This window comes from Sorex araneus, chromosome X (genome assembly GCF_027595985.1).
Source record: "Sorex araneus isolate mSorAra2 chromosome X, mSorAra2.pri, whole genome shotgun sequence".
Lineage (NCBI taxonomy): Eukaryota > Metazoa > Chordata > Mammalia > Eulipotyphla > Soricidae > Sorex > Sorex araneus.
This window is the reverse complement of record NC_073313.1, coordinates 336,674,748-336,746,836: the sequence shown is the minus strand read 5'-3', so window position 1 is coordinate 336,746,836 and position 72,089 is coordinate 336,674,748.

Below are 72,089 nucleotides of genomic sequence, written 5' to 3'. Positions count from 1 at the left end.
CTTCTGCCCAGATTTCCCATTTTCCAGCAGCTAGGCGGTCACACCCAGGGACAGCCCCTGGTGAGGTGTAATCCAACCAACAGCCAGCATTCAGAGACTAGAAAACCAAGCTCCTGGAATCTTACAGTCTAGTTCTCCCTCTGGGCATTCATATGCCAAAACCAGTAACAATGATGGGTCTCATTCCCCTGACCCTGAAAGAGCCTCCAGTGCGGCACCATTGGAAAGGATGAATAAAGAGAGCCTTCTGAAATGTCAGGGCTAGAATGAATGGAGACATTACTGAGACCACTAGAGAAATTCAACAATTCAACGATCAACAGGATGATGATGATGATGATGATGATGATGATGATGATGATGATGATGATGATGATGATGATGATGATGGTGGTGGTGGTGGTGGTGGTGGTTGATGTTGCTGCTGTGAGATTTATTACAGGCAAGCAGTTGGGGTCCTTTGTCAGAAGTGATCCCAGAGTGTCTCATTCTCTAGGGATACTGGGAGCTGAGTAGAAGAAAGGAGCACTGGGAAGCTGGCCTGTAGGTTCAACCCACCATTACTGAGTGACAAACTCTCCTTCCTGTGCTTTCCAGGGTTATCTCTGAAGTGATTCTATGGTCCCATACCTGCCTCCACATGCTCCAGAGTCACCCCAAAGGCCAATCAGTTTTGTGACCACAGATTTATCATGCACTCCTTTCCCATGTCCTGGCCTTCACACACCTATGTGGTCATCTCACTTTTTTCCCTTTGCTACAAGTGTGATATATTTGTACACTGGCTTTCATTTGGGAGAACGCCTTCCTCTCACCTGAAACCCTAGTACCCTGCATACCTCAAGCATCCTACCTTAAGTATCTGGGGGAATTCCCTTTGATACCAGTTACCCATCTTAGGGGTAAATGTTGTTTTCAAAATCATGTGTTTGAGTTTTAGACTCTCTAAGACCTGGCAATTTTCAAATAGGATCTACCGGAAAGCTGATCAGAGCAAAAAATGAGGTTTTGGGGTAAGACTGTAATCCCACAAAGCCTTTGAGAAGAGATGAGGACCCAGATACACACCAAGGATGGCCAGGTAATGACACAGGGGGAGTTAATATTCATGCCAAGGAGGGAGGGCTCAGAGGAACCAGGCTTGTCACATCTCAAGTCTCCAGGAAAGAGGCAGCAGAGTCCACTGCTATGGCCCCAGTATATGGTCCTTGGCATGGCCTTGAACGGCCAACACACCCCTCTTGAGCTGTCTTTTCCAACATAGATTACCAGTTCATCTTTGACTATTTTACAGAAAAAAAAAATCTTGATCATTCAATGAATCATACTCTGTGCACAGCGATGGCTCTTTGTTTAACCTAAATTTGTCATAGGAGACCAGTGAACAACTGTATGCAGAGAAACAGGTGGTCTGGCCTATCTCTGCTCTAGCCCACCCTCCCTGATACCTCTTTTTTCCAGGACCAGAGTGACCAAACCTCACAGTTTTACCTCTGCAGAGCCTCCAGCCCCATCATATTTCTCACCCCTAACCAATAAGTTGGCCCATTGATCCCCAACTCCTGCATCTCTGGTCCACACCTGAGTAGAAAAAATTTACTAATGATTAACTAGAAATGTTGCTTCCTCACTGGTAGATGGTTAGTCTGTTGGAAAGTGATCAGACTGACATGAATCTGTTGTTGGCATTTGATTGGTGTCAGTGGCACAGTGCAAAAGGTCTGGATTGCTGTCTTTCTGGGTTACTGTGTAACTCTTCTAAATAAATAAGTGTGTCATTTTTCTCTTGTAGGGCATGTCAAAAGAGAACAGCTTAATTTTATTCAACAGGGAGGGTAAGGAGGAGGGGAAGGATCAAGAAAAGTTTTTGAGAGAAGGAAAGATAAAGAGGACAATTAGCATATCTCTCTGTCATCTATCTTTCCATCATCTATTTTTCTCAACTCTTTCATCTGTCAATTTTTGAGACTTTGGCTTACTTCTAGAATTCACAATGACTGTGGGAAACAAAAACTTCTGTGGAAAAAAAAACAAAATTCAAAATCGTAGAGAGGAATATAAACATCATTCTTTCTTACATTGTGTTATATAATAATTTGTCTAAAAACATTTTGTCTTCCCAAAAGGATTCTGAGTTTTTAGGGTCATAAATCAGGCTTTATTTTTTTATGTCTCTGATAAATGCATACACTGTATGAATACAAAATGTTTCAATTGAAGAGTTATTTAGAATATATCCCAAGTCCATTTGCGGGAAAATTATCTGTGACCACAAAGCCCTAAACAATACCTAACCCCTGCAAAGACTAATTTTGGCTATCAGAAGATATTTTCCTTCACAGGTGGAAAAATTATTACCATTTTTATGTTCATTTTGCATGAATAGCTTAAAAAATTTCTCCCCAGTGCCAAGGAGGTCACTTATTAGTTATTGTTTTGATAGAAATGGAATAAGTAAATGTATTTACACTGTGGCTGTTGCAAGCTCTCTGGAAGAGAATGTAAGTTGTCTCTTAGTTATGATGATTCAATCATTAGTGCTAAAACTCAAGCTAATGACATTCTAATAAAATGGCTTCAATCTTGGCTGAGAAATACGTTGCCAACTAATTTACTCTTTAAATCTACAAAGATAAATGTCATGTCACACTAATGGAAATAGAGATTATTCATATTTATGACATTTTTCCAAAGAAAAGGAACTTTTCAAATTGCTTTCAAGAGCTATATTGAGTTTAGTCTATTTTCCTTTGGGTAGAGATCATAGCCAAAAATAGATCACATTGTCTGTTTTTTATGAAATACTGCTGGTTCCACAGGACAAAAGAAGTTCAAGAGTCTGTTTTGAAATATGCATCATCCTCTGTAGTTAGAAATAAATGAAAAGGTTAATGATGTTGATTTTCATGAAGAATTGGTAGAAGAATCTGGTGGTCTCAGGGAAAATAAATTCCATGATTGTCAAAATCTATGCACTTCAGCTTTGTGTGAATATCTCTGAGAATAACTTAAAGCAAACTATAAATCAGAACATTAGAAGGTTGAAAGATTTAATTCACAAATCTTGAAATTTTGCATGTATTTTATAATCAGATGACATACTCTGGTGATTGTGAGGGACTCTAATCTTTTGTGAAAATACTAATATATTCATCGTATAATAGTCACATTTGTTTTCACTATGAAATAGTAAAAGACATTTTCATCAAATAATCAATTCTTCCAAATTAAATAAAAGAGTTGGGAGTTAGATTAAAAAGGAAAACCACAAGGCACTGTTGTGTTCACTGAGTGATTGTGTATTTGTACATTCTCAGCTAAAGATACCAAAGAATCCTAATATAGGGCAATATTGGATGGCATTTAAAATAAAGGAATAGTTTTGAGGGGTTAAGGTAAACAGCAACACTTTGGAAAGACTTATGACACTGAAAACAGATACAAAGAGGAAAATATCACCTATTAGGTGTTTTCATGGATTGGATGGGTTAATGGTAATGGAAAGAAGCATTCATCTAAAGAGTGTAGGCAGACTGGATGGTCCTAGTAGATATCATCATTATTGGAAATCCTGTTTAGGAGACTCCCTCTCACACTACACGAGCTTTCCTGAACTTTCTCCTTTATTTCTATTCTTGTAAATAAAATGGTTTTTCAGGATTTAACTTAACAAGAAAGAAACCGTTGTGCCGGAATTTCAGATTCTCAGTTGCAGAGAGACCAGTTCTACACACAATAATGCAAAGGCAAAGGAACTTTGTTGCTAGCTCGAGCTAGGTTCCAAGTTTCATCCAACACCATGGAGTCTCGACAAGGACCCTGACTCCAAATCACAAGCAGTTTGTAAAGGTTTCAAAGTTTCAAAGTTAAGCAAGCACTAAGGGAACAGTGGTCAGGCAACAGTTAAACAATAGTTTCCAGTAACAGTTTATGGTTACATTCTCTACATTTCTGGCACATTGTGTTTGATTGAAACCACTTGCTGGGTCCAGGAACTTTCCAGGTGGGTTCAGGTTTTTTAGTTACACATTGTTTGATTTCTGGGAAACTGAACTGGAACCTGAGGCCTGCCTGATTTTTCTTATTTCTGCCTCTGGTCATGGCATCAGTTTCACCTTTACACCATCAAAATCTCTGTCACTTGGCAATGTGTGTCTTGTATTTTCATGATTCTTCTCTATGACACTAATGTCTATCCAACAGGTAAATGTCCATGCATACCTACTACCAGGCAAGGAAAACGTAGGTGGTTGCCAAAGTTGTAAATATATCAAGGTAATTAGTGATAAATGATAGGCCATGTAACTTGTGTAGAGACAAATCTCTACATTTCAGTGGCTGAAAACCAGAGTAATTTCTGATGGTGTGTGCAGCAGGTTTGTGCTGTGCAGGGAGGTCAAAACTGAGAAACTGCAAGAATGCACGGTTTTGCTATTTAACTAGTCTCACCATAGTCACTCTAAGGTAAGCAATGTCCTCTTCACTTTACCTTTTCCATTTTCTAAAGACTATCTAAAACCCCACAACAAAGCAATTGCAAACTTCCCCTTTTCTAGGCACTATACTTAATTTTTTTTTCTGAATGCTAAACTTATAAGACACAGATTGATATTATGCCATTTTTTATACATAGCATACTGGGTCTTAAAGAGACTAAGTAACTTTCCCATGACATTTGCTTATTAAATTATAGCAAGTACATAAACTCTAGAGATCTTCTATTTGAATAACATGAGAGAAGATATGCAGTTTATTCTTGAAGCTCATTCTTTCATTTCTGGGCAAAATTTTGGACCACACAAAAGGATCTGTGCAAGAAAGAAATAATGTATGCTTTAACATACCCACAGAGAAGAACTCTGATAAAGTTAGTCTGTGAATCTTGTTCCATCCACAAAAGGCTGCCACCCCATCATCTTATAAGGCTGTCCCCTGCCAAATTCTCAGGGAAGGCAGCTTTTCTTAGAGTTCTTTTGCCTTCAGTTTTTTTTTCATACTTTGGATTTCTCCCACACGTTCTCTGGATTATGAGCCAAAGACAAAAACAAGACCAAACAGAAATTTCATGAATCTTCCTGCAGTCTCTAGCCAGTCTGCCTTTGTCTCTGAATGTCTCATATTGGTTTGATACGCACACCAGGTTTTGACATAAGGAAAAGTATGTCTTCTTCAGCTTAGGCAGAGCCGCAGCGTCTTTGTTATGCTATTTGCAGATCACTATAAGTCTTTTAAAAATAAGAAAAAAACTTCCTTTTTTAAAAAACCTACTTATACCTGGAGAGAAACAAAAGTAAAGATTCCCTGGACAAGAATGGCTGTGAATAGTTCCACCAGCCCTGCAGGCATCCGTGGATCCAAAGGGCACTCACGGTCTTGAACAGGAAGCTCAGGAGCAAGGTAGAATCACGGAGCAGCACATAGCTTCTGGGAATATATATTTTTTCTTTAATTCTTATCTAGAATTGCCTCTTTTCATTTCATTAGCTTTCTCATGGGGGAAAAGCTCTCTAACCTAGATTTTTCTCTTCTCCTTCTACTGCTATTATCTCAAAAGAAACTTCTCTTTTCTTTTGAATACTTCTAGAATATGGGGTGTGTGTGTGTGTGTGTGTGTGTGTGTATGTGTGTGAAGATGGCTACAACAGTGTTCACAAGTGAGCTAAATAAAATATTTTCACAACAGTTTTTCTTTTGGCGGAGTGGGGGCAGATTCCAAACAACAGTAAAGGAACGGAGCACTTCTGGTGGTATGGCCAACAGGGCTGGATAGCTCAATGCTCAGACCCAGCAATACAGAGGGCTTAAGTGTGGTGAGGGACACCAAGGCAATTCTGACTGTGCTCAGGGGTTTTGCACTGCCAGGGACTTGGGACCCTTGTGCATGCCAGAAAACATCCCTGACCACTGAACTATGTCCCAGGCTCCAAGTTGGGCGTTAGTTTTTTGGTTTGTTTTTAACATGATTCTTCTTTCATTTCTCTAAGGATTCTTGTTGGTTTTCTGTTTTGGAAGCATAGCCCTCCTACTCAAGTTCCGTCCATTTTTAGGTGTGTATTTGTCATTTCTCCAAATCCTTTAGACGGTCAGCAATGTCCTTTTTTTTAGGCTGCACCACCCAAACAGCTCTCTTTGCTCATTTTCTTCCATGTTTCACCGAGAGCTTCAAATATTTGCAAACCTGCCTTTCTCCTCTGTAAACTTCCCCTTTGGCCAGACGACCTTCCTTGCCACTTCACTGAATCATCTCTCACCCACTGTTTAAGACTCAACGTGGAGGTGTTCCCGTGTCTCCTGTGCTATCTCTCTCTTCTGTGAGCCCCTGTCTCCCTCTGCTTACTTGTCACTCATTTATATTTGGCATATTTGTGTATAATACTATCACCACCAGTAGAATGTGAGTGAGTTCTTTGAGGGAAGTCATGCAATTTCTTTTTTAATCTTAGTCACTGTGGATTACAAAGTAAATTTATGATTGGATCTCAGGCAGACAATGTTACAACACCAATCACTCCACTAGTGTTCATTTCCCTCCAGTCATGTCTCCAGTTTCCCTTCCACCCACCAGCCTGCCTCTATGACAGGCACTTTTTAATAAATTTTTGACACTATGGCTTATTACTGATAGGACTTCATGCATAACACTTTACTACCTTTTAGCACGGCCCCCTCCTTCCAGATGGCCACTTTCCTCCACCATTGTTACAGCATTTTCTTCCCCGTGCCGTTCACCCAACCCCAACATGACAAGCTTCCTGCTGATAACCAGCTCTCATGTTCTTCACTTCTATTGCCTTCGGTATTCACTTTCCACCTACTATGTTTCTTTATATGTTGCACACAAGAGAAATTTTTATCTTGCTAGTGTGAAGGTGATTCTGGTATCAGTATTTATTAACGCTTGTGGTTGTGAACTACATTGACTATGTAAAGTGAACTCTAATCATGAGAAGGCCTACTGTTAAAATGTAGAGGCAAAGAACAAGAGGGTAAACCTGGCATATTACTTATTACTGACAACTTGCTTATGTTGACCAGATGTTGGGAGGAAGAGAAACTTTTAATTTCTAGCACAAATCAAAGAAATACAATCTTTAAAAGGTTGTATTTTATTTTTACCTCTCTTCTAAACTGACCTCTCTTCTAAAGCTGACAAAATAGGACATAGTTGGGTTTGAGGTTTGCATAAAACATTTGAGACCAAAAAAAATTTGCTTCATTTTCATCTAGTCAGCATAAAACTTGCATCACAGAGTGCTGATATGTAGGGTTTGCTTACTGGGACTATATTCATATTTCATTTCACCCGGCATCTCGGGTTCACTGATATTCTGAAAACTCACACAGTAAGGCCAGAATCAGTAGAGTAATCCTTCCTAGAATTTTTGTAAATAACCATCAGCTCTCACCTGCCGGCAGGAAGGAGCATTTCAGGAATATGGGCTGTGTGCCAGGTGTGTTTAATCTGTCTTGATAAGAGACCCAGAATGATACTGTTATTTTCACCTGAGAGTAACTGAGAAGAATACTGCCTTAGATTAATTAAACTGACTGACTACAGAGGACAAAGATTTCTTGGAATTATTTTTGCAATGGAAACTCAGGATTCAGATTTATTGTTAGTTCTTTGGTGCCTACAATGTCTTTGATATGCTTGGCAGAAATCTCTGTCTCAAGCATTGGTTACACCCCATGTTTTCTTTAATGGGGGGATTGGACACAATAATGTTTGCTTTATAATTTATAGTATTTGAACAAGATTTCACCTTCTCAGTATTCAACTTCATTATTTGCTTACCCTTTCCTTAATCTCTCTTAATCCAATATATTTCTGTAAAGCAGGGGGATTTCTCTTTGCTAATAAATCTCATTATTTGTAGCTTTTTATAATTAAGCAGGCTGAGACATGGTGTAGTAATTTGTAATTTCTCAAAGTAATAATATTGCAAAGTATAAAATGTTCTTATGCGAATACATTTTTTTTTTTTTTGCTTTTTGGGTTACACCCAGCGATGCTCAGGGGTTACTCCTGGCTTTGCACTCAGGAATTACTCCTGGCGGTGCTGGGGGACCATATGGGATGCCGGGGATCGAACCCGGGTCGGCCGCGTGCAAGGCAAACGCCCTACCCGCTGTGCTATCGCTCCGGCCCCATGCGAATACATTTTAATCCATATAACCCAAGTAGAAATTCCTATCATAAGTGTTTATTATTCTAGAGTGTAAAATTCTAATTCTAAAATGAATTTAGTCAGATTTGGCACCAAGATTTATTACGGGATGATTGCTAAGAGAGGTACTTTCTTTCATATGTCTTGAAATTTCTAGATTTTACCCAGAGTCATTTGTTATCACTTAGACATAGAACAGATGCGAAGCTAAACTTTGCCTGAATTGGACAATTAAATTTTCTTGCTTCCATAATTACAACCAATAGTGGGTCTGGGTTGTATTGGAGTAGACCCACATGAACAACAAGTTCAATAATGTTTTTCTTGGAAATAAATATCTTTCAGTTTAGTTATGTTTATTAAAAATAATTATTTTGGCGATATATAAGCATATTGATGGTTTATGATACTAGGAAGATATTTTACCTTATTAAAGCTTCCTCATCTGTAGAGCAAACTTAATTTTAAACACATTGATGAAAGTAAATATTTTCTTAAGACAAACAGCTACAATTACAAGTAAATATTGCCATAAAGATCCATGATTATGTGAGATTACAAATATTACAAATAGAAGATGATCTGCATGGAAAAAATTATAGGGATAATTTAGTAGATGAGAACTTCTATAGGTTAGTGAGAATGTGTTTAGGACCCAGCTCATATTTACAGTTATTCATAAATATGTATAGAAATGTAACACTAAAATAGAAACTATAGCCACTGTTAGAACACCTGGCTCTAAAGGTCAAAGGTTGTTTTACTTATGTCTCCTGATTAATATACAAGTTTCATTTCTATTTTCTTTCCCCAGTTATTTTTAATTTTTTAATAAATAATGCAACTGGGTTGTTGGGAACTCTATAAGGGCTCAGGTTGTCCCAATTTAAAATTTTGGTTAAATATTATCAAAATCATTTTAGCTAATTTTTATCCTGAAGGGAAATGAGACTAATTATATATCACTTTTTATGCTCTCACTTCCTAACAAGATCCATTACTAATGAAGTAGATTTATAAAAATATGTATAAAGGGTGCCTTAGAGATAGTACATAAGGAAAGCACTTACCTCACCACTTACCTTTCCAAATGCATGAAGTTTATCAAAGAGAGGACGGCTATTAAATTTTAAGATATCTTTCTCTGTATAAACTTCCATTTACAGATTACAAACAAGTAAATGTTTTCATTTTACAAAGAACAGTGAATGGAGAACCAGTTTAAATAAGCAAATACCTATTGCATATCTACTATGGACAACTATTTTTTTAGGAGTATAGGAGTATAGAGAGCATTATATGACAGAGATTTTTGTCCTGGCCAAACCAAGAGCTCAGAATCAATGGAGCAAAGACCAGTCAAGTCATTACAACATACACAAAGCTGTGTCACATGTTCTATTGGTAGAACAAAAAGTTCTATGAAAGAATAAATAATAAACTGAACCTAACTTCATAAACCTCGTGAAGAATGTGTCATTTTATCTGCATGTTGAAAGAGGGCTCAGATGTTCCAAGGTGGAAATAATTGAAAGATCATTACAGGTAAAGAGAGAAAGGGAACATATGTGTGGAGACAGCAATATCTTATCAGTGTGTAAGAAAAAGAGACAGAATCTCATGGGTCAAAAACAAGGATAAATGGTAAGTGAAATGACTCAGAAAGAGAGGGATATACATAAAATGACTGCACTCATTTTTGGAATATAAAAATATCATGATATGAAATTATTACCCAATGACAGTATAGACAAAGGCCATTGCTCCATGGTTGGAATTCTGCCTCATGAGCTGGGGGAAAAGGCAGTGGGAATAGAGAAGAGATCACTAAGTCAATGATGGTTGGAGGGATGGCTTGGAATGGGAGATGTGTGCTGAAAGTAGGTAGATAAAGGACCAAACATGATGTCCTCTCAGTATCTATATTGCAAACCATAATATCCATAAGGAGAGAGAGAGTATAAGAGGGAAATTGTTGCCATAGAGACAGAGGGAAGAGTGGGGGGTGAGGGAGGGATACTTGGGACATTGGTGGTAGAAAATGTACACTGGTGCAGGGATGGGTGTTCGATCATTGCATGACTGAAACTCAAACATGAAGGTATTGTAACTATATATTCAATAATATATATATAAATAAAAACAAAAACAAGGACCAGAAACTAATTTATCTAAACTCTCTGCTTTTATCATTCTAGTCTGTAAAATTCATTATAAGTCAATCCTCAACACTTTCACATGCTTCTCCCTACTCAAAAGCTTCCCTTAATCACTGATTAAATGTGAATGGTCTGTCTTCCTCCATCCGGAATTCAGAACTTCCTGCTTCCTCTCTCCTGCAACTACTGAGTCTAAGTCCTCTTCCTTCCCAAGAACATATGCTCTATAGACGTCAGCTCGGGTCCATCCTCACACACGAGTGAATTTATTTCTAGACTTCATGGCCTCAAATGCAGACGTGCAACACTTCATAGGACATGCCTTACCCATATTCCAAGAATACTGCACCACATTTGATGGGGTTCAAAGTAGGAGGCGAACAATCTTAGAAGGAAATATTTTTTACAGTTATATATGTATATATACATGAACACAAAATTCAACCTTTAACAACATGTTAATGATGTCTTATAGAAGGGCTTCATGGCCCCTGGGTGAAATACAACAACCTTCACATTTCCTCTAAAGATACTTTTTAGTAGCATTTTCAGTGGTTTTTCATAGCAAACAATACAAAATATATTATTTTGGTTCTGCTTTGGGGCAGGTATTAAGGTTCAGGATGGGACCATTAGAAATGTGGTGGGAAGGTGTTATAGTGGTGGGATTGGTGTCTAAAAATTAAATGTAATAAAATATTGTGAACAACTTTATAAAATAAAAAAATTTAAATATTCCATGTATTAAACCAATTTCTTCACAAAAACTATCACTGTATCACTGTCATCCCATTGTTCATCAATTTGTTCAAGCGGGCGCCAGTAATGTCTCCGTTCATCCCAGCCCTGAGATTTTAGCAGCCTCTCCTTACTCGTCTTTCCCAGTGATTCGAGGCTCTTTCAGGGTCAGGGGAATGAGACCTGTTATTCTTACTGTTTTTTGCATATCAAATACGCCATGTGGAGCTTGCCAGGCTCCGCTGTGCAGGCGGGATACTCTCAGTAGCTTGCTGATTTCTCTGATATATATATACATATATATACACATATATATGTATATATATATCTATCTCCCTCTATGGTTTTATGAAAATGAATAGGGAGTGTCTTAGGAATATATTCACTCATGCATGAGGCTCAGCCTGAGCGTGGCATAGTTATGGGAACCTCGTTTTATGCTCCCTTAAGGGAGAAGCAGCCGTGAGCTCTGGAGGGTGGCCGATGAGGAGTTATTAGTAATAACTCAACTAAGTGTTTGTTTGATCCCTACTTAAACAAACTCTAAGGCTAGATAAATGATAAAAGTATGTGTTAGAGAAATATTATATGTTTATGTATATAAGTTTGGGGGCTACACTCAGCAATTCTCAAGGCTTACTCCTGATTCTGTCCTTAGGGATCACTCCTGGTGCTGCTCATAGGACCACATACAGTGCCCAGGATCGAACCTGATCAGCTACAAGCAAGGCAAGTATAGTAACTTCTAGATTATCTCTCCTGCCTAATATTCTAAGCGTTTAAGAGTTTAGTTCAATCCTATCTACCCTCTATAAAATGTAAGTTATAGATTAAATATAATTGGCAAATTTTATATATCTAAAGCTGAAAGATGGAATATGCAGGTTTTTTCATACTACTTCTGTCTTTAATTGTATGTTTCAGTTTTTCTATCATAGGCATTTTTTAAAGTATTTGCTTTTAGAAATTGTTCTAGAATTTTCTCATCCACACTGACATCTAGTTGCCATATTATAACAGGGTATTGCATTTTTTCTTTAAGGCACTATGATTTATGAAGTTGCTCATAATAAAGTTTTATTTTATTTTTTTATTTATTTATTAGTGAGTCACATTGAGGGTACAGTTACAGATTTATACATTTTCGTGCTCATGTTTACCTCATACAAAGTTCGAGAACCCATCCCTTCACCAGTGCCCATTCTCCACCACAAATAAACCCAGCATCCCTCCCACCCCCCCAATCCCATCTCCCCCCACCCCACCCTGCCACTGTGGCACTGTGGCAGGGTATTCCTTTTGTTCTCTCTCTCTCTAATTGGTGTTGTGGTTTGCAATAAAGGTGTTGAGTGGCCATAGTGTTCAGTCTCTAGTCTATATTCAGCACACATCACCCTTCCCCCAGTGGCCTCCAACAACATTTTACTTGGTGTTCCCTTCTCTATCTGAGTTGCCCTCTCCCCAGAATGTGAGGCCAGCTTCCAATCCATGGAGTCAACCTCCTGGTACTTATTTCTACTATTCTTGGCTGTTAGTCTCCTACTCTGTTATTCTATATTCCACAGATGAGTGCAATCTTTCTATGTCTGTCTCTCTCTTTCTGACTCATTTCACTTAGCATAATACTTTCCATGTTGATCCACTTATATGCAAAGTTCATGACCTCATTTTTTCTAACAGCTGCATAGTATTCCATTGTATAGATGTACCAAAGTTTCTTCAAAAGTCAGATCAAAATGGATTAAAGACCTCAACATCAGACCACAAACCATAAGGTACATTGAAGACAAGTTCGGCAAAACCCTCCACGATATTGAAGATAAAGGTATCTTCAAAGATGACATGCCAGTGGCCAACCAAGTGGAAACAGAGATAAACAAATGGGACTACATTAAACTAAAAAGATTCTGCACCGCAAAAGATACAGTGACCAAAATACAAAGACAATCTACAAAATGGGAAAGGATATTCACCCAATACCCATCAGATAAGGGATTGATATCAAGGGTATATAAAGCACTGGTTGAACTTTATAAGAAGAAAACATCCAACCCCATCAGAAAATGGGCCGGAGAAATGAACAGAAACTTTCCCAAGGAAGAGATACGAATGGCCAAAAGGCACATGAAAAAGTGCTCTTCATCACTAATCATCAGGGAGATGCAGATCAAAACAATCATGAGATACCACCTCACACCACAGAGACTGGCACACATCCAAAAGAACAAATGCAACCACTGTTGGAGAGGGTGTGGGGAGAAAGGGACCCTTCTACACTGCTGGTGGGAATGCCGACTGGTTCAGCCCTTTTGGAAAACAATATGGACGATTCTCAAAAAATTAGAAATTGAGCTCCCATTTGACCCAGCAATACCACTGCTGGGAATATATCCCAGAGAAGCAAAAAAGTATAGTCAAAATGACATCTCCACTCATATGTTCATCGCAGCGCTATTTACAATAGCCAGAATCTGGAAAAAACCCGAGTGTCATAATAAAGTTTTAGAAACACACTGTTCCAAACCATATCCCCATGCCTGTGTGCCTTTCTCTCCAACAGTGTCCCCAGGTTTGCTCCCCACTCCCACCCTTACTACCACCCCCACCTTTTGCAGATTCATTTCTAAGTTTAGTTATTATAGTTTGGGTCTCCTGTTTGCAATGTTCTTGACTGTTGGTTTTAGACACATCTCCATACCACCAATGTGTGGGGGCTGCTGCCCCCGTAACAGGTTTTTTTAATATTAGAACACTATTAATGGTACTATTTGACAATGGTAGAAAATATCATGATTTTCCAACCATGTTTGGCATGTGAGAGATGAATTCTACAGAAGATTGTAGGACTTCTCTTTGGGATTTTATTGGTCCCAGTCTGAAGGAAAAATCATATTTCCCTATGAATCCACTAAAAAATCATGCTGAAAATTAAGGTGTTACTTGATTAAATTGAGAAAATAAAATGTGGGCCAAGTCGACCCGGGTGGCCATGCCTTTGCACAGCCACTTTGCTGTTGAACGAACAGGATCCAGAGCCAGCTATATGACTTGGGGTTCCAGCGAGTGCTTGCAGCCATGTTTCCAGACTGTGAACTAAGCTTTTGCCCCACGCTGGCTAACAGAGGAAATATCCTTCTTCCTTGGTTTTTCTTCCTTCCGAGAGGAAGAGGTGTGGTGTCCGCCATTTTATGGGACTTTTAAGCAGGTATGAACTTGGTGGTGCGGGAAAAAAAATGTGCTTTGAACTTGAAACAGCAGGATGCCTGGGCAGTCTCAGGCCGGGGCCCATGCCAGCTCAAGCTCTGCCGAGATTCGACCTGGGTGGCCATGCCTTTGCACAGCCGCTTTGCTGCTGAACGAGCAGGATCCAGAGCTAGCTATATGACTTGAGGTTCCATCGAGTGCTTGCAGCCATGTCTCCAGACTGTGAACTAAGCTTTTGCTCCATGCTGCCCCAGGAAGGGAAATGATTCAATTTCCAACTTAAATCTCCCTGGACTTAATTACTAAAATACAGAAATCCGAAAACTGTGTGGCCACAGTAGAGACTTTATATCTCTTCATTCTCATCAGTGGAAAACTAATTATCAAATATTTCCCTGTCAATAGGGCCGTATTCTTGGGGGATAAATTCCAACAAGAATAGTGAGTTCTGTGTTGAAACCCCAACAACAATAGTGAGTATTGTGTTGAAATATGGAATGTAATCAAGGTAAAGAGAAAAGGAAGTGAAATTTTTCAGTTATTCAGGGGGGGTGGTTGGGGGTGGGGCGTGGGATATATACTGGGTTTTTTCTTTTTTGTGGTGGTGGTGGAATATGGGCACTGGTGAAAGGACGGGTGTTGAAGCATTGTATAGCTGAGACATAAGCCTGAGAACTTTGTAACTGTCCACATGGTGATTCAATAAAATAAATTAAAAAAAAAGAAAGAAAATAAAATGTGCCTTGAAATAATAATTTGTTTTAGAAGTATTCAGGGAATTCTCTAATAAAAACATTTCTTAAAATAGAAAATATTGGGACCAGAGAGACAGTACAGAAGGCAGGCTGTTTGCCTTGCATGCATCCAACCCAGGTTCAATCTCCAGCACCCCACAGAGTCCTGTGAAACATCGCCAGGAGTGAACTATACGTCAAATAAAAATGTTGGTTTGACTTTGGTTAGGCTGGAGATATTAGCAGCTATTTAAACCTAAATCTCTCTGAAAAACGGCAAATGTCTTTCTATATGTACAGAGAAAAAGGAGTTGAAATAACATTAAGTTCTTCTTTTAGCACAACTAGGAAAGAGTCGCACTATGGATTTGAATGAACTATAAATATAAAAATTCACTTAATAATCTTTCATCCTACAATAGAATTCATAGGGAATGCATAAAAGTTCTGTATAATATAAATAAAGGTGGGGGCACCCACAATTATGTCAAGACAGGAGATACTGTTGAGTAGGGTGCAGGACTCAATGCCTGCATTAAGGGATGCACTTGGAATGTCAAGATTCCTTGTCACTTCAGACATTGTGCCTCTCATAAGGAGTACGGGTTTGAGGACACCCCTTAAACCAATGGTTAAAGGTTAAAAACCAGATGTTAATGGACCATAAACTTACAAATAATGCAGTAAAACCAGAAGCATAGAACTGTATCTTCATGACAGCTAGAAAAATACTTTGCTCAATGGACAGAAGGGAGAGCTCTTGAATAAGGAATTTTACCGACCACCCCTTATTGCCATCTGTATTGGGAAATGAAATAAACAAAGGCAGCTGAAAGTTGGAAAGAAATCTATTGTGAGAAAAAATGTAATTGAGAATAAAAATATTTAAGTTGATGAAAATGCACTGCTAAAAAAATTACCCTGAAGCAGAAGGATGAGCTCAGTATGACACATTAAATTAATTATCTATGTTTCCATTTGGTTGCAAGAAAAAAAAAAACTGGCATCAAACATATCAAACTGGACAAAACCGTAATCAAACCAAGTAAAAATTGAAGTACTAAAAAAACAAAACAAAAAACCCCAAAAAAACCCTAAAAACATTAGATTAAAAAAATAAAACAGAGTGAAAAATATAAAAATTTAGAGAGACCGTGAAGAACCAAAATACATGTAACCAGATTCTCCAACAAACTAAGGGTCTTGCCCAGTGAAACTACAGTTAAAGAGTGTTTCTACCAATGAAAGAAAACCAGAAACTGAATATTTGGAAGAGATTTCTGGGTAACTGTAGAAACTGACCTAGAATATTTCACCTGGGTAGTTGCCTAGTAAAATTATAAAACTTAAAAATAATAAATTTTAAGGACTTAGAGGATAAAAAGCTCAAATGACTTCCTAGAGTGTAAGAATGAAGTTCTATCATTCTTCTCAAGGACAGCTTACAAAGCAGGTCATCATGGAAGGACATTCTCAGAAACCTTGTTAAGAAGAATGACTTTAGGGTTCTAAAACAAGCCATGAATGCATCTTACAAGAAGTCATCTTATAAGAGGCAAAAATACTCACAAAATATTGTGATTATATAAATTTCTTGAGGACTCTGTTCCTCTGGGCAAAAGTAACCTCTACATATGTCATATGTCTCAGTTTTAGTATGGGGCCATAGCCCTCTTTGCTCCTATTTCCTAATAACTGAAAACAGTACAATTGTAGACAATTATTACTTTTAATATAAAAGTACACATATAAACTTTTATCATAATATAATGTATAATTCATAACATATATCAAAATATAATATAAATGATAATATGCTATGTAATAATATATAACATAGACATATAATGTTTGTATAAAAAGCATATATACTTTTTACATACAAAAAACCATAATGGTTTTAATTCTTCTACTAAGGATATTTTAGATGCATCTTGTTCATTGGGAAAATATGAATGAACAATTAAGGACTCAACTTTTATAAAATATTCATAACAAGAATATATTTAATTTTTCATCTGTCATTTATTTTACCCAGAACACAGATGGACTCTAGGAAATAATGTCATTTTCTAACCAAATACAATGTCATAGATGATAAATACATTTTGGATTAAGTATAGTGAATTCTTTTCCTTCCCTTTCCTCCCCTCCCCCACTCCCTTCTCTTCCCTACTCTCCTTTTCCCTCCCCTCCCTTTCCCTCCCCTTCCCTTCCCTTCTCTTCTTTTCCCTCCCTCCCCTCCCCTTCACTTTCCTCCCCTTCCCTTCCTTCCCCTTCCCTTCCCTTCCCTTCCCTTCCCTTCCCTTCCCTTCCCTTCCCTTCCCTTCCCTTCCCTTCCCTTCCCTTCCCTTCCCTTCCCTTCCCTTCCCTACCCTTCCCTTCCCTTCCCTTCCCTTCCCTTCCCTTCCCTTCCCTTCCCTTCCCTTCCCTTCCCTTCCCTTCCTTTCCCTTCCCCAAATTTTCTTTTACTAAAGTATTTTTGATAATTTTCCTTCAGTCATTTGGTTGTAACAAGCAATTAAACAAATTATCACCTGCCTGCTAGAGTGGCAGGTTTTGTAGGTGGTTGGGAAAATGGGGACAATGGTGCAAGTAAGGTCACTCAGGTGGTGGAGTTGGTGTTGAATCATTAAAAGCCCATAACAACTGTATTATGAGCAATTTTTTAAAACCATGAAGTTTAAATAAAGTGTATAAAAAAAGAAGCAACTTTCTAACAAAGTAAAAAAATAATGAAAGAAGGAAGGAAGAAAGAAATCTCATGTAAGGTATCAATCAGTACTTGTCCTGTTGTTAGCTTCATCTAGCATCATGCTCATCAGGTTAATTGCATGCGGCAGTATTTTATTCATTTTTAAAGGCTAGTTATTAGATATATGTATCATTATATATGTATATATATTTATATATTTTACTTTATATGTGCATGCATACTCCCATATTCAATTGATGTTTAAATTGTTTCCATATCTTGACCATGTGAATAATGCTGCTAAGAACAAAGGGAAAAGTATCTCTGGATTTTCAGATTTTCGTTTCAACCAATTTGGATATACACATAGTAACATTTTATGTTAAACTAGCCTTGTGATATGCTATACATATATTCTCATGTTATTTATTGTAAGCATGTTTATCTTTAAAATTTTATTTTACCAAAACATTATTTTTATTTAATAATCTTATTTGATTTTTATTTATTAATTAGTGTTATTGCAATCTGAAGATCCAGCAATATTTGTCACTCCCTAAATGATTTTGTTCTACTTTATCACTTCAATTTTTCAGTAATTTTTACCCATTTTCCCCTTCCTTTCTGGTTCATTGTTCTGATTAAGGTTCCAGACACATTTAATTGCAATGTTCACACTATTATTGGCGCCGTGCTTGCTAGGTTTGCACACTTTTAGTGTGGTGCTTTAACACTCATTTGCTAGACATTGCACAGTTTAGTGGTGATACTCACACATGCCTGCTGTTGGGGTGGGGGCTGCATATTTCAGTTAAGGTATATGTACACACTTGACTGTACTGCACTCGAGTATGTTTATCCCACACTCTGTTGTGGCCTTAAAGGTTACAAACACTAACATCACCAGAACATTACTTTGTGCATGGAATGGCACTAACAATCAAACTTGCTACCTCAACCTTGCAAGGGATACATTTTTTTACCCTGAGTCATCCCCAGAACCCCTGTTGCTGGTTTGGGGGATCTTGTTTGATTTGTCTGAGGGGGGCCACACCCAACTCAGCACAGGGTTTACTCCATACTCTAGATTCAGGGATCACTAACTCCTGGTGTTGCTTAAGAAATTTTATGCGGTGCTGAATATTGAACTGGGATCAGCTGTGTAGAAGGCATATATGCCTTACTACTTCTAGTATTGTCCAGTCCAAGATCTTCTCCTTTTACACAGTTTATTTCTACTCGTTTATCATTGTCTTTTAAATCAGTTTCCTTTGCCATTGACTTTTGTTATGTCATGATTTGTATTTTATTTCTTTTTATAAATATCATTTTATTTAGTATTATTAAAGTATAATATTTATTGTTGGTTAATTGCTATCTGTGTTGTATCATTCTCTATGGAGTAAAATTCTCAGCATTTGTAAAATAATAGAATACTGATTCCAAAAATAGGCCATGTGAACTTTTCCAAGTTTAAATCCTGATCATTTCTTCTCATTCTGTGGAATTAGGTGTTAGATAAATAACATAAATTTACTCACGTCAGCAAAGAAATGTATTTTCCTTATATTTGTATATGCATTTACATGTAAAGGTATTTATTCTTCTTAATGCAATATACATTCTTTATTGTGCTGTTATCACTATGGATATGCTACTTGAATATTTAAATTATTTTTGGTTTTAGTTTATTTACTTGATTGTAGCTAACATTTTTGGGTGATTATCTTGTGCTTTATAAACTTATTAGTATAACCCTAATGGTACCTTCCCTGTATCACTGCATTAATGTCATCCTGTTGCTCATCAATTTGCTTGAGCAGGCACCAGTAACGTCTCCATTATGAGACTTGTTGTTACTGTTTTTGGCATATCAAATACACCACGGGTAGCTTGTCAGGCTCTGCCGTGTAGTTGAGATACTCTCAGTAGCTTGCCTGGCTCTTCCAGAGGGACTGGGGAATTGAATCCTGGTCGGCTGCATGCAAGGCAAATGCCCTACCTGCTGTGCTATTGCTCCAGTCATAAGCTTTAATATTGGGATTTGTACAAGTCAATGAAGGTAAAAGAATGGTTCAAAGTAATGTATTTTCTAATGAACTAGAGAACATCTCAGTTTATCTATAGAGAGAAATACTCTTAAAGTTGTGATCCTTTCACAGAAAGTTAAAATGCAAAACATTAAAGTAACACTAAGATCTATAATTAATAAAGATACTATGAGCTGATTTTCTGTAAAGGCTTCCACTTCGAGGTTATAAATTAGAAGGCCAAACATTTTCATGAATTCAAATTCAAGAAAGGAATATGACATTGGGGGAAGATATTTCAGAATTGCTTATATCACCTAAATGTTTACCATTTCCATTCGCTACTGAAAAATTAGTCTGTCAGATATGATTACTGAGGAAACATAAACCAATTTCATTTTCTTCCATTGAATGCGCTCTCCAGTCATCAGAAGTCAAGAAAAGCACTCTGAGGCAATGGTACCCAGTCTCCGGCAAGCAGGGGTTTTGTTTCAAGCCATGAAGTTTCAGATATAAATCTTCTCAAACATTTCTTATCCTTTAAACAGCGGAGTTGTTCTTTGAACTGAAATAATTAGCATATAAAGGGCAAGTTTTCCATTTAAAGGAACTTGAAGCATTTCAGACTTAAAGTCCCTGGAAATGACCTTGGTTTCATGGTGCCTTCCACATAGGATGTCTGCCAGAATGTGCTTTGCTCTGGAGATGAAGGCAGAGCCTCGCTCAGATGTAAGGAAACTCTGCCCAGCCCAGCCGTAAAGACTTGAGTTTTAATCAAGATCACAAAGAACATTGTATTGAAAGCACACTTGACTTGTTTTACTTATTGATCTGCTAAACTCCTAATAATTACCTCAAAATGATTTTATCAAACTTTTTCTCAGTTTTCCATTTCATTTTGATGCTTCAAAATCCTCACGTTTACCTTTGATCATGGGCTAAGAACCACATGCTGATACTTTGTAATACCCAGCAGGGAAAGCTGTGTGGTCCTGGTCTAAGCTGTCACTAATGTGACCATTCCTTGCTTCCTGTCTCTGACTACACTATGGCATCACAGAGATCTATCTTGTGGTGATAATCTTTAAATACGTTCATACATGAAGAGTGTAATTTAGGGAGTGTGTCAGCAAGACGTGAGACCAGGCACGGTGGCTTTGTTTTCCAACGAACAAGGTTAACTGTTAAAGATAAATCTTTTTAACCCTTGATCTCAAATCCTCTGTGGATATAAGGAAAGGAAAGAGTAGTGAGGTCCTGTCTGACCACTAAAAAGAAAAAAAAAATTGAAGGAGAGCAGCAAAATCAATAAAGCTCTGAGTTATATATGAGCCTGAGATGTTTTTTCAAGATCAGACATTTTTTTCAAGATTTTTCAAGATTCGGATGTCTTCCTGTTATATTGTGGATTTGCTTCTGTTTATGTGCTTGCCCCGGAGAGAGAGTCTCTTGCCCACACACCTGGCTGTCTTCCCCGGGGCCCCTCGGAGGGGATGGGCTCCAGCTTCCCTCCCTGCCCCGAGCAGAGTTCCCGGCAGCCGAAGGCCACCGAAACCTAGCCACAGTCATGCTCAAGGCCCCTCTCTACATGTTCAGACAGGCCTCACGCATGAAGGTACTGGCAGAGGAACCCAGGTTTGTGTAATCCCATCAATGGCCAACATCCAGAGACTTAAAAGCAAGCTCCCACATATCTTATAACCTACTTTTCCCTCTGGGAGAAACTCACAAACTACTGAGAGCTTCATGAATACATAGGACGGCCTCACAACCTTCCCATGGTGTAACTATATGCCAAAACCAGTAACCAGCTGAATCTCATTCCCCTGACCCTGAAGCCTTTAGAGACTTCTAAAATTTCAGGCATAGGACAAATGTAGCAGTTACTGAGACCGCTCGAGCCACTCGACGATCAACGGGATTTCGTGATTTTGATCGTGATGTGCTTACCTATTATTTCATGTGCAAAGAAGATAGCACAAAGTGATGGGGACTGGTCAGGTTCTCAGGGGTGCTGAGGACAGCTTGAGCGTGGTCCAGCATGAACGTGGTTCCTCTATGTGCTCTGTACTTAACCTGTCCAGCAAGCAAGTCAGTAGCACAGAATCCCACAAGGTCTGGTGATTGTATTGGATGAAAGTTCTTCTGACCTTTCTGAAATGGCTCTTTTACTCAGGAAAAGTATTCCCCCACATCATTGGTGCCATGGTTTGGTGTGATGGCGTTTGTGAGCTAAACAGTGTTGACTGTGAGTCATCCTGTACTAAGTGTCATGACCTTGCAGAGTGGCATAATGATCAATATTTGAGGTACCTTTGGTCAACTTCAAATCTAGATGCATGCCTGGGCTTACCACAAACCCAAAGTGTACCGAAAACAATACACTTCTCATAAACAATGCAATTCCGCAATTCCGTTTACCAGGAAGAAGGCTGCGCCCTTGAGAGAAGCATATGGAAAAAAAGTAAACAAAGAAAGGAAACCTTGACCAGAGCTCTTTCTGTGTACAGGATTCTCAATGCCACTGCATAATCCTTTCTTTTTTCACAAACTAAGTCCCTGGGGCCTATTTCTCAGCATTAGCAGAACAGACAAGTTATATAAATCAATCAGTAACAAAGTTTGAAAGCAACTACAGTATTGTGGAGGAGCTTTAAAATATCTTATGATGAAGAATTTATTGCAGAAAACACTTAACAAAGAATATTTCAAAGGGAATGCTCTGAGAACACTTTGAATTGGTATGCCTTGTTTGTGAATCAATAGAAAATAGAAGAAAAGCAAGAACCTGAGTTCAATTTTCACAGTTGACCTCACTAGCTGTGACTTTCCTGACTCTTCATTATCTGTAAAATAGAGACAAAATAACACTTATATCACAGAATTTATTTGGGAAATTTAAAGAGATAATTTAGAGATTTGAGAGAAAGCATAGTGGATAGGGCACTTGTCTTGCATATCACCCCTCTGGATTTGATCCCTGGTACCCCCCCCCCATATTGTCCTCCCATCCTGCAAGGAGTAATCCCTGAGTGCAAAGCCAGGAGTAAATCCTGAGCATTGCTGAGTGTGGCCCAAAAACAAACAAACAAAAACAGAGATAACTTATGGGAAACATTTTATATGCATATGAGATAAAATTCCAGTGTCAAACCATTGATTGTTATTAGTATTATTAATTTTATTATTACTATTGCTTATTTTTTGTAGGGAGCCAGAGCACATTGCGCATGTGCGCATGCACATGACTGGCCGACATCCGGTGTCCCAATGTGGTAAACAACCATATCGCGCATGCGCAACAACCATATTGCGCATGCGCAACGACCGCATTGCTCATGCGTGGCGGCCATGACAGAGTGACCTCATATGGGGTGATTGGCGAGAGCCAATAGAGCGCCACCTCATATGGGGTGATTGGCGAGAGCCAATAGAATGAGCGCCACCCTATATGGGGTGATTGGCGAGAGCCAATAGAGATGAGCACCACGTCAGAGGCGGGGCAACCAGGCTATATAAGGACTGCCATTACCCGGGTTGTTGTTCTTTCTTTCGTTCTTTCTCATCGGGAGTTAACTGAATAAAACGGCTGCAGAAGGATCCTCAACCCGTGTCGTCTCACTCTTTGCTGGCGAAGGGAAATCGCGACGCGGGCTACGAACAATTTTTAATGTAGAATTCTGGATAATGCTACTCATCAGGCAAAGATAACTAATACATAACCAGAAAGAATTCAGAATCTGCCTTTCGGCTTTGACGACGCACTGCAGTAGTGAGGGCTCGCTCCTCATGGGTTTGGGGGTCTATATGGGATGCCAGGGATTGAATCTGGCTTAACTATGTGCAAGGCAAGCACCTTACTGACTACAGTAACTCTTTGGCTCCTAATCATTTGAATGTTCGAGCATTGTGTAACTGAGACTTAAGCCTGAAAGCTTTTCACATGGTGATTCAATAAAAAAAATTATCCTTGTTTCTCTAAGTCTTCATTTTTACAATTATTTTCCCAAATTTTATTAAAGTACCATGATTTACAAAGTAATTCAAATTTAAGTTTTAGACATATTATGTTCCAGCAGCAACCCCATCACCAGTGTCTTCTTTACCAGATTTTCCAGGCCAACCACATGGCTACCTTGACAAACACCTTTCTAAGTTTGGTTCTTGCAGTTTGCATCTTGTTTTTAGTGTTGTTGACTCTGTGGTTTGGATATTTAGCTCTATCATCCCTTCACACCATCCATACACTTGGGTCCCCTTGGCCCCATATCTATATTACTCCTGTCTATCTCTTCTATCTTACTCAAGGTTTTCCTTTCTTCCATTTCCCAAACTTTCCTTCTTCTCCCTATACTCTGGGGTCAAACAGTAAGATAATAATGATATTGCATAGGAAGAGAAAATGGCGCTGACATTGGATGTGACAGACAGCAGCTCCTTTAAGAGAGGAGGTTAAAGAAGCTTTAGCCCAAAACCTTGACAAATAAGGAATCAGCGTGGTCAACAATGGGGGTCACATGCAAGAGGTTAGGAAAGAGCTTTAGAATCTGACAGGACCTTGAAACAGCAACAGTTCTGGGCAGTGATTCCCAGATGGCATTGACTAGAGATGGACTCTTACTTAAGGTCCCCATAGGACATAATGTTGTGACTTTTGTCCTCCCAAATTCTTATGCTGCACTCACCAACACCTCAGGGTGTGACTGTTTGGTGATTGAATTTTGAAAGAGATTAAATGAGGTCATCAACAGGGTCCTTGGTCCAATATGATCGACATCCAAATTAAAAAATCTAGATGGAAACTGCACAGGGAATCACCTGATGATGTGTTGCATCACCATATGACATGATGATGATCATCCACAGCTCAGGATATAGGCTTCAGGAGAAACCAGTCTCCACCCTTGAACTCAGACATTCCAGTACTCAGGAAATAAGTTGTTTTACATATGTCACCGTCTGTGTGTTTTGCAGAAGGAGCCCAAGGTGACTGTACAAACATGAATTTCTTCATTCAGTGTCAGTAATGTGGGAGGAAGGTCTGATTGTCACATGGAACTCAGCTCCAGATAATAGCAAACCCTCAATATCACCTTCTGGTGCTTTTGAAGTTGAAATTTGCTGCATGGAAGGAAGTGAAGGAAGTGTGCAAAGTTGTGAGAAGTGGAAGAACCTGTGGTTGAAGCGCAAGTATACAAGGAAAAAAGAGGTCAGCTGTGATTATTTCAAAGGGTTTTGGGGCATCAGCATCCACTCCATACTCCATCAACAGCTGTGATTATCAGAAATCTGAGCAAGAAGAGGTCCTGCTGCATTTTTGTTTGTTTGTTTATTTGTTTTTTGGTTTTGTTTTGTTTCATTTTTATTAGTGAATCACCGTGGGGCACAGTTACAGATTTACAAACTTTTGTGGTTGTGTTTCAGTCATATAATGATCGAGTACCCATCCCTCTACCAGTGCCCATTCTCCAACACCAATGATCCCAATATCCCTCTCAGCACCCACACCCACTCCCCCTCCCCCCACCCTGCCTCTGTGGCAGGGCATTCCCTTTTGTTCTCTTTCCTTTTGGGTGTTGTAATTTGCACTAGAGGCACCTGCTGCATTTTTTTTTACAGTTACACTTAAATAGAATTTGAATTATAAACCATTTTGGGGATTTTGCAATTCTTCATTTTACTATGAAAGGCTGACCTTATTTATTCAAATGCATATTTATGCTACTATTAGAGAACTTGGAAATATTGACTGATCCTTTTGAAATAAAGTTGGCTATTTTCAGGAAAAGATAATGTGGTTTTCCAGAAAAATCATATAAAGAATGTCAGATACTCCAGGCTCCTACAGTGTACTTGATGATTGCACAGATCAAGAGAAAATCATTTCCTCCCAATGAATTGGTGGGCTTCCCAAGGATAATTATGCCCTGAATAGGCTATCTGCTGCTGACAGTGTTAATTTACTGCATGACTTGGCATTGAAATTATTTAAGACCAACAGGTATTACAAAAACAATTCCTTGATAAGTGAGCTACAACTTCCCACGCCCTAATGAAGAGCAAACTGGTCTCAGCAGAATACAAAGTTCAGTAGTCAAGAAGCACCCCGCAGAGAACAGGAAGTGGGGCACAGGCCAATGCACATTGTGCTAGGAGTTCCTTTTCCTCTCCCTTCTTCCCAACCTGGTAAGTGTGTTTCTCCTGCTGGTCCTGAGAGGTTCCCTGTTCAGTCTGTAAAATGGAATCCAGAAAGGTTCGATATACTCAGCGGGCCACTAATGGGTGCTCTTTCCTGCAGAGATTGGGCGGGGGCTCGGTGCATTTTCTACTGCAATCAGGGATCCTACTGATAAAAAAAAAACTACCAAACCAGTAGAGACTGTGGTTCTGGAGACAACACCAAAGCTGGAGTTCATGAAATATTTCAGGCACTCTCCTTTCCCCTCATTATGTTTTGCTCTTTCCCAAATTAAGGAGAATAAGCTTAAAGAACTAAGAAATATCTGGAGTCTGGGAATGTGTGTATACTTGTACGTATATAGCAGTATCAGGTAAGACATGGTATGGTGAGGAGGGGTAGAACTGTTAAACTGGAATTAGTTCCTGTTTTTCTTCACCTTTTGTCATCGTTTAAGAGGAAGGCAGGAGACCCTGTCTCTGAACGGTTAGCTAGAAGCACATTCAGTATCAGCACATCATCAGCAGTGAATGCATATCAGTAACTCTGAGCATTTTATATCTGTTAAGATGTCTGTTAAGATATAAAATCCTCCTGGGATTCAATTTGTTGCCACCATCACATCCCAGACTAATCTAGACATTTCTAGGAAGTGAGCAGGCCCTTGAAATTTAGGAAGGACTCAGAATCTATTGTCTCCTTCTGTCCTAGAGGTCTATTCCTTTGGAGAAGGGAGGCAATCACTTCAGGAGGCCTAGTGGGAGTTCTGCAGATGTGGGCATGTGAGCGCTGCGTCTTCCTGCTTACCTAGCGTGGCTCCAGCTGCCATAGACCCAGAATTTTGCTCTAAATTTTTTGTTCTTTTTAAAAAAATAAACTCATTTCCTTCCCCCCTCCACCTTTTTTTAATCGAATCACTGTGAGATACAGTTACAGAGTTGTTCAGGCATACAATCTTTCAACACCCAATCCTTCACCAGTGTACATTTCCCATCAATGTCCCCAGGTTCTCTCCTACCATTCCCCTCAGCCTGCTCTATGGCAGACACTTTTCTTTCTTCTCTCTCCCTCTCTGTCTCTCTGTCTCTGTCTCTCCCCCTCTCCTCTCTCTCTGCATCTTTCTGTCTCTGATTCTCTGTTTCTGTCTCTCTCTCCTTTTAGGCATTGTAGTTTACAACACAGGTACTGAAATGTTATCAGATATATCACTCTACCTCCTTTCAGCATTAAGTTCTTGTCCAGAGTGGTAGTTTCCTACTATCATCATCATAGTGGTCCCTTCTTCATCCTAACTGTACTGCTCCCTGAATTATTTTTTCTTGTGATAGGGAAGATTCCTCCTAAGTGATGTCCAGGGGCTCCTGATATCACTCCAAGTAATACTTGGATGGCTGGAGGCTTAATGCTAGGGTCAAGGATGCACAATTGCTCAGGTGCTGCAGTACCAGAGATCGCCAAGGCTACCCAGCAGTTTTTGTGGGACTCCAAGGACTTTTGTGGCAGAGCTCTAAGGATCCTTGTGGGGCCTAGGGATTGGACCTTGGTGATGTCTATGCTCGTATGCATGCTAACCACTGTACTATCTCCCAGCCCCTTCAGTGAGCTCTTTCCCTTTGGGTTCTCAGCTCCTTCTGCAGTGGTGCTAGTGGTTCCCATGTGCTGTTCTCACCAGCTTCATGGGTCTGAAACTCTTCTTGCCTTTGTCACCAGTCTACCAATAGGCTCAAAATCTGATGGACAGACTTCCCACAAGACACATGCATACAAGAATTCCACGGTTCAGAGAAGCTTTTGATCCTGGCCAACATATAATCTGATGTTTGATTGCTTAGGAATAAAAACAAGACCAAATGTGTACAGGGTAAGAATATTCTAAGATCTATGAACACAGTCTTCTGTTAAGCGCAAACTAGACACAAATTATAAACAGATAATTTTGCTTTAACTCTGAAATGTTTCTAACATTCATGGAGCTTTTTCTCATCAGATTGCTAACACGGCTGAAATGGTGAATCTTATCTATTCATTGCTAATGCCCTTTTTTTTCTGTACCTTCCTCTTTCCTCCTCTCTCACTCCTGCATTTACCATAACTGAAATATTTAGCTATTTAGCAATTAAGTGAGTTTAAAATTTTTTATAAAACACCACAATTAAAAATATATGTGCACCATATCACAGGGGCATCAATGTGAATCACTGTCACTATATCACTGTCATCCCATTGCTCACCGATATGCTCAAGAGGGCACCAGTAACGTCACCATTGTGAGACTTGTTGTTACTGTTTCTGGCAGATCGAATATGCCACAGGTAGCTTGTCAGGCTCTGGCATGCGGGTAGGATACTCTCGGTAGCTTGCTGGGCTCTCCGAGAGGGCGGAGAAATTAAACCTGGGTCGGCTGCATGCAAGGCAAACGCCCTACCTGCTGTGCTATCACTCCAGTCCATCAATGTGAATATTTTGATGTATTTGTAGATAAATGAAGAGAAAAACTAAACAAGGAGTGATTATCATAAGCTGCATCTGAAAGATGAGTGCAAAGAAGAAAGTCAGAGTAGAACTTTGGAATTTCCACTTTCATGCCTGTTGCCTATAAAATAGAAAACCCTGAACACATGTATACACATCAGTGAACTGTAAACTGCAATACCATTTCCATGATAACTGCAGTCCCAACTGTTCATCTTTTTCCAAAAGTAAAACGAAGTCCACCTCTTGCAAGGCAGTTAATTTGAAATCTCTGTTCATTTTAAGAAAAAAGCTTACTGGCATCACAGGGCAGTGTGCACTTAGAATCAAATTCATGTTCAAATCCAGGAATACAGCTATATATCCTTGGACAAATTATAAGCATCTTGGAACTTTAATTTAGCATCTTCAAAAATAATACTATTAACTACCTCTTGGGATAAAATGGAGCATTAAGTGATAGGTTAAGAGGCATCAGGAGAAGCAAAACAAATCAGGAATTTAGGGAAGATTAAGAACAAGCTCATTGTCTTAGGGGAGGAAGTGGGTAGGAGGAAGTGAGTATTTCTTTAACTCGCTCATCTCTTCTTGACCACCAGTCATTTCCCATGTCCCATGGCCCTTTCTCAGCTTGTCTATCTGAAGAACTTCTCTAATCAGGCATCTTGAGCTGTCTGAAGTAACAAGTTCTCTTGGTTTTTGTTTTGTTTGTTTTCGGCCTGAAATCCTGGCTGCGGGGCTTTTTATTTAGAAATAAATCCTGTGTGCCCAGCTGTTTTCTTTCAGCATTTAAAGAAATAGTGCCGTTTCTGACCTCCCAATTTGTGAGGAGTAACCCAACGTCCTTCAACAGTGCCCCCTAGAGATCATAGGCTGTTATTCTATGGCTGTGAGTGAGATGCTTTCCCTTCTTTTAATGAACCTCAATCTATAGCAGAGAGCTCATGGCTACCAGGAAGGCAGCCCCACAAGTCACCTTGCAGAATGAAATACACTCAGAGAAAAAGAGATAACATTTAAATCAGTGAACATGACCTGCAGCCCACTTACCTGAACTCCTCCAAGGACTGCACCCTTTGGTGACCTTTCAAAGGCATCTTCTGGAACAGAAAACCCCAATCAGTTTTTGGTGTTGGAGAGAGACTGATGTTAGATGAACTTAGCAATAATGATGAGCTAATATTGATAAGGGACTAATGAGAAGGTATGTTTGCTTGATTGTAGCATTCCAGAGGCACCACTTAAAATGCATGAATGCTGGGAGATTTTCAACTCAAGATAAACAAACCTTCCACGCGTGAGATGTTAATACATTAGGATATTTGCATTATGGAAATGGGCAAAAACATGGGCAATAACTGATAAACAGACAAGTCAAATTTCATAGTGGGATCGCTCTCAGCCTCTCTCACAATGAAAGCAGAATTTTTAAGTTCTCCAAGACCTTATTTATTTATTTTTTGTTACTGCTTTTCTCCTTCACATAAAAAGGTTTCTAAATTCCTTGGGGCTCCCTTGACAGAACATAAATGCATTTCATCTCTCAAAATAAAATGAAAACAATAAAGAATAAGAAAGTACAGAGGAATGAAAGAACTGTGGCTATTTAAGCAAAATAGGAATTATGCAAAAACCACTTCACTTGTTTTTAAACTGCATGTCCCTTCACTGTTGGGAAAGGGATGCAGTGACAGCCTGAAGTGAAGGGCATATCATCAATAATCAGGAGGATATCCAGGGACATTTAGGAAGAGTCATACTTGCCTTTCCTTAAGCATATTTTCCACTGGGAAGCCTATGTCACAGTCTGATGCCCTTGTCCGTTGCACCATTGACCTAGAGACAGCTAAGTAGAGCCACAGAATATTGGGGCAACAGAAAATAGAGTAGACTGTTATTGTGACTCCACAAAGAAACCTCTTCATCAACTGTTTCTTATCCTACAGCTTTGACCTGAAAACCTAATATGGAGAGAAAACAGTATAGTGACCATAGTTGTTTGGAAACTTCAAAGACATTCACATCTGACATTATTTGAGTCAGTGCAATTCTGAGAGGGGTCCTACAGGTAAGACACCATGACCTGAAGAAGGGCATCTGGAGATGGGTAATCCTGACCCTGTGATGTGTTTCAACAGGTCAATCACTGAGCTTTTTGAAGGAATTAAGGAGTAGGGTCATGCAGATACAGGGAGCAGCTCGGCAGAGGATTCACCCTAAAACTGGAGAGGGGACCTCCGGGGTATAGCATCTTTAGTCTGGGATATGTCCTGCAGATCACAAACTTGAGAGATAAGCCTGCAGGTGAGTATAGACTCCAAAATCTATCAGCTTCACAAGCACAGGAAAGACTGGAAATACCACTTGATTTAGGGCTTAGAAAAGGTTGACCTGGAAATAGCCTTATGGTTGTTGATTTCTCCTTCCTTGGAAAGTTTCTTCAGACCCCTAGACCAGTGGAGTCCTTGCCATTCTCTGGAACAATGCGCATGCATATGAGGAAGGTCTGTGAAGAGAGGGGTACTGGGAAGTCTGTGTTACCAATAGGTGCTAAGTAAAAGTTGAACTAAGCCACTGAATCTCAGTTAGCTCCTACAACATTTTAGGTCTTACTTTACACACCCAGAATACAGTCGTCAAAACACAGTTATCTTTCGGTTATAAAGCAGTGAGTGACACCCTCGACCCACCCTCGGCGCCATCTTGCCACATTCAACAGAGAACCGGCCAGGCATTCTGGTGAGCAACACGGCCCGGAAAATGCTCCGGACCCGAATTGGGGCCAGCAACACTGGGGAGCCGGAAGGAGGAGGTGCCACCAGCACACCTTCTCCAGATGGAGCCCTGGCGACACTGAGCAGCAACTAACACAGCTCCGGGATTCGGGACTGGGACACATCCGAGCCGTGCGACCGCTAATGCGGCCGCGCGACCTTTTCTAAAACCTGAAAACATACAATCTTTTAATGGAAAACTAATTATCAAATGCTTCCTTAGTAGGGTTATCTTGTTTGGGGGTATAACTCCCACAACAATAGTGAGTTTTGTGTTGAAATATGGAACGTAATCAAGGTAAAGAGAAAATGAAGTGAAATTCATCAGTTATACAGTTGGGGTGGGGGCGGGGCGGGGGGTATACTGGGGATTTTGGTGGTGGAATATGGGCGCTGGTGAAGGGATGGTGTTTGAATACTGTATAACTGAGACATAAACCTGAGAACTTTGTAACTTTCCACATGGTGATAAAATAAAATATATATATATATATTAAAAAATAAATAAATAAAACTTTCCTACTGAAAAAAAAATAAAGCAGTGAGTGAATAAACAGTGATTAAACAAATAGCCTTTAGTAAGGGGTTTAGTCTGGAAATGAAGGACAACCTTAAGCATTGTTTCTTCACCAGTCCAAGCTGGGGGTACCCATACCGAAGGCAACATGCAAGAGACTCAGCCCAACACATACACCAAAGTACTTACCACTGTGTGCAAACCCTCTTTTCAAGCACAGAAGTCACATCAGAGTATGATACATGTAACAATAATGCCAAGCAGGACAGATACCCCAAAATAGTGTCATAGAATAGAAAATTATGATTTCTCCATGATTTTGTGGGAAAAATATCACTTAAATGAATCACAAACAACTAAACTTTGTGCCTACCATGGGAAATTACCATGAAGTACAGGCTAACACATTAATGGAAAAATCAACACTAAAATTAAGTCATTCAAACCCCAATGCTCAGTGGTATCTAATTACATTGAAATCTGGGTCTGATGAGCTTACAGAATTCTGGTGTAATGAAGTCAGAGATTAGGAGTATATTAATAGATGAAAAATAGAAACAATTTCTTTAAAAAATTGCTAAAACTCTAAAAGATCAATATTATGAAGAAATATTTACCTAAGAAATTTTCAGACACTTAAGCTATTTGTAGGTTTTTAGTGAATTACTTTGACTAACTCCCAGGGCTCACATTTTCAATAATATGCTCACATATTTTTCAGTAGTTGTTGCTAATGAAAGTCAAACTGCATTTATGAATATAAATTATTTAACATTGGCTTATTGATACATAGTAGCTAATTTTCAAGATACTGTCGGTAAACACCATAAAATTGTATTAAATATTCATATAATCATTGTGATAATTAATCCATAAAGCAATTATAATTAAAATGAAAGTATCTTGTCTTATAAATAACCAAATAAAAGAGAACTTCAAAAGTAGGAGCTATTTAATATTTGCAGCTAACAAAGTACAATTACCATCACATCTTTTAACTCAAACTACTACAAAGAGTTAAATTATTAATCTCTATTATATTCACTTACAGAATTGCTTTGGAATTAACAAAATCCAAGGCTATACCTCTGTGATGAGTTTAGAATAGAATGAGGAAGATAAGGCCTCTCTGGACATTCATTGCTCTTGTCATTACTCAGTTTAGGAGAATTTTGTCTTACCTGTTCCCATTCAGGTAAGAAATCAGATGGTCATAGGTTGACCCTCAGAACAATATTTCTAAAGCTCATTTCAAGACCATTACATTAATTTGGTATAGACATACTCATGTAGATGTCACTTCTCTATAAGTAGGAAAGGGATTAAAAATACTTTATGCTGAAATGTATTTAAACCAAAATAGTTTGTTTGAATCATTGAAGTTAGTCTTATGCACTCTACTTTTAAAAATTAATGATTCAATTATATTCTTATTATTGTTGATTACTCTACTAGATAATCAATAAAAAAAGATACTGATAAAGTTTCAGTTACTAGTGCTCTAGTAGCATTTGCCATTGCCCATTTATTCATTTATATCACCAGTTGTTTATTCAGCACCTCCTCTGATAGATTTCTGGGCTGAAAATCATTTCATTTAATCCTGTCTTCTCAGAATGAAGAAACAATTAAAAACACAGACACAGAAGCATGCTCTCTGAAGCAACATGGCAAGTTCTATAATAGAAATGTTAACATGTTCCAGTCGACGCATAGAAATAGAGCAAATAAAATTTTCTGCTCGGGAAGCTGTTCTTGGTGTTAGTGGTACCTCAATAAAGGTTGCTTTCTAATAGTTTCTGAAAATGGAGGTTATAGTGGTAGCAGATGCAAAGATCTCAAATAGCGGCTCAAGCACCCTGGAATTTATATCCATCCTCTTATGCTTCCCAGGTACATGCATTAGTAGCCTCTCAAGTGCAGAAGACATGCAGAAGGCACACCATGGTTGAACACACACTGTGGGGCCCACAGATGCAAATTTTAATCTAAATTCTGTCTTGTGCTAGATGTGTATCATGACTATTTGTAAAGGGTATAGACTCTATTCTCAAATCCTTAGCTCTACATGGGAGTCAGGATGGTACCTTGATTTCTAGATCTTCGAGGGTAAAAATAAGAATAGGAAACACCTGTGCAGTGCCACTAATAAAACTTTACAAATCTATGTTACCATCATAGAGCACATTGAGGCTATTTCTGCTTAGCTTCTCCAGCTCAGGATACTGTATTCCTTCTTGGAGTTCTTCGCACACTTAGGACACTCCACCAGTACCACAGCCACAAAAACGACTGAGATACAGACCATGTTCTTAGTCATGTCAGAACAGACAGGTGTCTAATATGGAAATGTTGTGTCCCAGACTGTGGACAATGAGCTCTTGGAATATGAGCAGGAAAATGTCAATTCTCCAGGATCAGGAGTTGAGGAGCTGGCAGCTATGTACAGAGCAGTTAAGTAAAAGTAAACTAAGTAGTGGTCCCTTGGGTTAAGTGAATTCCAGGCTCAAATATGATGCTGTATTCCAAAACAAAACTTAAATCATACATGGAATATAAACCATCTCTTATTTTCAGAAATGTACAGGAAAGATGGTCATGTTAAAAACCTGTGAATAACGAACACTTGAATAAAATGTATTGCTCAGGTCCAGAGAATAAGCTCAGTGGGTTGAGTTCATGCATGCTTTACATACAGGAGGCCTGATGTGATCCCTAGCATCATATGGTCCTCTAAACACTGCAAGGGTAGCCCCTGAGCATCACTAAGTGTGTTTTAAAAAGTCAATTAAAAACTGAAATAGATATGAGTAACATTCAGCATTGCAAAAATGAATGGCTATGTATTATAATCAAAGTATCAAACAATTCTCAGGTATCCCAAAGAGGAATTGAAAAAGAAAAGCTATGCTGGTAATATCATGTCTCACTCAAGTGAGAGAAGGAATCCGGAGTTCTCACCTTCGTCGACAGTCAAAAATCAGGGATGCTGTCTCATTTGCCAAGGCATCAAAAATCAGATGGGCCGGTTATGTAATGCGATTCAGAGATGGCCGTTGGACTAGAGCTGTTACAGACTGGATTCCACAGGACGTCCGAAGACCTCGTGGCCGCCCACCAACTAGATGGTCAGATTTCTTCATCAAATCTCTGAGTGAACAATTCTCAATGTATTGCAACTTTCAAGTCAGTGAACTAACTCATTTTTGGATATTCATAAAGGATTCCTAGATCTTGGTATGAAAACTCGTATTTTTCAGGTATTTAAAACATCTTTTTCAGGTGTGTATCATCTCATGGTTCATTTACCTCATGTCCATTTGTCAGCCACATCAGCTGTATGAGGTGCCGTGTGGCTACTGAGCAAAGTGCTTCAGGTCAGTGGGAAGCAGCTGTGTGGACATGAAGACAGGATGGAAGAGTAGGACCACCTCACGGTGCTCACCAATTTCTTTGACAGAAAATAAACTGAAGTAAAGAGGGTAAAACCTAACTAGTATTATTAGCTGTCATTGCCGTATTAGCTGTCATTGCATTTAGTAGTAGAAGCAGAAGTCTTTCTATGATTAAGAGACTAAAAATGGTCACTGTCCAGAAGGCTGACAATTTCATTTTTATTGGACACCACAGACAAGTAATTTTGAGTCCAAAATAAAGCCAAGACTGCAAAAGAAGAGATACCTTGGAAAGTTTAATCTGGCTAATAGGCAAGAATAAAAGCATGCTCAAATGACTCATAATATTTTTTTCTCTCTAATTTTAAAGTGACACAAGCTTATTATGCAGTATTAGCCACTGGAACCACTTCACACAAAAATACTTTGTGCTGGAAAAAAAAGACTACATTTTAGAATGCAATTGGGAAAATAATTTCAAAAGAAAGAATTAAGTCACTTAACTGGTTATGAAGTGACATATTTAAAAGCTGGCATAGAGACATATTTATTAACTATTTTTCTTTGATTAAACATTTTTCTTTAATGTCTTTTGATAATGTCAGTGAATGGCTAGCCATTTTTCTGAGCAACAGATGAAAGACTCCCCACATAAAGAAGGAAATCAATTTGTGTCTCTCTATGTGGTTATAACTTTGCATAGACTGAAATAAAATGCCCTTTCTTCTTTTATTTCCTGAAATAGAACATCATCCTGTAACAAAAATTACTTAATGAGAAGTCTCTCAGTGTGGCTGAATTAATTGATGTAGGCATATACATAATAAGGCTTCTCCTAAGTTTGCAAACTGTTGCTCTTCATACTCAAGGTACAGTCATACAAAAATTGAGTGTGTTTGGTGCTGGAGATGAATGACTGTATCCAAGGAAGAAGAATTTGAGGCTGATGGAGGCTATATAGGTGGGTATGTGGTTAGATTAGTTCAGCACATTGATGTAGAAAGCACAGAGTATTCATGTCTAGCTTATTCTAAAAAATACTTGCTGACACAACTTTCGTGTGTTTCTGATAATATTTAATAATCTGATTTTAAAAGCCTGTTTATAAAAAGTTTCTATGAAAATAATTTACTTTGAAATGTCTTTTAAACAAACATTTTTGGTCTTTTTTTAATCTACAGTTAGTCGTATTCAGAACTTACTCCTGTCTCTGTGCTTAAGGATCACTAAGAATTTAAAACAAACAGAAAACTTGACCGTCTTAAAAGTTTCTGTGAGAGTGGAGCCCCATTAGAACTATACTCCATTTCTGTGTTAGTATTTGAGAGTTCAGGTATCCTGAAGAATTTGACAATAAGAATAGGAAATAGGAATAGGAAAGAAAATAGTCTTTCCTATTTTCTCTCCTTGATTAACTTCTTTCTGGATGTTGCCCAATAAATCCCTTCCTTCATTCCTCATCTGAAATTTTTGGTACCCCAATGTTGAGCTTCCCCCCACAGTGACCCCAAATTTCCTCCCCAGGATGACACCCTGTTTTTCTCACTGCCTGCAGCTTGTATCTACTTCTAATGGCTTCCAATCTATGCCAGAACCATGTACATACAGACACCCTGATAAGAGGGTGTCAGCTTCTGGCTCTCCTATCACACCAAATCATCCATCTAGTTACTGCATGTTCCTGATTCTAGGGGACCAAATAATGCAGTTATGGGCTGTGGTCTGGCCTGGATCTATGCACATGCTATGACATTTTGAGGGAACATTTTTCCTGGGCTAGAAAGATGTGGGTAAGGCACGTACCTTGCATGTAGATGACTTGGATTTGACCCCTGAGTACAGAGCCAGAAGTAAGCCATGAGCATATTCAGATGTGACCCAAAAACAAAGAGAGGAAGGAAGGAAGGAAGGAAGGAAGGAAGGAAGGAAGGAAGGAAGGAAGGAAGGAAGGAAGGAAGGAAGGAAGGAAGGAAGGAAGGAAGGAAGGAAGGAAGGAAGGAAGGAAGGAAGGAAGGAAGGAAGGAAGGAAGGATGGATGGCCCACACTCTGGGTACATATTCATGTGTAGATCCTCTGCATGCCACATAAAGTGGGTAACATTAACCCCAGGTCTTTTTAATAGACTTTGCCACTTTGGGCTACCATGACAATTATTCCAATCCCTGGTTTTCTACCTGAAAATAGCAGACGAATTTAAGCTCATGTTTCACAAGGGTGTGATCTCCTCAACTTAGTGTATACTGTTGATTATTTCTCATAGGCCAAAGTAAACGCTAGTGTAAAAAATGAATGAAAATGCAATCCCTTCGCTTAGGTTCTGAAGTTCAAATGGAGGAATAGGAATGCACAATTCTTTTCCAAGATAAGGATTTTCAACTGAGATCACAACACCAAAGATATTCAGTCTATAATGAATTAAGCAGGGATTCAGGGCATATTTGTTGAATTGTTGGTTTGGCAAAAATATCAATTTAATCATTGAAGTTAGACATGAATGATCTCAGTTTGGGAGTAAAAACACACATACACACCTATATATGCATATATAGAGATACATATGCATATTTACACACAATTTATATGTATAAAATTGTATACATAAATTATGCACGCAATTTTTAAAAGTCAGAGGAATGTTTCTGCTTACAATAAAGCAGTCCATATCTTATACATTGAAGAAGACAAAAATCATTTTAAAAAGCTAGGAAAATGTATTCAATTTCCTCTGTATGTCCTCCTGTGGGATAAAGTTAGACCCTGAGTGAAGAAATGTCAGTGTAACATGCTGAGGAGGAAGGAGGCTTCATTCCCCCTCTTTCCATCTCCTATCACACGGATCACATAGCCACCTGAGAGAGCAGGAGGGAGAGTCCTGCTCGGGCTGCTTGTGAAAACAACAGTGAAGGAGCTGTCTTATAAATAAAAGATCCTCTGTCTGTGAGCAGCAGTGACCCAGGAAAAGCTGGAATGAATGACATTCCTACAGCTCTGACCAAAAGTCCTACAACAATGCTCAGGCATCTGAACACACAATAGCTATGGGAATGTGCCTGTTTGTGGCCAGTCTGGGAAAGTCAACAAAGGAGAATACAAAACAGCCTGTGTTTTCACCATGTCTTATAATTGTCTCGAAGCAGGGGCTGCCAGCTGGGGTCCCACAACTAGAATGCCACTGCATCCGGGTTTACTGGAACCTACATAGTGTTTAATCCATAATTTAAAAAAAATAGAAATGTGTCATATGAAAACCTATTTCTACCACTTCACCTGCCCCTCCTACCTGCCCCTGCAATTTCTCTTGAAACAAAAGGCAGGCTACACCATGTGGGACAATTGCCATGGCCACATCCTATGGAATGCTCTGGTCCATCCCCTTAGGAAGAGTGTGAATTATCCCTATTCCTTTGCTACAATCACTCGTGGATTCCATATGTCAGCAATTTCCCCCTTATTAACAGCTGCTTCATCAGCCTTTCTCAGCCAGGTCCAAATTTATGATCCCTGATTCATAGAAGAGAGTGCAATATTAAAGCTCCAGGGGCAACACTGTTATTGTAAGACAAGTTTCTAAGCATCTCTTCTCTAGGAAAGCTGATATGGGTTTGGAAAGGAGAGAGATGCCAATAGCTGCCAAGATGGTAGAGTTGGGATTATAATGCTAAACACATGCTGAACTTAAGCATGTGATACTGCTGAATATTATGTCATGCATAATCCCTTACAACACTATTTACTTCTCTTACTAATCCTTTGAGACCTGGACTACTGTTGCATTTTCTCCATCAGAAAACTAGAGTTCAAGGGATCATTTGACTTCTTATATTCATACAACTTATAGAAGGTATAGTTGGAGTGTAATACAGAATGTTGACTTCTAAATTGACTCTGGTTACTATGGAATGAATAGGGCGTTCACAAATGCTAAGCTTCACCATTTAGACCAAGCATCATTCTTTACTTCTTAACCTGAAAGAATGTAACACTGCCAAAATCCTGCCACACCTATAAACTTCCTTCTTTTTGCATAGAACTACAGTTCAACTAAAAAATAATTTATGTAAAGTTATTTAGCATTTGATTTGGAGTGACTATGTGGACTGGGAACTAATTATTCTTACACCCTGGGAGACATTTATGTTTCTCATGGCTGCTTTGATAGGCAATTGTTGGGTGCGAGTGATTTCACAATTCTATTTCCTGTTTGAAAATAAAACAGGGTGAGCACCCTTCTTTTCAAGTGAAAATCAGCATCTAAGGAAATTGGTTTTATATGATTTTAAATTGTAGACACGCCACACCATATGTTGTGTTTAATGAAAACCTTAGAGAAGATGCTTTTGACCTTCATTTTAGCAGCAACTAATCTCTTGCTCATTCAAACAGGAAAAAAAGATGCTGTAGAAGAAGTGGCAATAAATGAGATAAATAAAACAGTGCAGTCATGGTACTGAGTTGGAAACAATTCCCATAAATGCATGTAAATCTAGTTACCAGTTATACTCAGTTACATACTGACAATTTTGTGTCACACACTTTGAAACTCAGCGAGACCGAATGGCCCCATTATGTATTTTGATAATATAATTGTTCTCAGAATTTCCCCATTAAACAGGTATAGGATGACAAGTGCTCTCACATGGCTAATGTAAGAACCCCTCAATACTCTGTGCTTCTGCTCCATCATCCATATTATATTTTACTTCATGTTCCAGTATTCACTGAACAGACATGGCCAATAAAATGTAAGAGTAATTCTGGTCAAAGAATATGAAAAACATGCTGGTAAAGCATGAGGGGAATTTTATAATAGCAATTTGGAATATATGATCTGCTTATATACCAATGTCCTTATACCAATCTCTTACTTCCTAACAGCAAAATCATTTCCTTTCTGAAAGATTTGCTTTCAGTCTTAAATTTTAACAAATGTACCAATTCACTATTTTGTTAAGTGTCTTGGATCTAAACAGTGTGATCTTGAATCCCTAGCCTGTGGTGTTTGGCGTCTATGTGTGAGAATTGAACAATGACAGTGTAGCACAGCTTGTAGGAGACGTTGGATGATACACACACACACACACAAGTGTTTAAGATAGTGTCAAAGGAAAGAGGACAATGGCCAGGGAAGGTGCTTTTGGAAGGCATAATTCCAACTGCAGGTTTAGAATGATCTTCCAGAAATCAGCAAGATGAAGCGAATTGGAAGCATAAATTTGGGAGGGGAAGTATCGGGACTTTCCAGGCATCGAAAGAGACCAAGGATATGGCTGGCATCAGCACTGGAGAGTAAGATGTGGTGCAGGAAAGGGCTGCCCTGCATCCCTGAACTTCAAATGTACTGTGATGTTGGTGTGCTACCACTGGGGAGGTGAAGAGGCGACTAATTCCCGTGTTCGTTCACTGCTGCAACATTGCTCAGAACTTCTCCGGTTGTGGGTTTTGTGAAGTTTGTTCATTAGGCTACTGAGTAAGAAAATGTTAAACATTAATGAAGTTTTGCTAAAGTCAAATCACCAAAATCTTCGAAATCACTGATGAAGGGGAGAAAGCTGCTTTGAAGATGCGTCTGTGGCCTGCACTATCTCTGCAGTCACTGCAACGAAGCCCGAGAGTTGAGCAGAAGAAGAGGGGAAGCTTGCAAATGAGTAGGTTTAGGAGGAAGAAAATGATAATATTTGGACAACTTGTGGCAAAAGAGGGACAGGAAAGACCTAGAGGACACTGATATTTCTATCCTTTGTAAATGGGAATACACATGTGTCATGGATCCAAGAAAAAATAGAAAATCTGGGGTGCAGAGAGGGTAGGGTTTGGAAGGACAAGGAAAGATAGAAATGATGATCTACCAGCTCAGTGTTTTCAGGAATCCCAGTAGGCCTATTTTGGGAGAAACCTCGTCTTTGACATTAAGCCAAGTTCCTCTGCATGGTTTAATGTCCCACCTCCCCAACTGCTGGGTTGCTATCAGAGGAGAGCCAGAAATTAATCTCTTTTTCCTTGCAATAGTCTTAAGGTCAGCCTTGCCCACCTAACTGCCCTCATGGAGTTTCTGCAGGAGTTCTTTGTTTCTTAGATTGCTGATTTGGGGTGTTTTTCCTGCTTTTTGGGTCACACGTGGCAGTGCTCAGGACATACATCTGGCAGTACGCTCAAGGGTCACTCCTGGCAGGGCTCTGAGGACCACATCTGGTAGTGTAGGATAACATTGGTTTGTCCTTTCACCCTTGCCACAGGGAGCTTAGATTTATCAGGTTATACCCATCACAGTACTCCCGCGTCACTCTCATTCCTTTATCTGTAAACTCTTCTTCGTGGTCTCTTCCCCAACAAGTCTATCACCTTTTTTCCCCTAACAGACTCTGTTAACTTGTGAGGTCAGATCCTTTTAAGGACATTGAACTTGTATTCTAAGTTATATATTGCCTCTCTCCTCTCCTTATGTCTTTTGCATAGTTTACTTTAAAGCAATGTCTTTTTGTATAGACACAGGAAGACATGTCTTTTGCAACTTGGGAGTTAATTGATTTTAAATAATTTTTACTCCTGGGCATCTGCTTTCTCAACTTAAGCCTCAGTTGCCCTTAGTTCCTAGCACTCTAAAAGCAGGGTTCCGAAAAGGGACTGAATGGATCCAGGGCAAGCTGTAAGCTACCCTGGCATCAAAATGAGCCAGGCCAAAGCACCACAATATTTAACTATAAGTTAAGAGCCTGGTCATGAACAAATTCTGTCATGATCCAAAAATGATCATGATATTAGGACCCTGCAAGGGTTAGGAAAGACTCATCTGGCCTGAGCATTGTAGTCTGAGAGTTATAGCAAGATGGCCCCAGGAGAGCAATCCTATAAACTTAATGTATTTCTTACTATGTCTATACAAAATGATTAATATTATGAATGTTTATATGTTTGTTGGACAAGGAGAGGAGAAATACACCCATGAGATTTCGCTCTTGGGTGGGTCTTCCTGCTAAATGAGAATCTGTCCTTGAAGAAGCTTCCCCTGAGGAAAGGACTTTACCTCTGTTGATTGTATGACCACACCTATATATAATTATTATCCAAACCCCTCTTGCTTTGGAATTGTTTTGGAGATACTAAAGCTGTAAGAGTGGACTGGGGTGGGAGGAAAGGCAGCTCAGATAGAGAAGGGACCACCAAGTAAAGGGTGTTTGGAGGGTCTGCTCAGGGTGGGAGATGTGTGCTGAAACTAGACTATAGACTGAGCATAATGGCCATTCAATATTTGCATTGCAGACCACAACACCCTAAAGGAGAGAGAGAGTAAAAGGGAATGTGCCTGCCACAGTTATGGGGGGATGGGGGAATGAAGGGGGTGGGAGGGATACTGGGAACATTGGTGGTGGAGAACAGGCACTGGTGAAGGGATGGGTACTCAATCATTGTATGACTGAAAAGTAAGCACGAAAGTTTGTAAGTTTGTAACTGTACCTCATGGTGATTCTATAAAAAGAATAAAAATTCAAAAAATTTAAATTCAAAAAATTTAAATTTTTGGGCTTGGAGAGGGAGAAGAAGAAAGTCGGGGGAGACAGAAGCAGGAAGGAGAAGTATAAAAGAGCAGGATCTAAGAGGAGGATGGGGGGATGCAGAGAGAGAGAAGCAGAGGAGAATCAGAGGAGAATGGAGAGGAGATTGGAATAAGCTGCAATTGATACCAACAAGCCTGGCCTTCATTCCTTCCTTTGCCTGCTCATCACCGGGGTGGGAGAAGTGGCACAAGACTACCAAACGCAGGCAGCAAGAGAGAGAGAGAGAGAGAGAGAGAGAGAGAGAGCCACAAGGCCCCCTTGCAATTTATTTTTTAAATATACACAGATAGTGCTCAGGGTTTACCCCTGGCAGTGTGCTCAAGGATTACTGCTGGTGGGAACTGAACCCAAGGTGGCCACATGCAAAGCAAGCACCCTAACCGTACCCAACGTATCTCTCCAGCCCCTGCTGAAGTTTTTTTATGTCCACAGGTAGAGGGAACTGGAACTGTTATACACAGAGCTCAGATTCAAACCCAGGAAATAGGCTTACATCTATACCCATGCAGTGTGACACAAAAGCGTAAGTGAAATGCACTAGTTTGTTTCTAATGTGAGGGCGTGAGTTTAAAGCATCCTGCTGTGTAAGACACACAAGAGCTTACTCTGATTGCCCTGGGTCTGACTAAGATAAAGGAGAGGGAGCTATTTGCACGTCATGATTTGATACAGGAAGAAATAAGCTGTTGTCTTTGGGGAAAAGGAAAATTAGTTTTCAAAAAATAATGATCCACTGTTTTCAGGATTACTTCTTGCTAGCCAGTATTTGTTGTCTATAGAAACGGAAAAAGGAAGGAAGAAGCATTCAGAAGGAAGAGACAGGAGGATTCCCTCTCAACAGTGAAGGTGCTGCAGCCCAGGACTGAAGACCAGGACTCCTCTGCTCTTAAGTACCATTCAGCAAACTTTTGGGAAAACTCAACTTTGCTAGACACCCATCTTTGTCTCAATACAGATTGACACCATTTATAGAGATGAAAGAACTTCTCGGATTGATATGTGACCTTGCAAAATGGGAGCTCCTGAACAGGGCTTTAGACACCAGCTTGACTCCTGTCCTGGAGATGGAAGGGTCTGGCTGACACTGATTTAGACTCACAGACAAGCAGGACACAGATAGATGGAGACTTATACCATTCCAGAAGGACATTAGTGATTGATTTTGTGACAAATTCTACAGCAGAAGAAATATTGAGTGTATTCAAGGAGAGTAAAATCATTTCATTAATGCATTACTCTTCTGTATTGAAGTTTCAAGCAGCCTCTTCCTGGTTAGGGTGAAATTTGGCAGCCTTTAAAATGTTACCAATTTCTGATTCATACATACCCTTTTTATAAAGCTCCATTCAATCGAGTGCCATGAATCACAGCTGCAGAGCCTTGTGGAGAGCTGCAGTGCAAACTGCATTACAGAAGAAAGAAAACACATATACTTTCACAGAGGAAGTGTTATTCAGAGGGCTGCTTTTGTCCTGTAATGGAAGTCAGGTGCAGCTTCCGGTGGGCAGTGGGCTATGTCTCACCTCTAGCAATGGGACTGGCTTGATTACCCACCAACCACACATCTGGATGCCTGTTAGCACCAATAGAAACTTCTTAACACCTGACAGAGTTTGATCCTGGAGGAAAACTTTTAGCTTTTTCTTACCACATCTGTTAGGGTGGTATTTATTGCACCTGTCTCCCTTGTATGAGTTGGAAATCTGCCTGTCTGCTATAAAGTTTTGAGAAACCGCTTGTGTTTCAATCATTTCAATCTCCCTGCCACCACCACTACCACCACCTTTTCTTTAGTTTTTTTTTGGGGGGGGGTTGGTGACACATATCTGGCGGTGTTCAGATGCTACTCCTAGTGCATGCTCAGGTGGCTCCCAGCAGTGCTACAGGGGCCATACAGTTCCACGGATCCAGCACAAATTTTTCTGCATGCAAAATCTATGTTCTAGTTCTTTAAGCTATCCTCTAGGCCATCAATGTCCCATTTTTGTCTGTGGGTCCTTGAAGCAGGTTCACTGTGAGAAACAAGAAGCCAACTACTCAATAATTAGGAGGGAAGTATCCTAAACATAGAATAAAAACAAACACATTGATTTGGAAGAGAAGCAGTTTGATACTGCACAAGGCTGCACGGGCAAGGCATGAGCAGAGATGATACCTTCATTTTTTTGTTTTATCCAAATGTTGTAATGATGTTTTTGTCTTTGTTTTTAGGTGCTCAGGGCTTGCTCCCAGGTACGCACTCAGGATTGCTGCTGGTTGGGCTCACAGGACCATATGCGATGCTGGGAATTGAACTCCAGTGGATGGCATTCAAAGTAAGTGCCCTTCCCACTATACTATCTCTTAGGCTCGAAGAGATGCTACTGTATGGCTCAAAAAATGTGAAAAGATGTTGTACATGAAGTGGCAAAATTTGAATCACATTTGATCTTTACTCCTTATAGATAGAACATTTGAATGTAGAGGGCAGGTGGAGAGAACTACCTAGGGAGTCATGAAGGTGTCCGGGGTTAAGGGTCAAGTGGGACTGGGCATTTATTTGGAAGAAGTAGATATTGGTGTATGTGTGCAGAGATTCAGTCGTTCATGGCTTTGCCTTGAGCTACCAGACCATAATGGTGCCATTTCCAATAAGAGTTAACTTACAAATACTTTGCCAGAAAAGAGTGAAGTACTAATGGCTGAATGTAGTGTGACAGTTTCTTCTAGGCTCTTTGGATTCTAAAGACATAAACCTACTTGTTCCACTTCTGTGTTCTCTATTGACTTATTTTAAATTTTATTTTATTGAATCACGGTGACAAAAGTTACAAAGCTTTCAGGTTTAAGTCTCAGTCCTATAATGATAAAACCCCCATCCCTTCACCAGTGCACCTGTTCCCCCACCAAGAACCCCAATATACCCCCCTCCCGCCCCCCCACACCCCTGCACCTGAGTGGCCAATAATCTTCACTTTATTCTCTCTATACTTTGGATACATTCAATAATTCAACAGAGAATTATTATTATTTGGAATTTCCCCCAACAATCAAACCTGCTGAAAAGGAATCATTTGATAGTTTGTTTTCCATTGCTGAGAATGAAGATTATAGGTTTTGGATTTCTGTTGTTTTAGCTCAGTTTATAGTCTAGATGCATTTCTATAAGTCTCTGGTTGCCAAAATGGGTTAGTAGACCTCCCAGATCATAGTCTTTAAGGAGCAGAGGGGCCGTGTCATGCACGGCTTCTCTGGATCTCATCTGGCTCTATTAACTTTTATTTTCTAAAACTCTTCTATACATTTGGATATCAAAAGAGTACATCCTACTGATTTCCCTGTGATGTTTTTAAAAACACATGAGTATATAAACCTGGCAAAACTTTAAAACACCAGTTGTGTAGAAGAATTGTATAAAATGTCGTAGATATATGCATAATATAAGGGAATTATTGGCAATCTGGAATAGAATGGGGGAGGTATTAAAGATCTCATTGCAATTTTGATTTATTTTGGAGCTACACTGGCAGTGCTCAGGACTTACATCTGGATCTGTACTCAGAGATCATCCCTAGCAGGGCTCAAGGGACTATAAATGGTGCCAGGGATTGAACCTGGTCAGCTATCTGCAAGGCAATCACCCTCTCTGTTATATTACTGCTCCAACTGCTCTGATGGAAATTGTTGAGGAGCCATCTCAGTGCAGGCCTGACAGTTTGATAGTTAGGGTAAAAGAGGAGATTTTTGTTTTGGCCCAGCAGTACTTTGGGGCGGGTGGGTGGGTGTGGGGGGCGACCGGGCTAAAAGAAGTGGTGCTCAGGGGGTTGTGCAATGCCAGGGATCTAGCTCAGGGCCTGACACATACTTGCTAGCCACTTGAGCTATTTCCCCAGATCCTTTATTGGCATTTTAAATTATCCCACATACTTCGTTATTATGGTTACCTTGAGTAACAAAAATGCTACATGCCTCCGCTGAGTAGCAGGATTAGAACATGTAACTGGTGCAATTCTTAGAAGCAGACATTCACATCAATGTGATGTCCTTTGGGCATAGAATAGTTACTTTTCCATGCCATCAGAACCATCAAGACTGGTTTTCTAGGTCCTGTGATGGATAAAGAAATGAGCCCCACAGAGAGAGGTATTTATTTAGCAGATATTCGGGGGCCACTAGTGGTGATACAAAATCAACTTCCTATCCGAAAGTGAGTTATGGCTATAAAAGAGAGGCAAGTAGCATGATATAAATAATAATCATGGGCTTCCTCCTTGGGCATGGGAAGCAGAAGTGTACTTTAGTGGGTGGAGAAGTACAGAAGGCAGGATGCAGACAAGTCTAAGAAATTGAATGTAGGTCACTGGGGTGTAGCCTGAGATTGGAATCCAGGATGATCCAATAGCTTAAAAAAAAAGGCAGCCTGTTCTCACAAAGCATCAAATTCTGTAGATTGTGAGAAAAGGGAGGTTTGGCGGCATGTATTCTCCCCACAATCTTGATTCCCTGGGAGCCACATACACTCAGATTCTGTTGAGAATTTTTAACAGATTCCCAGTGTACATGATGTACTTCATTTAGGGTAGATGATTTACTGAACAAATTAGTCAGTCAGAGAAGAAATTTAAGTAGAGCATGATAGATTTCCTCACTGAAAACATCTGTCTTGTTGAGTGGAACATGTATTTGAGAAGTGGGGCTACGAACAACACAAACAAGGAGCCAGGTTACAAGACAGAGATGACAGGAGGAATCACAGTGCTTAGGATGGACGCACAGGCTATGAAGGCTGAGCTCCCATCATGCAGCTACCCCACACCAGAAAGCTGCTCAGGAGGGGATTCTGAGGCAGTGGCCTTCTGTGGTTTAGCATTACCGTGTACCAAATAGAAACCAGAGGAACCAGGCCCTTCTTTCTGACTGAAAATCTTGAGTGCACTTTCCTTTCACTGTATGGAAGAAGCACCACACACACACACACACACACACACACACACACACACACACACACATACTGCTTATTCCATTAAACACAGGATGATATCACTTATATGTAGTATTTAGAGTAACTGGACGAGGAAATGCAAAGGGGGGATGCCTAGTTAATCCTTGGCCCCAGAGTACAGGAAGAAGAAAAGGAGTGAAGAGGGAGGAAAGGATAGATGAGAAGCAATGGTTGCAGGGGCCAAGGGGACTCATGTACATCAGTGCTATTAAGGGATGATAGAGCTAACTATCCAAATCACTGAGTCAACAGCATTAAAATCACAACACACAAACTTTAATAACCAAACTTCAAAGGTGCTTGTCAAGATGGCAGGCTGGGCCTGGTGGGGGGTAGGTGGGGCGTGGAGAGGGAACTTGAGAGCACTGGTGGAGTTGACACTAGTAGTGAGATTGGGGATTGAACATTGAGAATGTTATAACTTCTTAGTTCCCAATGCTTTAATAAAATTAATGTTGGGAGAGAATTTAAAAGAATGATTCAACTCCCCCCCAAAATTTTATATAGTTTTAAAAAATGTTTACTGACTAAGAAGAATCTTGAAAGGCTTTTTGGAGGTGTTTTACTTTGAAAGCACGTACTTCTATTCTTTATGGTTTCCCTGGTGAGTAGGAGGTGAGCCAGTGAACATACTGAGGCATCTCCTAAGATGTCGTAGAACCTCAGGGCCTGAGTAGCACAGAGACAAGTGAAGCCAGTGGGTGCAAGCAGACTGGAGAGATACTGGTGCTGATGTGACCCAGGATATTAGAAACACAGGAAAGATGAAAGAAGCCTCCCTAAAGACAAACTTCTGTGTGCTTGCATCCACAAGATCTTCACATTTCTTCCAACTGTCAAATATTTCTCTTTGTAACCAGATGCTAATCCTACTACTGTGTCCACTGACAGAGAACCATCACGTGTTAGTGATTCCAATTAGAATTGATACCGGGAATCAGGCAGCTCGGAATCTCATCGCTTTGGCATTCAAAGAGAATAGTCACAATGAACACAGATGTGAGATATTATTTTTCCTGTTTAGAGGAAAGATATCCCTCAATGAAAGTGCATCGTTCTCACTAAAGAGCCCTGTAATCATAGCACTTCAAAATAATCCTTCCCTCTTGCTGAAACTTTTCTAATCACACAAATCCTCTACAACTGGTGGTTCCATCTATGGCCTCTACTTGAGTCTAAATCAAGGGCACAGGAAACCACTGGCCACATAAATACAGATGCACTATTTTTTTAAAGAGTTCATTATAAGGATCACATTTTCTGATCCTTATACGCTCAGTGCTGGAGTTTTAAATGCAGATGAATTGACATGTTTTCTCCAAAATATCAGAATTCAATCCAACTTAAAGTGGAAACAGGAAGATACGTGCTCGCATATTTAAATCTGTTTTGTGGGAAAACAGTGAACAGATTGATGACAAGCTTACAGGTACTTTAAGATCCATTTCTTCTCCCATCAGACAAAGAACTGAGACAAACACAAATATGTTAGAATATATTAGGCAAGCCATGAGATCAAGTTTGAACCTCTACATCTGTCTATTTTTGAAAGTATTTTGTTTTTAGTGTATAAAGAACATCAACATTTTGGAAATTAATCTTCACTAAGTCCATTTTTATTTATGACAAAATTGTGCTTGGGGATTGGGGAGATCAGTCTAAAGGATGGAGTATATGTTTTGTATTCGAGTTCTATCTCTGGCACCACGTGGTCCCTTGAGCTTCATTTAATGTAGTCCTGATGGCCCAAGAGAACCACTGGGTGTGGCCCTGTTGTCACCTGAGAAGCAATACATGCTGTCCTGAGCATCAAGATATCAGAATCACTTAGCAGGGCTGAATATGGTCAGCAGATGTACACAAGTCTCAGAACATTACTGGGAAGACATTCCCTCAATACATATATATATATATATATACGTATACATATATATACATATATACACATATACACACACACTGTATCACTGTATCACTGTCATCCTGTTGCTCGTCAATTTACTTGAGCAAGCACCAGTAGTGTCTCTATTCCTCCCAGCCCTGAGATTTTAACAGCCTCTCTTTATTCATTTTCCCAATGATTGGAGGCTCTTTCAGGGTCAGGGGAATGAGACCTATCGTTACTGTTTTTGGCATTTTGATACTCCATGGGTAGCTTGCCAAGCTCTGCCTGTGCGAGTGGGATATCCTCGGTAGCGTGCTGGGCTCTCTGAGGTGTGTGTGTGTGTGTGTGTGTCTGTGTCTGTGTCTATATATACATACATATATTTTACTCTCTATGATTTGTTATCTACTGTCTGAACTCCATCAATTATGGTGTGATAATTATGGAAAATGGGTAGGAAGTATCTTAAAACACACATATATAATATATATAAATTATGCTTAATATAAATTATTGTTTAATATAAATATATGTGTATCATGCACATATTATATATGCTTAATATAAATATATGTTTATGTGTTGAAAGTAAAATTTAATAATACTGTAAACTTTTGCTGAATGTGATAGCAAAAACTAACCTTTGTTGCAATGAAGGAGCTATATTGCTAAGAGAAAATACTACAGTCTTTCACCCTGCTGTTTTTTATTTTCAACTCTTTTATCATTTGTTTATAAGTAAGCCCCATTTCTAGAAAGAATAAGCCAAAACACAATACAGACCTGGTTTTCAGGAGGGACTAGGAATTATGCTTCGCATGTAAAATATCTGTGTTCAGAATAATATAACATTTCAGCTTTCAGGTTAAATATTTAGCAGTGAAAATTATGCAAACTGGGATTTGTATACATATTTATATATACATATATATACATATACTTGAAACAATAATCATGAGTGCAAATGCATGGACTGTGTGGTAAGGTATATTTCAGAAAATAAATTCTTAGCTTTACTTTGAAAGCCAGAGTGTCATGCACTGAATTATATCCTCTCCCAATGGATATATTGAAGTTTAACCCTCACAATGTGGCCCTATTTAATGATAGAGCTTTTATTTCTTTAAAGTAGTTAGCTTTTCTTCTCTTTACTTGTCCTTTCCAATGGTGCCGCATTGGAGGCTCTTTCAGGGTCAGGGGAATGAGACCCATCATTGTTACTGGTTTGGGCATATGAATACACCATGGGGAGTTTGCTAGGCTCTCCCATGTGAACAGGAAACTCTTGGTAGCTTGCCAGTTTCTCCCATAGGGAGAAGTAGGTTATAAGATGTCGCGCATCTGCTCTCTTCCGGGAGCTTGGTTTTATAGTCTCTGGATGTTGTCCATTGGTGGGATTACACTGCACCAGGGGAAGTCCCTGAATGTGACTGCCTAGCTACTGGAAAATGGGAAATCTGAGAGGAAAAGGCCCAGTCCTGATCCGAGCAGGCTTGGAGGTCTCAGCCCTGGGTCCCATACACCTGGATTCCTCTGCCGGTACCTTCGTGCATGAGGTTCATCCGAATGTGTGGAGAGGGGCCTTGAGCATGGCTGTGGCTAAGCTCCGAAGGTCTTCAGGCTCGGGAGCTCTGCTTGGGGCGGGGAGGGAAACTGAAGCCCATCCCCTCCAAGGGACCCCAGGGAAGATAACCAGCTGCAGGGGCGAGAGACTCTCTGCATGTGGTCTTATCCCTGAAAAAGATATTGACCTTTTGATCAGAGATGTGGTCCACTGATCAAAAGGTCCACCATTAAAGGCCCACCATTAATCTAACTTTCAAATCTTCGGTTCCACATGCATAGCTAACCAGCTGATTTTCATGGTTAATTGAATACCTGAATTCAGTACTTCAAGAACAGTATCCAAGAGAACCCACAGTTTAAACCTGCGTATTATTGGTCCATCTTTCTGCCCGTGAAATTGGTCAATGATTTGATGATAACGACATAATCTGGTAACCCAGAAAGTTTTAGGACTGAGTGATTAAAAAATCTTGTATCTAATATTTGAAGAAAAAGTAGTCTAATCATTGTAAATTATTTTCCAAAGGCCTAAGAAAATAAGAATTTATATTGAAAGTACATTACCATTGCATTTTTTGAGATAATCAGTTTTAAGATTTATAGAAAAATGGGTGGTAAAATTAACAACTCATTAAATATTATTATTGACTTCAAGTCCTGGTTGCCCTATGCTACTATGTGACCGCAGGAATTTTTTCTTAATTTTCTGATTTGTCAGTTGAGAATTAGAGTAACAATGGCTATCTTACAGACTGCTGTAAATCTTAATGACTATCTTAATGACTGCTGTAAATGAACGAATATGGTTAAAATACTGAGAAAAGTGTCTGACTCATGGTATTAGCTGAGTGCTGTCTGAAATTACCTCATGATCATGTCTCATGGTGAGCTACATGAGAAATTTATAATGGACCTCTATTGTAAACCACAGCACCCAAAAGGAGAGAGAGAGCAAAAGGGGATGCCATGCCACAGAGGCGGGTTGGGGATGTGATGTGGAGTGGGGATGGTGGGAGGGATGCTGGGACGATTGGTGGTGGAAAATGGGCACTGGTGGAGGGATGGGTACTCGACCATTGTATGACTGAAATGCAAGCACGGAAGTTTATAAGTCTATAACTGTACCTCATGCTGATTCACTAATAAAAAAAAGTAAAAGAAAAAAAAAGAAAAAAAATAAAGTAGTTAGCTTCTTAGTATAAACTCTATTCCAATAGGTATGGAGTTCTTATAAGGACACAGATATCCATAGCACAGACCAGGTGATATGTCTTTTTCTCTTTGGGGTTCTGATACAAAGTGAGCATTTTCCACTATCAGAGTTGATTCAATTCACACAGAACAAAATTCTGAATGTTTCTAAACCCAGAGAGAAATCCTATTCTCACCTCTCCCAGTGCAACAATAAGCACAACATGCAATGAGCATTTTTCGTGTACATATTCATAAGACATGCAGACAAATTCATCTCATTAGACCAAATTTCTTCTTGTTTTTCTGTTATCTCTCTTCCAAGAAGAGAGAAATAATTTTGTGCCCACAGATCACTCCTGGCTGTGTTCATATATGGTGCCGGGAATCAAATTGGGGTTGGCAGTGTGCAAGAACAGTGCCTTAGCCCCTGTACTATCTATCCAGTCCAGGAAATTAATTTAATCAGGATAGCTAATAAATCTTAACCTAGCATTAATCTATAAGAATAAAGATCACAGAAAAGTAAAATCCTGGCCACCCAACAAGCCAAAATCAGGGCTGAGAGAAAAGACAATGAACAGGATTACAGAAGGAAAGAAATGTTACCTGAACACAATCTCATAGTGATTTTTAAGTTATTCATTATTAATACTAAAAACTACAGTTCCATTATAAAATGCATATATTTGACTTAGAAAAGAAAGCAACAGTTTATTGCTATAACACACTATTAATTTAAATTGCTTAAATTCATTTCTCATGCATTAGTAATAAAGCTAGACTAAATTACAATCTTTAATTTTTTGCTGATGTTTTTATTGCTTAGTGATATATGGAAAATTACAGATCTGCAAAGTTTAAATTCATCTTTTTTTCTTGTCAGCCACTGGAGAAAGAAAAGCAGAAAAATGAAATGAAATTCAACTAGTACATTAAAAAGATAAATTTTAAAAATGCTTGCGACTAATATATTTACAATTTTATAGCAAAACAAACAAAAATATTACAAGCTCTGTATCAATTTGTAATAGACTACATAATATTTTATATTTGTAAAGTTTTTCTATGTATTTTTTTAAATCTTTAAAGAAAGAAAATGTTGTTGAGCATACAGAAAAGTTGCAAAGATAGTGTAGAGAATTTCTAAACTACCCACACCCATTTTGCACTGTAACAACGCGCATTACACTTCATAACCACTATTGAAAGGTTCTACTTCATTTATATGTCATTAGTCTTTACTCCAAACCCTTTTTTGTCCCCTAGGATTTCATCTGGGATTTAAAAATGCCCTGAGTTGTGTCTCTTTGTGATCCTGTTGGCTCTGACATTTTTCTCAGACTTTATGAGTTTCTGATGAACTTGTCTTTGACAGTTTTGAGCAGTACTTGATGGGAATTTGTCATAGCTCTCACTTAGGAATTGTCTGATATTTTTGTCGTGATTAGACTGAGGCTGAGGTTGTTGAGAAGAAGACCCAGTAGTAAGTGACTCTTCATCACCTCATCAAGGACCCTGGCTCATCATTGTTGATGACCATCATCACCAGGTTGAGATTTTTTTTTCAGGTTTCTTCTAAGTTTTTAAGGTTATACCCTTCATACTCCCTTTCCAAACTAACCTCTTGGGGGAAAATAAAAGTTGTGCACAGCCAACCCTCAAGTGGGAAAGTCGGGAGACAGGGCTATGCTCTGTTGCTCTGTCTACATAAATTATAGGGTCTTTTCTAAAGCACTAATTTTGGAGGGGAGCATACTGGCAGTCTCCGGTGCTACTTTCTACTCGGTGCTTGAGAGTTGCTCCGAGTGGTGCTGCCAAGCCATGAGGGACTGAATCCAGCATGAAAAGCAAGTGCACTAGCCCTTTGAACTATTTGCCTGGTTCTAAAGCACAATTTTTATATTGCCATACACTCTCTTTGCATGGGAAAATCAATTATTTTTGCATTCCACAGATCATTTTTGAAAGATTTTTTAGGTAATATTGTATCATAACATTATTTCTGTTTCGGATATGGATCACTTATATTCAATCAGTGTCACTGTTATCACTGTCATCCCGTTGTTCATCGATTTGCTCGAGGGGGCACCAGTAACATCTCCATTGTGAGACTTCTTGTTACTGTTTTTGGCATATCGTATATGCCACAGTTAGCTTTCCAGGATCTGCTGTGCAGGCGAGAAACTCTCAGTTGCTTGCCAGGCTCTCCGAGAGGGACAGAGGAATCGAACCTGGGTCGACCACGTGCAAGGCAAACACCCTACCCACTGTGCTATTGCTCCAGCCCATGAATGTGTAGTGTATTTTAAAATATATATACTGGAAGGACATGAGGCCTGTGAGCCTGTGTGTATGTTGCTCACAGGCTTTTTTCTTCATCTGAATCAATATCTGAATATAAGTTCACCACTGAAAGACACAGTTTTGTCCTTCAAAATGCAACAGACCCCCTTTTACCCAATTTATATACTTTTCCCTTTCCCTTCTGGTAAGCACCAATTTGGTCTTTAGTCTAAATAAAAGAAGACACATACAGGGACTGTAGCATAGTATAGCAGATAGGACATTTGTCTTGCATGCAGTTTACCCGAGTTAAATCTCCAGCACCCCTTATATGGCCCCCTGAGCCCACCAGGGAGTGAGACCCAAGCACAGAGTCAGAAATAATCCCTGAAAACCACCAGTTTGGCTCCGACCCCCCACAAAAGAAGACATTCAGATGACCAAAAGACATGCAAAAATATGTTCATCATCACTTATTATTAGGAAAATGCAAATCAAAATAACAATCACCTTATACCTGATAGAGGACTATGGTTCAAAAGACAGGAGACATGCACTGATGAGGTTATAGAGAAAAGAGGACACGTCCACACTGCTGGTGAGAAAGTAAATGGGTACACATATCACAGGAGAAATTAGAGATTTTTCAAAATATTAAAACTAGGAAAACAATTCTGATCCAATGATTCCATTTTTGAGTATTTTCCAAAAATAATACAAAAACCAATAATTCAAAGAAAAACGTGCACACTTATGCTCATTGGAATTATGAATGATTGTGTATGACTGAGAATTGGAAACCTTCTAAGTGCCCATTAACTTAGAAGTGGGCAAAGACTATTTCTAAAGCAGTTGTTTAGACTTTCACAAAAAAAAAACCTCAAATTTTCTACTATTTCTTTTTAAAAGTCATGTCTGCTGACCTCTGCTATGTTACTGTTTTCTAAAACAGGGAACATTCCAATGCTATGGCTCCCATTTCTTTGAAGTTGTGGTATTTATCCCCACATTTCAGTGCTCTGGGGATAAATAGTGTCAACTCCTATGAGCACATTGTGCTCCAAGTGTCATAACTCTGTCCTGTGAGAATGAAGGACACACCTACCTCCTTGTCTGCAGGAGAACATAAATACCTCAATATAAACTGTTCTCAGAGAAAACTGAAAAGGTGGCATAAAAAGCCACAAGAGTGAATTTTAAGAATTAGAGGATGTTTTTCATGTGTCGATCAGAATATTTTGTAGAATCAGTACTTTTCTCATTTCTGTGTTAAAAACTCACCCAAAAGTGATAAAGAGAAACCCCCCCAATACATTTACAGCTGAATTGGGAGGAAGATATAATCTAAGGACTCAAAATACAGAATGAGCTGCCAAAAGGGCTGAGATCCAGCAAAGACCATTTGTGAGGCAGCAAAGATAAGAGAGATTATGAAAGAGAGAGCACAGGGAGAGGAAAATGCCAAAACCTGCAACAAGCAAGCAGATGAACAAACACAGTTCCCATGAGCCCTGATGAGAATGCAGACAGGGCTGGGAATGTGGACTGGGTGGGGGCACAGCTGGCTTGGCTGGCTTCCTAGAAGCAGAGACCACAGTCATAGGGGCATAGCACCCCTGGCCACACACTCTGAAGCATTTGTCCCTGGGCTGCCGCCAAAGGGTGCTGGGAGACCAGATGTCCCGGGGTACATCCTAGACCCCATGACTCTCTGCAGATACTCAAACAGAAAATTCCAAATGCTTCAATAATGAGTGATAGAAATAGAACTTTCACAATATGGATACAAATATGCTGTAACGGAACAATAAAAGAGCAAAAACAGTCAAAAGAGTTACAACAGAGAAGATAAATACTGAAGCCTGTAATAAAAAGTAAACGTAATGATATGAATCATCTTTGAGGATGAACAGCCACACACAACAAAGATGTAAAATTTCATGAAGAAGCTGAGATAACAGGAGAAGATAACAAGATCTAGCAGAGACTCCGATGCTGCTCTCTCCCCAGGCAGCATCAGCCCTCACCCTCACAGCCTCATCTAAACCTAGACCCACTGAAAATGGATTTCACACAGAGCGTCTGTCTGATTGGTGCCCTGCAATTGTACCACAAAATGTTGATACTGATACATGATAGACATTACCACAGCAAATATTTTAGTTCTATGAAACTAGATAGTCACTTTTAGAGACAAGTGCACAATTTGATTTTAATTTTAGCTTCAGTCATTTGTGTGTATGTCAGAGAATGATAATCTCATTTACTAATTCATTTGGACAAATGATTTTCTGATGTTTAACTCTCCTGCTACATATGCTGTAGAGGCATACAAATGTACTCTGACTGGACATGTAGGTTATGGCCATAAAATGATCAAGCAGCAAAAAAAATAGTAAAATAAGAACAATAAAGTAAGAGAGTATTATTTTACCTGGATTCCATCCCCAACACCGCCATGATCAAGCACAGTTGGGGATGTCCCCAGAAAAAAAAACAAAACACAAAATCATTATCCTTGTACTTATATAAAAAAAAAGCTCAAGGATTGGTTAAAATTACTTTACACTGATTCTTTATTTTTCCATTAAAAGTACCTGGGACGAGTGTGTTCAGATAGAGTTATTTGTGCATGCTGAGTTCAATCCCTGATATTCTGTACTTCCTTAATCATCTTGGTAGTGGTTCCCACAATAACAGCAGCAGCAACAACAACAAATAACGTTCTAGTTATTCTTTTTATTTTATCTTTTTGGGGCCACATTCGGCGATGCTCAGGGGTTACTCCTGGTTCTGAACTCAGAAATTACTCCTGGCAGTGCTTGGCAGACCATATGGGATGCTGGGAATCGAACCCGGTCGGCGTGCAAGGCAAATACCCTACCTGCTGTGGTATCACTCCAGCCCCCATTCTAGTTATTCTTTCTAGAGAAATTTAACTTAATTTTTTAAAGTTAGCTGAACATGGTTGTATAGGGAAAAAAATTGAATTCTAAGCTCATTTACCTTAAATGATCAATTAATTTTGTTAGTTTTGAAGGAAAAAATCAATCTTTGGGTGTTTTTGTTTGTTTGTTTTAGAGCTAACTCATTGATACTCAAGGATCACTCCTGGAGGGGCTGGGATCAAACCCAAGTCAGCTGCATGCCTACCATGCTGCGAATCAAACTCAAGTCAGTTGTGTGCAAGGCAAGTGCATTGCCTGAATACTACCTTTTCAGCCCAGAAAAGACTTAATGTTTGAAGAGAAGTATTAGTCCTTTTCAGTGAAGTTTGCAATTCTATTCAAATCTTTTGCTCTGCTAGGTTATGTAAAAATACAAGCTTAAATTCTCCAATTGTAACGAATAACACTGAGTGTACTTTACAGGTTAAGCAGTGTTACATGCTCCTTTTGTACATTCGGTGGATTCTTACTTGAACCCTATGACATAAATCATCCCCTTTAGGAGATGAGGGAGTCAGGAATGAGCTGGCTGGGTCAGACACTGGTCTAACGGACTGAATTCCCAGTGACTGAACTGCCTACCTACAAGTTTGCCAGGACCATAGTTATAATTGTTGAAAATGATGGCAAGTTGGTGCTAGAAGATAATTTTATATTTATAGAATTCATATAACTCATCCTGTTTATTTCAAAATGAAAAAAGTTATTCTAAGAAGAGCTAGCCAACTCTTGCAAGGTAAGTGTTAATATGCTGAAGAATGGTCCCTAAACTCTCCATCTCAGTTTCCAATTTCATTAATTTTCTGGTAAAAAAGTGCCACAGGCTCTGTTTGATAATATTGATTATGCTTGGGATTTAAAATAAATCTACTCTCATTATCATATTTCCAATGATAATAATCACACATTTTGTTTTAAATTTTGGGCAAGTCCATCTACATACATAAATGCTTTACCCCTGTGCAGAAATATTAAATATCTACTCTTTTATTTAAATGTTTAAAATGTCTGTTTAGTAGCAAGAAATTAGAAGGAGTTGGCAATTATATTCTCAAACTTTAGAATTTCAAATCCAGAGATAACTTAGCATTACTTATAAACTTTAGGAAACATGAAGAGTAAAAAAGAGAATGCCCTTCCAATCCACCATGAATGATTTCAACTGAAATGTACGTGGAAGCACATGAAGTATTATAAAGAAGTCAAACACCTCCCCATGGCACAAACATCTGTTGGTATCATTCAGGAAGTAATATAAACTGTATCCTGGATTTTAATCTACTTCTCTCCCTCCCCTATAGCTGTGCAGTCCACATCCCATATATATTTTCAAACTTTCTTAGGGATCCAGTTATTTAGCAAAAGTGTGGAAAACTGCCACCATTTTCTCTTGTTCCTCTTTTTCTGCTCTTTCTCCTTAACTGTCCCCATTCTTGGTTCTATTTCTGCTTCAAATTCTTGGTTCAGTAATCACAAAATATTGAGCCTTAGAGTAATCAATTAAGCTCCTCCTGGCTCAGCTTTCTCATCAATAAAACAAAATGTTCTTTCCTCAGGAGAGAGAATAACATTCTAGGTAACCAGAGATGCCCAACAGTTCAGAAGAAACTCTGGCATCTCAAAACTCGGTAGTTTTAGTACCTTAAGAAGATTTGACTTTTTACCCAAACATTCATTCCTCTACTCCCCGTGGTAGAAAGTGAATTTCTCACTGAATTTCTGTCGACAGCTAAGATTGCTATAGTGACTACGTGACCCAGGTATTCTAGGGCTTAAGATTGAACTTCACGTTCAAACCCTGGAGCTGGGGATTAGAGATTGCTCAAGTGGTTGAATGTTGTGTTTCCCTTGCTGGAATCCTGGGTTTAATCTCCTGTACTAGATGATCCCCTATCCCAGCACTTTGATGCGTGACTCTGAGCACAGAACCAGATCTAGACCCTGCACATAGCAGGGTGTAGCCCCAAAATCCAGAAAAATAGAGTAATTAAATGGATCTAAACAGGCAAAGCACATGAAATACTTCACAGCCCAGTTCTATGCATTCTGTGGACACTACTCAAGTACTAAATTCTAACATTTTTGTACAGTGATTTTTCAATATGATATTAGTGTACTGAATAAGAGAGTCTGTTCTAGAATTATAGTGATTCAGGTTAAATTCAATTCTGATCTATTGTCTTGGTCTAGAAGTGGTTAAACATGTGGTTACCTAATCCGTGAGGAGGCACTTACTCCAAATATAGATGGATGAATAAAGAAAATAATCCACTTACAGTGCTTGATGCAATGCTAGAAATATAACACAGACTTATTAAGTGCCATCTTTTATTATTGTTGTCCTCACAAAATTGTTCAGTGCTAAAGAGCAAGGCAATGTGTGATTTTGGGAGAAGCCCATTGAGAGAGACAGCATGTTATTTTCATGGAACTTTATACATGAACAAAATACAAACAAAGGCAAATGACTACTGAAATCCAAGCTTATCACCTGTTAGTGCCTCCATTCCACACCACCCAAACTGTGTATGCATCTGTCCACAAAGAAGCACTGCCAGAGATGCAGTGCAAAACTCTGTTTTTTTGTTGTTTTTCTTTTAATTGAATCACTGTGAGATAGTTACAAAGCTTTCATGTTTGAGTTGCAGTCATACAATGATTGAACACCCATCCCTCCACCAGTGCACATTGTCCACCACCAATGTTCCCAGTGTATCCCCCTCTTTCCAACTCTTCCCCTGCCTCTATGGAAGACAATTTACCCTGTTCTGTCTCCACTTTTGGGCATTATGTTAGTGCAAAACTTTTAACAAGGAGCCAGGGTCTAATCCTTAACTTACCAATTCTCATATTGTAAGTAATTATATTTTTAAAGCACATTTAATTAGAAATGAAGTGGATTTTAAATTAACAAATGATGATATAAGATAGATGCATAATAAATCTATAAGAAGGAGAATACTACTTTGACAGATCTCAAGCAAAATAACACTATTTTATGTGTTAATGCCTTCATATATAATTAAATAAGGTAATACATGAAATGAATTAATTAGAGTTAATAAAAATTTTCTCAGAGAGCTCAGCAAGCTACTGAGAGTATTCTGCCTGTACAGCAGAACCTGGCAAGCTCCCCATGCCATATTCAATATGCTAAAAACAGTAACCATAACAGGTCTCATTCCCCTGACCCTGAAAGAGCCTCCAATCATTGGGAAAGATGAATAAGAAGAGTATGCTAAAATCTCAGGGTTAGGACAAATGGAGACATTACTGGTGCCCATTCAAGTAATTCAATGAACAATGAGATGGCAGTGGCAGTGTGATACAGAATAAAAATTTGACCTGTTGCTTCCATTATTATTTTCCCTTTAGGTGATTTCTCTTTTAAAGCCATGTCACATAGGGGACTTTTCAAAACAATGTATTGATTTATGATTAATACAGATTTTCTAAACAGTTTTCATGTATCTTTGAAGACCTGAAGGCTGAGCAAATAGTAATAGAAATATATACTTAGTACAGATTGGTTTGGAAAAATTATGAGAACCATTACCGATGTTGATAAGTGAATAGCTCCAACCTGGATGAGAGCAATTAGTCGGGGGAGGAGAGTGGACTGTAACAGGAAAGGGGTGTGATAAACCAGAGTCAATTGAAACCAGCCAGAGAAGGAGCAGGCTGAGTACCAATATATGTCACTACCCGCAAACAGTTCTGCTAGGCCAGCTCTGTCCTTTGTCACTTTTCTTCCCTTCCCAAGTCTAATACATTACGAGGTGCATCTGTTGCCTTGCACAAAATATTTGTGTAATCTATATATTTTGTTGTTTTGGGGTCACTTCTGGCAGTTCTCAGGGCTTACTCCTGACTCTGTGCTCAGAGATGACTCCATGTAGGTTTGTGGGACCCTCTGGGGTGCTGGGTATCAAACCCAAATTGTCCTGTGCAAGGAAAACGCTCTGCCCACTGTACTATTTTTCTGGCTTTGGAAGTAGTCTATACTCTCATTCAATCCCTCTTGGCCTCGCTCTAGCCAAAGTACCCATCCCTTGGTTATGTTGGGACTATTGGTTCTCTTGCTTCTACATTCAGTTGCTTTGCAGGCTCCCATTATGGCAACCCTGGATACTTTGGGGATCAAAAATCATAGAGCACTTCTATCATTAAGTTCTAAACCATCAAGTATGGGCACTTCAGGGGCCTAAAATACTCAACTGAGTTGTTGCTAAGATATAGCCAAACTGTGAAATAGTTCATGTGGGAAAGGAGACTGTAGAATCAAATTAGATTCTAACGTTTATATGACTCATAGTGCTGAGAATGACCAAGCCCAGAGAGTCTTCAGAATGGAATGAAAGACTAAGTTTTTCCAGAACTACAAATCAGTTTCAATAAGGCACACTACCGGATGGAATTATCACCATTAGCATCCCATCACATCTGCATACCAGAATAAGCAATGAATTCTCTCCTGGAAGATAAAAATCTTCTGATATCTCTATGGTTTCTTTATGCACAGTGATATTTGATCAAAAATTATTAGTCTTGCAAAGACACAAGATCATAAAAATAAAAGTAAAATAGATAATGAGAGATGATGCAAACAGAATCGTCTGAGTTTAACAAAACATGGGAAAAGCACTTAAATTAGAATGAGTATCAATTGTCATTGCAATAAAAGAAAAAATGTAATTCCCTAGAATAAATTATAAGCCTATTAATTTTATGCCTTTTTCTTTGAATATATTTTCCTAATAATTTTGTTTCCTTTCACATTTTCTCATGTTGTAGAATTTTCTTAGAAACTCCTTGTAGTTATTGTCTCTGTCCTATTTACAATGGAATATAACTGCTATAGTCATACAAAGCATATATAGACTTGCTTTTGCCCATAAAACAATCATATTAAAATATCTTCTCAGCATTAACACAACAAACCAGTGAGTTAGAACTTTGGGACTGGTTCTTCAAATTCTAAGAGTGGAAGCAAAAGATCAACCTTTCAAGGCATAGCTTCCTCTTTTAACGCTCAGCTTTATGCTCATATTTTGGCCAATAAAGTAAAAAAAAATGTCCCCTGACTGGTTAGTTCCTAAATGGGTTCTTGAATTTTGTAAGTAAAATTGGCATTTAAAACTCCCAATGTTCATGACATTCAAGTTTTTTTTTTAATTTTATGGTTTTAATCCGAATTCATCACCCCCAGGCAGCAATGGAAGTCCAGGTGTCCCTCTCTGCTTCCGGTGCTTCCGTCATACCACAGCCGTGCCCTGTCCCAGGCTGTTCCCTATCTAGAGCACAGTCTCCAAGTCTGAGGTCTGTTGCCTAACCCTGAAACCTATGTCCTCTTATCTTGTAGCTCTGCAGTCTTTCAGTGGGAGTCCCCCACCTGCCTCTCAAAACCCTAAGCCCCCCAGCTTTGTTCTTTGGGTTTTCCTTTGTTCTCAGGCCCCCAGATTAAGTACTGCTGCTCTTCTGTCATCTGTCTGGGAACAGGTGAAGAGTCAAAGAGAAAGTTACCTCTCCTGTGTTCCCCTTTATAATCTACTATTGTCTCCCCAACCCCAGCCATTTTCTTCATCTAGTTGATTCGCTGCCTATCTTGCAGGAGAGGTTTAAGATGATCAATTGTATTAGCTGGATTTCCTGGTGCCCTTTCACCTACACTGTAACATGACCGAAAGCAGCAGCAGCAGCATTAAGTTTTATCTCCTTCAAAGAGCACCTTTTGATTCCTCTGAAGTCCATGTGGGAGAGTACCTGCTAATATTATGAATAGGAACTGAATGCCTCAAAAGGATTACATTCATCCCAAAAGATAGTTATGGCTGGGACCCAGAAAATCTACTGACTTCAAATGGAAAGTTCTCATCCAATTCATAATGACACATTTATGGGCATCCTGGATGTGTAAAGTGTACAGTTTTCATCAACGATTTCCTTCACACCGCTTACAGTTTCCTTTATGCAAGGGAGGTCTTCAATTACAGTCTTTGCTCTCTCCTTTCAATGAACACTATCTCATTGCTAAAACAATAAAGTACAATATGAAGCAGAAAATGAGTACATTTTACCCAAAGGATGATTCCAATAGGCAACAACAATTTCTGGAACGGGTTCCTCAGAGTTAAAGTAAGATTTTTAGGGCTTCAAATATACTGAAGATACTCTCAGCTGCATTTTTAAAAACAGACCATTGGGTTTTTGAATGCAAAAGAGTTAAAGAACAATGAATGCCAACAAAATACAAAAGACCACAAGTGGTTCCGTTTAAACAATGTGTGTGCTGAAATAGGAAAACAATTCATGACAATTACTTCCAATTCTATAGAAAAGAGGCAAGATGTTGGAGCAGCATTCGAGAAACAGGGACAGGACAGCCAACTGCTTCTGTAGCATCACTCTTGCTTTGCTTCAACTTTGAATCAACATAATTTGCACCTTTATACAAACATCTGCCAAATTTTGTATTGGTATTATTTCTGTCAAAAGCAATACAATTTTTTTCTCATTAACTCCTAGCTCATCAAGAGTCTGGGAAAAAAATTGTCATTGTTTCTGAGATTTCATCTGTAAAGACTTTACTCTCAATTGCCTTATAAACAAGCCATTTTCAGGAGGAAAAATATGTTGCACAAACAAAAGGAAAATGTTTCTGCGTTGTGATTTTGAAGTGGGAATCCTTGGGGTAGCTAGTGGTGTGGTCTCTTTGGGGCTAGAAGACTCACATGTTCACTGCTTGTAAGGGCACTGTACTTCTGTTTTAATTGCATCACATGCATCTGAATTCCTCTCAATTATACAATTAATTATTCTCTCATTTTCTCTGATACACTTGAAGAAATCATACTGTCAAAATGTTTTGCTGCTGGCACAAGATTTGCATCTGAGTCTTTCCGGCATTTCCCCGATATTGAATGGACTACTATGTGCCTTTGTTCATGGAATTTGTCATAAAATTTCGGCAGAGCCTGGCAAGCTACCATGGCATATTTGATATGCCAAAAACAGTAGCAGCAAGTCTCATGGTGGAGACGTTACTGGTGCCTGCTCGAGCAAATCAATGAGCAATAGGATGACAGTGACGGTGATATTGGTATTGGACTGTCAAACATACACCAATGAAAATATATGACAGCAGGCATTCAGAGAATTGAAGAAACTGGCTGAGTCCATCAGACATGCTGCTCTATGGGAGAGGGGAGCAGGAGAAACCTGTGGCATCCCTCCTTTTGCCAGGACTCCTGGGGCAACCTGTGGGATCCCTGTTATTGTACCAATGATGGGTATGATTCCAAATGATGACAACTGAGAGAGGCACTTCTGTTTAGCTGTGTTGTGGCATGGACTGTTCCTGAGAGACTGATTAGTGTTTCTGGAACTAGTCACAGATTGGCTAACATGTAGGGTGTTTGATCACTGTATCACTGTCATCCCGTTGTTCATTGATTTGCTCAAGCGGGCACCAGCAATGTCTCCATTGTGAGACTTGTTACTGTTTCTGGCATATCGAATACGCCACGGGTAGCTTGCCAGGCTCTGGCGTGCAGGTGGGATACTCTCTGTAGCTTGCCAGGCTCTCCAAGAGGGGTGGGTCTGCTGCATGCAAGGCAAATGCCCTACCTGTTGTGCTATGGCTCCAGCCCAGGGTGTTCAATACCTGCTTAATACATAGTATTTAGTTCTGTCCTTAGAATGTTTCTTAAGGTGGCAATTGGGCACAAAGTGACTTGCAAAGTCATAACTACAGTCAGATTTTGGATAATTTTCAGACATTGTAATGATAGAAGGTAATCTCTTAATTGATGAAAATTACTTGTTTACAGTTGCCACTGTAGTAGTCTTTTCACCTTGAATTAAAAAAAAAATCTTAAACTCCCAAAGGCACTCCTATAGTATGGTTTCTCCAGAACTCTACTAACGGAGATATGACTTTTATGAGGTTACCATTAGAGGGATTTAGTTACCATTTATAGGATTTATATACTGTATATGGTGGTAGAAGTGTTCTTGCTGTAGGGTTGTGCCTTGTTCTAGGCATGTAGGCCACCCAAAGTCAGAAGAGGTCACAGAATATATTGCACACTCAGGAGAGGTGCTGAATATACAGAGCACCTAGCAAGCCTGCTACCATCATCTTCACATTGGAGTTTATGTACATGAGTATTAGGAAAATCATGGCTGTAGAAAATCTAAGAAAATGGAGAAAAATACAACGCTGTTACAAAGAATACAGAACTTCAAAAGGGACAAGAGATCTAAAAATAGCATGAAATAGCCATTGAAATGTGAAAAGAAGATGAGATGGTTTGAAATGAAGCAGAGTTATTTCACTGAACTCCGAACATAAGATTTATAAATTGAAAGATCAATAGAAAATATCAAAGTTTAAGTAGAGGGAGATCACTGAGATGATATGTATACATTTTTTGAAAACATAAATTGCCAACAATAAAAAATGAATACAAATAAGGGTTGAAAGAGTTTGATACTAAAATCTAAGATGCTTACAAAGCAAAGAAAATATAGATTAGTCATGCTTATAAACATAGTTGAAAATTTCCTAAATAGCCACAAATCAGATCCACTTCTAATTATTATTTAAAAAAATAGTGCTAATTTAAGGGTACAATAATCGAAAAATACAAAAATCCTTTAGCCTTTTAAAAATCAATTACAGTGTGTCACTGTGAAGATTATTCTATGGTTATCTGGATAGATGCAAAGCAGTTTTTACTATTCCTGACAGAACTCAAATCAAAGAGGCATTTCCACACTAACACCTTAGAAAAACTTCAGTGTTATTGAAGACTTGAGCACATATGCTTATCTAAGTGTTTTTTTCCATAGTCGTATCTACAGAGAGCATATAAAAGAAACATGGTCCCAGTGGGTGCTTATAGCCTGGGTAACCAACTCATAAAGGAATTGAAAGAACAATAAGGAAAATTTACTTTCACTGTTGCTTAATACTTTTATAATAGAAATAATGCTTTAAAATTACACATATTAATATCTCTAAATATTCCCACATACATATCTAAATCTTCTGATGACGATTTAAATGTAGAAAAATTCTTTTTAAGTGTTTTAATAGTTTTAATTCTAAAAGTCATAAGTATAACTGTTCATCCTACTTTGTTTCTAAAAATTATCCATAGAAAACAGTAAATGTATGCTCATAAAGAATTTTAAATTATTTTGTTGAGTACTAAGATATAAAAACTATACAAGTTAAAACGAATAATGCTAAATAAATAATACAAAATTTAAAAATTGATCTATTTTTGTCATAGAAATTTGAGTCAGGATTAGAGAGATAATACAGAGGGTTAATACCTTGGCCACATGCAAGGTAACAATACCTTTAAGATCTTGCATGTGGCCAACCCTAGCCTAATCCTTAGCACCACTTCAGGTCCCCCAAGCACTGACAAGGGTGACTCCTGAGCAAAAAGCCAGGAATAGCCCCTGAGCACAAGCAGGTGTGGTTGAAACCACCACCTGCACCACCCCCTGTCCTTTCCCAAATATAGATGGGTTAGGTGATATTTTTATCCAAAAAGACCACTGCAGTAGGATTGAAGCCATCTCAAAGGGCAGAAACTTCAATCATCATATAATAGGATTCTTATGGTCAGGCACAGAAATGTTTCTTGTTTTCTTTTGGTTTTGTTCTTGGGACTTGTTGGATTTTGTTTTTGTTTTCAAACTCAGGTTTCCAGGCATTAAGGCATGTGCTCTACCCAATACAGTGCCATTCATACCTTTGCAAAGAGGGGATTTCTTTTCTAAATAGGAGTAGAAGAGACTAGAAAATTCTAGTTCCAGGTAGAGTAATACAAAAACTGAATGACAAATTCTCTTTGAAAATCCCTTAATCCTATTCAATTGACAACTTCATCATTTGTATTTCCCAAATGGATTTTGATCAGAACATTAAAATGATCTCCTTAAGTACACCTAGGAATTAGGCCATTAAGTACAGATACTAAGTTCAGTACTCAAATTCTAAGTTTCTTGGCTGCCCTAGACTCTCCACTTAAATGCTGATTTCTACAAGAACTTCTCTGGAGTTTTTGAATGATATGGAATATTGATCAATACTTGGGCTGAATGCCATTGGCACAACTGTTTTACTTAGTCACCATATCATCATATGTGCTCAATTGTATTTCAGTTGCTTAATTCTTAAATGCCACTTAATTTTATCTAACTTCAAATACAAAATTAAAGATAATAAATGAAGCAAACTGTTTTACTACTAAATGACATAGAGATCAAATTTTTTAACCTAGAAACTTATCTAAGGTTTTACATATTTTTAAATATAAAATGATGGTACTTATTGAATTGATTTTTTAAATTAAAACCCTCAGATCTGAACAATTTAGGAATACAACAAAATCAAAGACTTTTTTTAACAATTAGTACAATTGCAGTAGATTTAACCATGTGCTCCCATTTTATGTTAATAACTTTAAATTGCTAATGTCATATTCATCTTGGCTAAACAAACAAAATAATGTGTACAGACAAAGATCTTTACATGTAATTGATAAAGGTGTATGGAACTTAATTGTAGGGATTGTGGCATTGAGAAATATGACTTTAAATTGCTTTCTTAATTATGACTGACTGTTGCAGAAGATAAATATACAAATTTCTTATATAATAGTTTTTAAGTAGCTTATTTGGAATATACAGTTAAAAACACAGATAAACTTTTATAAGTATCAACATTTTATGTAAAACCATACATTGTCAGTCTAATAATTGAAATTTCTTTGCTGATAGTGACACAGAGATATCACTGGGTTGACTGAGTAAGTGATTAGAATTCCTTGGTTCTTGTGTACAATCAGCAAGGATATTTTAAATTTATTTTTAAAATTATTTAAATGTAAAAAAACCACAGCTGTTTATACAACTAGAATTTAAATTGACTACATAACAAAGCTCCAATATTAAAATTAATTATAGCAGTGTAGCACTGTCATCCTGTTGTTCATCGATTTGCTCGAGCAGGCACCAGTAACATCTCCATTGTAGGACTTGTTGTTACCCTTGGCAATATCAAATATGCCAAGGGTAGCTTGCCAGGCTCTGTCGTGCGGGCAGGATACTCTTGGTAGCTTGCCGGGCTCTCCTAGAGGGATGGAGGAATAGAACCTGGGTTGGCCGCTTGCAAGGTAAATGCCCTACCCAATGTGCTATCACTCCATTAAAATTAAAAAGTATAAAAATTAATTTCTGTGAAAGTTGTAGTATCTGATGACAGGGGTGTTGAGTTCTTATCTCCTTGTCTAAGAATTTATTAAGCTGCTTGTTGCTAATTGAGCCATGTGTTTTATTGTTTGTATTGTTGAAATTTGTCAGCTTCTATGTTACTTCCCTATCTACTTTGGTGTGCTCCTACTGGAATTTCAGATTGAGAAATTGGGAGGCCTCAGGATTTATGAAACAATGAGACTTCAGGGCCAATGAGTCAACATGGCAACAGCTGTGGGAGGTGGATGTGGCTGACAGGCATCTGGAATATAGGGAGTTGGGGGAAGGCCACCAACCCTGACTCCAAAAAACATTCAGACTTGTCAGCCTGGTCAGTGAGTACCTGAAATCATTTGCAGTTTGGTATCTCTGCAAAGAATATTTATGAAGCTGTGGAGTTGAGTCCTCGGTATGGCTGCAGTTGTGGGTTGTGGGCGCAGCTGTCAGAGCTCCTGCTGGGCAGGTATTCGGCACCAAAGAATTTAAATCTCTCTCTATATATATATGTATATATAAATATGCAGACAAAATGAATATATCCATAGATTATATATCTATATATATCATGTATATCTATATATCACACACCAAAGTTTCACAGCAACAAAACAGGCACATGTGTTAAAGTATTAAAACCAACTATACTCCAGAAGAAGCAGAATGACCACAGTCAACCCCCTTTCAGCATAGGAGACTCCCAAGAAGGGGAGTCGTTGACCACCGTGTGTGACAACCTGCTGTGCATAATAGTTATGTTTTATACTATAACCTTAGGGTGAATTAAATGACAATGTTTCATTGGTGTGGGAGTTAGGTACATGACTGACAAGTGTAAACTATATAATGAAGTGGCTTATACACATGTAACCACCATAAGACATACAGAAATGCCCTAGAAGGGGGGAGGGCAAAACCACAATGTTAATCATCATACAATTTGATGTTCTTGAGGAATGTAAACTGATAACATGAGTTGGGCCTCTCTGTGCGTGTGTAGTGCCAGAAGACCCGATTGCTCTTTGTCCTTCAGTGCCAGCAGGGATTCCCTGGCTGTAACTCTACATCTCTTGGGCCTTGGGTCATCCCCGTCTCCTCCTCTTTGTCCTGGCGCCATGTTCCCATCTCACTATCCGCCTCCAAAATTAGTCCTTCACTAACTACTCTAACATTAGGACAGCTAAGAATGTTGATAAAAGACAGACTTTTCACAATAACAAATACATCTTTTGTTTTGAATGGAAAACTGGCAAAGAACTGGCAAATTTATTTCAGACTAAAAAATAGATTTTACTTTGAATTTGACTTCTACTTCATTATTATGTGGATAAACAGATTAAAAAAAAAGGCTGTTTGGGTCTATAGTCCTGTTTCACCTAATTTATTACATTTCCAGTTAAATAATCTCATACTGAGTCATTGAATCTGGGCTGAGGGGCCAATACTAAGCATTTAAGCCTTACTGTATATAATCAAATATACACTTGGTCAAGTTTCTCCTACTCGTACAAAATTAACTTCATTTTGAAAAGGAATTTGGCTCTCCATGATAGCTGTGACTGGCCACATTCCTTCCCCTTCAGTCTGTTGAAGTCTTGCCTCTCCCTGAAGACACTGGAACAAAGAGAGTAAAAGCTTTTTCTATCACTCTTCTGTTTGTTGTGGTTGCACTAACCTCTGTCAGTAAGTCTTTTTATGATGATCCTTTAAGATAGATGAAGAAAGAGAGGAATTGCATAATATGCAAATAAAATTCTAGATCTAAAGGTGAAATATTTTAAATTTCTAAAAGCCCTTTTGAATAAAAAAATCCTTATAATACTTTACAAATGTTATTGAGACATTCGTAAAAATCTTTGTAATTTCTGGTTCTCTGATTTTCTGCAGCAAAGTAGTTAATTATTAAATCTGAAAAAGACCAAGACTTTAGCTATTGTGAACAGAATTAGCGCAAACTAGAAAGATCTTAAAAATATACAACCTGCCTTTTAGAATAAAATTAATGGAGAAGGAATTAATGCTTCCTGAAAGAAATTTGGACTTGAATTGCAGTTCATTAAAATGGATATTTTCAAGAGTTCTCAAATTTTATTGCTGTAAACTGTTACATTTGGCATTGATAAAACTTCTATTTTCTTACCCTAATAAGTTGAAAACAAAATCCTCTTATCTATTTGTAATCTTTTAAGTATATTTATTAAATAAATATTATTTTATTAATTAAAATATTCAAAAGCATAATTATTTATGTAAAATTTAGTTAATATTTGGGAAGATGAACATTAAAGAGCTAATTTTAACAAAAACTTTTGAAATAGATCATTTTAAAGCAATAACTATCATGGCTTCAAAACACTATACTGTCTTTTAGCTATACTTTTTTAACAATCAATAATGAAAAATTAAACAAAATTTTCTATAATTTACCCTATCTTATCAAGTTTTGAACCCAACATTTGTTATTACAATTTACCGTGTTCATTTATTTGAAAACATTTTTAGTAAGAGTACAACAGTTATCTGTGATGGTAACAACAATATAAAATTTTTCCTATACTTACTGTTCATTTTTAAGTTATATCAACCTTTTTGATAACATGCATTTATTGCAGTGGGAAGGTTGGTGTGGTAGATTCTGTTTATAATGTGTCTGCCTAAATTTATATGTTCATGTACCTGACCTAACAATATAACTTTTACCCCTTTAATCTGACCTTGTGTAAAATGAGTATTTGCCTTATTCAATAAGGGATCAAATGTTGTATCTGAAACCAAATGGCTCTTGGGGGAATCTGAGCGCAGCGGATAGAAGATTTATCTCATCTCACACATCAGTGAGCAAAGGTTTCCTGTAGGAGGAAATAGGAGACTTTTATCCTCTCTGCCCTCCCAAGCCTCCACACTTAGAGAAGTGCAACTAAGTGCACTTAGTTGGCCTTTGGGAAGAAACAGCTATGTTTTATGGATGACAGAATTTATAGGACATTAGAAATATTATAGTCAAGGTTTATCTTATAATTCACTTCAGTGGGTTTTGTAATGCAGTTTTCCAAGTGGAGATAAAACAGACTGAAAATACTCAAATAAAGTCCAAAGGTACTGCTTTATTACTGATGTGACCGAACACATACTCACTGCAGAAATAACTTTTTTTCTGAAAGTATTTTTTTTCCTTCAAAATCTAAAGCAATTGAAAGGTAAGACCTGAGCTCACCACCCAAAACCCCAACTTTTTATAACATGCATGGCAATTAGCTTTTCATTTTCTGAAAAGAATTAAGTAAGACTGAATTATTGCACATTGTTCAATGACTTCCAAATTTAGGTTCCAAATTTACCTTCT